Genomic DNA, 71921 nt, shown 5'->3' with positions numbered 1-71921 from the left:
GGAACCTCCCCACACTCACAATTCCGGAACACGGCTGACTGTGTGAGTGAGGTTTTGGGCCGCCCTCCACGCAGCTGAGTGGTGTCAAAGGTGTTCCCTGGCATGGGGAATACCGCTAAATACCTCCCAAGTCAAGGGGGAGGCACTAGATACTACCTGCATTTCCAGCCCAAACCCCGCCTTTCCCCGGCATCCCGCACATGCAGACACTCGGGGAAGACACGCGAAATGCTCCTAGGATATCCCGGGTGCTGCAGACAGAAGACGGAACCTCCCCACTCTCAGAATTCCGGAACACGGCTGACTGTGTGTGGGAGGTTCGGGGCAGCCCTCCACGCAGCTAAGTGGTGTCAATGGTGTTCCCTGGCACGGGGAAGTCCGCTAATTGCCTACCCTGTCCAGGGGGAGTCACTAGATGCTACCTGCATTTCCAGCCCAAACCCCGCCTTTCCCCGGAAGCCCGCACATGCAGACACTCGGGGAAGACACGCGAAGTGCTCCTAGGAGATCCCGGGTGCTGCAGACAGAAGACGGAACCTCCTCACTCTCAGAATTCCGGAATACGGCTGACTGTGTGTTGGAGGTTTGGGGCCGCCGTCCACGCAGCTGACTGGTGTCACAGCTGTTCCCTGGCACGGGAAATCCGCTAATGGCCTAACCTGTCCAGGGGGAGGCACTAGATGCTACTAGCATTTCCAGCCCAACCCCCGCTTTCCCCGGCAGCCCTCAATGGGAGACAACCGTGGAAGACACGCGAAGGGCTCCTAGGAGATCCCGGGTGCTGCAGACAGAAAACGGTACCTCCACACACTCACAATTCCGGAACACGGCTGACTGTGTGGGGGAGGTTTGGGGCCGCCCTCCACGCAGGTGAGTGGTGTCAAAGGTGTTCCCTGGCATGGGGAAGTCCGCTAATTACCTCCCAAGTCCAGGAGGAGGCATTAAATGTGACCTGCATTTCCAGCCCAACCCCCGCCTTTCCCCGGCAGCCCGCACATGCAGACACTCGGGGAAGACACGCGAAATGCTCCTAGGAGATCTCGGGTTCAGCAGACAGAAGACGGAACCTCCTCACTCTCAGAATTCCGGAACACGGCTGACTGTGTGGGGGAGGTTCGGGGCCGCCCTCCACGCAGCTAAGTGGTGTCAAAGGTTTTCCCTGGCATGGGGAAGTCCGCTAATTGCCTACCCTGTCCATGGGGAGGCACTAGATGCTACCTGCATTTCCAGCCCAACCCCGCCTTTCCCCGGCAGCTCGCACAAGCAGACACACGGGGAATACACGCGAAGGGCTCCTAGGAGATCCCGAGTGCTGCAGATAGAAGACGGAACCTCCCCACTCTCAGACTTCCGGAACACAGCTGACTGTGTGGGGGAGGTTTGGGGCCGCTGTCCACGCAGCTGACTGGTGTCTCAGGTGTTCCCTGGCAGGGGGAAGTCCGCTAATTACCTCCCAAGTCCAGGGGGAGGCACTAGATGCTACCTGCATTTCCAGCACAAACCCCGCCTTTCCCCGGTAGCCCGCACATGCATACACTCGGGGAAGACACGCGAAATGCTCCTAGGAGATCTCGGGTGCAGCAGACAGAAGACGGAACCTCCTCACTCTCAGAATTCCGGAACACGGCTGACTGTGTGTGGGAGGTTTGGGGCCGCCCTCCACGCAGGTGAGTGGTGTCAAATGTGTTCCCTGGCATGGGGAAGTCCGCTAATTACCTCCCAAGTCCAGGGGGAGGCACTAAATGTGACCTGCATTTCCAGCCCAACCCCCGCTTTTCCCCGGCAGCCCGCACATGCAGACACTCGGGGAAGACACGCGAAGGGCTCCTAGGAGATCCCGGGTGCTGCAGAGAGAAGACGGAACATCCCCACTCTCAGAATTCCGGAACACGGCTGACTGTATCGGAGAGGTTCGGGGCCGCCCTCCACGCTGTTAAGTGGTGTCAAAGGTGTTCCCTGGCACGGGGAAGTCCGCTAATTGCCTACCCTGTCCAGGGGAAGGCACTAGAAGCTACTTGCATTTCCAGCCCAACCCCCGCTTTCCCCGGCAGCCCGCAATGTGAGACACTCGGGGAAGACACGCGAAGGGCTCCTAGGAGATCCCGGGTGCTGCAGACTGTAGACGGAACCTCCCCACACTCACAATCCCGGAACACGGCTAACTGTGTGGGGGTGGTTTCGGGCCGCCCTCCACGCCGCTAAGTGTTGTCAAAGGTGTTCCCTGGCATGGGTAAATTCGCTAATTGCCTACCCTGTCCAGGGGGAGGCACTAGATGCTACCTGAATTTCCAGCCCAACCCCCGCCTTTACCCGGCAGCCCGCACAGGCAGACACTCGGGGAAGACACGCGAAGGGCTCGTAGGAGATTCCGGGTGCTGCAGACAGAAGACGGAACTTCCCCACAATCACAATACCGGAACACGGCTGACTGTGTGGGGGAGGTTCGGGGCCGCCCTCCACGCAGCTAAGTGATGTCAAAGGTATTCCCTGGCAGGGGGAAGTCCGCTAATTGCCTACAATGTCCAGGGGGAGGCACTACATGCTACCTGCATTTCCAGCCCGACGCCGCCTTTCCCCGTTAGCCCGCACATGCATACACTCGGGGAAGACACGCGAAATGCTCCTAGGAGATCTCGGGTGCTGCAGACAGAAGACGGAACCTCCTCACTCTCAGAATTCCGGAACACGGCTGACTGTGTGTGGGAGGTTAGGGGCCGCCGTCCACGCAGCTGACTGGTGTCACAGGTGTTCCCTGGCAGGGGTAATTCAGCTAATTACCTCCCAAGTCCAGGGGGAGGCACTAGATACTACCTGCATTTCCAGCCCAAACCCCGCCTTACCCCGGCAGCCCGCAATGTGAGACACTCGGGGAAGACACGCGAAGGGCTCCTAGGAGATCCCGGGTGCTGCAGACAGAAGACGGAACCTCCCCAATCTCAGAATTCCGGAACACGGCTGACTGTGTGGGGGAGGTTCGGGGCCGCCCTCCACGCAGCTAAGTGGTGTCAAAGGTTTTCCCTGGCATGGGGAATTCCGCTAATTGCCTACCCTGTCCATGGGGAGGCAATAGATGCTACCTGCATTTCCAGCCCAACCCCCGCCTTTCCCCGGCAGCTCGCACAAACAGACACACGGGGAATACACGCGAAGGGCTCCTAGGAGATCCCGGGTGCTGCAGACAGAAGACGGAACCTCCCCACTCTCAGACTTCCGGAACACGGCTGACTGTGTGGGGGAGGTTTGGGGCCGCTGTCCACGCAGCTGACTGGTGTCTCAGGTGTTCCCTGGCAGGGGGAAGTCCGCTAATTACCTCCCAAATCCAGGGGGAGGCACTAGATGCTAACTGCATTTCCAGCACAAACCCCGCCTTTCCCCGGTAGCACGCACATGCATACACTCGGGGAAGACACGCGAAATGCTCCTAGGAGATCTCGGGTGCAGCAGACAGAAGACGGAACCTCCTCACTCTCAGAATTCCGAAACACGGCTGACTGTGTGTGGGAGGTTTGGGGCCGCCCTCCACGCAGGTGAGTGGTGTCAAAGGTGTTCCCTGGCATGGGGAAGTCCGCTAATTACCTCCCAAGTCCAGGGGGAGGCACTAAATGTGACCTGCATTTCCAGCCCAACCCCCGCCTTTCCCGGCAGCCCGCACATGCAGACACTCGGGGAAGACACGCGAAGGGCTCCTAGGAGATCCCGGGTGCTGCAGAGAGAAGACGGAACATCCCCACTCTCAGATTTCCGGAACACGGCTGACTGTGTCGGAGAGGTTCGGGGCGGCCCTCCACGCAGCTAAGTGGTGTCAAAGGTGTTCCCTGGCACGGGGAAGTCCGCTAATTGCCTACCCTGTCCAGGGGAAAGCACTAGAAGCTACTTGCATTTCCAGCCCAACCCCCGCTTTCCCCGGCAGCCCGCAATGGGATACACTCTGGGAAGACACGCGAAGGGCTCCTAGGAGATCCCGGGTGCAGCAGACAGAAGACGGAACCTCCTCACTCTCAGAATTCCGGAACACGGCTGACTGTGTGTGGGAGGTTTGGGACCGCCCTCCACGCAGTTGAGTGGTGTCAAAGGTGTTCCCTGGCAGGGGGAAGTCCGCTAATTACCTCCCAAGTCCAGGGGGAGGCACTAGATGCTACCTGCATTTCCAGCCCAACCCCCGCCTTTCCCCGGCAGCCCGCAATGTGAGACACTCGGGGAAGACACGCGAAGGGCTCCTAGGAGATCCCGGGTGCTGCAGACTGTAGACGGAACCTCCCCACACTCACAATCCCGGAACACGGCTAACTGTGTGGGGGTGGTTTGGGGCCGCCCTCCACGCCGCTAAGTGTTGTCAAAGGTGTTCCCTGGCATGGGTAAATTCGCTAATTGCCTACCCTGTCCAGGGGGAGGCACTAGATGCTACCTGCATTTCCAGCCCAACCCCCGCATTTCCCCGGCAGCCCGCACAGGCAGACACTCGGGGAAGACACGCGAAGGGCTCGTAGGAGATTCCGCGTGCTGCAGACAGAAGACGGAACTTCCACACACTCACAATACCGGAACACGGCTGACTGTGTGGGGGAGGTTCGGGGCCGCCCTCCACGCAGCTAAGTGATGTCAAAGGTATTCCCTGGCAGGGGGAAGTCCGCTAATTGCCTACAATGTCCAGGGTGAGGCACTACATGCTACCTGCATTTCCAGCCCGACGCCGCCTTTCCCCGTTAGCACGCACATGCATACACTCGGGGAAGACATGCGAAATGCTCCTAGGAGATCTCGGGTGCTGCAGACAGAAGACGGAACCTCCTCACTCTCAGAATTCCGGAACACGGCTGACTGTGTTTTGGAGGTTTGGGGCCGCCGTCCACGCAGCTGACTGGTGTCACAGCTGTTCCCTGGCACGGGGAAGTCCGCTAATGGCCTACCCTGTCCAGGGGAAGGCACTAGATGCTACTTGCATTTCCAGCCCAACCCCCGCTTTCCCCGGCAGCCCTCAATGGGAGACAACCGTGGAAGACACGCGAAGTGCTCCTAGGAGATCCCCGGTGCTGCAGACAGAAAACGGAACCTCCCCACACTCACAATTTCGGAACACGGCTGACTGTGTGTGGGAGGTTTGGGGCCGCCCTCCACGCAGGTGAGAGGTGTCAAAGGTGTTCCCTGGCATGGGGAAGTCCGCTAATTACCTCCCAAGTCCAGGGGGAGGCACTAAATGCGACCTGCATTTCCAGCCCAACCCCCGCCTTTCCCCGGCAGCCCGCACAGGTAGACACTCGGGCAAGACACGCGAAGGGCTCCTAGGAGATCCCGGGTGTTGCAGACAGAAGACGGAACCTCCCCACTCTCAGAATTCCGGAACACGGCTGACTGTGTGGGGGAGGTTCGGGGCCGCCCTCCACGCAGCTAAGTGGTGTCAAAAGTGTTCCATGGCACGGGGATTCCGCTAATTGCCTACCATGTCCAGGGGTAGGCACTAGATGCGACCTGCATTTCCAGCCCAACCCCCGCCTTTCTCGGCAGCCCGCACATGCAGACACTCGTGGAAGACACGCGTAGGGCTCCTAGGAGATCCCGGGTGCGGCAGACAGATGACGGAACCTCCCCACACTCACAATTCCGGAACACGGCTGACTGTGTGAGTGAGGTTTTGGGCCGCCCTCCACGCAGCTGAGTGGTGTCAAAGGTGTTCCCTGGCATGGGGAATACCGCTAAATACCTCCCAAGTCAAGGGGGAGGCACTAGATACTACCTGCATTTCCAGCCCAAACCCCGCCTTTCCCCGGCATCCCGCAAATGCAGACACTCGGGGAAGACACGCGAAATGCTCCTAGGATATCCCGGGTGCTGCAGACAGAAGACGGAACCTCCCCACTCTCAGAATTCCGGAACACGGCTGACTGTGTGTGGGAGGTTCGGGGCAGCCCTCCACGCAGCTAAGTGGTGTCAATGGTGTTCCCTGGCACGGGGAAGTCCGCTAATTGCCTACCCTGTCCAGGGGGAGTCACTAGATGCTACCTGCATTTCCAGCCCAAACCCCGCCTTTCCCCGGAAGCCCGCACATGCAGACACTCGGGGAAGACACGCGAAGTGCTCCTAGGAGATCCCGGGTGCTGCAGACAGAAGACGGAACCTCCTCACTCTCAGAATTCCGGAACACGGCTGACTGTGTGTTGGAGGTTTGGGGCCACCGTCCACGCAGCTGACTGGTGTCACAGCTGTTCCCTGTCACGGGGAAGTCCGCTAATGGCCTAACCTGTCCAGGGGGAGGCACTAGATGCTACTTGCATTTCCAGGCCAACCCCCGCTTTCCCCGGCAGCCCTCAATGGGAGACAACCGTGGAAGACACGCGAAGGGCTCCTAGGAGATCCCGGGTGCTGCAGACAGAAAACGGTACCTCCCCACACTCACAATTCCGGAACACGGCTGACTGTGTTTGGGAGGTTTGGGGCCGCCCTCCACGCAGGTGAGTGGTGTCAAAGGTGTTCCCTGGCATGGGGAAGTCCGCTAATTACCTCCCAAGTCCAGGGGGAGGCACTAAATGTGACCTGCATTTCCAGCCCAACCCCCGCCTTTCCCCGGCAGCCCGCACATGCAGACACTCGGGGAAGACACGCGAAGGGCTCCTAGGAGATCCCGGGTGCTGCAGACAGAAGACGGAACATCCCCACTCTCAGAATTCCGGAACACGGCTGACTGTGTCGGGGAGGTTCGGGGCAGCCCTCCACGCAGCTACGTGGTGTCAAAGGTGTTCCCTGGCACGGGGAAGTCCGCTAAATGCCTACCCAGTCCAGGGGAATGCACTAGAAGCTACTTGCAATTCCAGCCCAACCCCCGCTTTCCCCGGCAGCCCGCAATGGGATACACTCGGGGAAGACACGCGAAGGTCTCCTAGGAGATCCCGGGTGCAGCAGACAGAAGACGGAAACTCCTCACTCTCAGAATTCCGGAACACGGCTGACTGTGTGTGGGAGGTTTGGGGCCGCCCTCCACGCAGTTGAGTGGTGTCAAAAGTGTTCCCTGGCAGGGGAAAGTCCGCTAATTACCTCCCAGGTCCAGGGGGAGGCACTAGATGCTACCTGCATTTCCAGCCCAACCCCCGCCTTTCCCCGGCAGCCCGCAATGTGAGACACTCGGGGAAGACACGCGAAGGGCTCCTAGGAGATCCCGGGTGCTGCAGACTGTAGACGGAACTTCCCCACACTCACAATCCCGGAACACGGCTGACTGTTTGGGGGTGGTTTGGGGCCGCCTCCACGCCGCTAAGTGTTGTCAAAGGTGTTCCCTGGCATGGGTAAATCCGCTAATTGCCTACCCTGTCCAGGGGGAGGCACTAGATGCTACCTGCATTTCCAGCCCAACCCCCGCCTTTCCCCGGCAGCCCGCACAGGCAGATACTCGGGGAAGACACGCGAAGGGCTCCTAGGAGATTCCGGGTGCTGCAGACAGAAGACGGAACTTCCCCACACTCACAATACCGGAACACGGCTGACTGTGTGGGGGAGGTTTGGGGCCGCCGTCCACGCAGCTGACTGGTGTCACAGGTGTTCCCTGGCAGGGGGAAGTCCGCTAATTACCTCCCAAGTCCAGGGGGAGGCACTAGATGCTACCTGCATTTCCAGCCCAACCCCCGCCTTTCCCCGGCAGCCCGCACAGGCAGACACTCGTGGAAGACACGCGAAGGACTCCTAGGTGATCCCGGGTGCTGCAGACAGAAGACGGAACCTCCCCACACTCACAATCCCGGAACATGTCTAACTGTGTGGGGGTGGTTTGGGGCCGTCCTCCACGCCGCTAAGTGTTGTCAAAGGTGTTCCCTTGCACGGGGAAGTCCGCTAATTGCCTACCCAGTCCAGGGGGAGGCACTAGATGCTACCTGCATTTCCAGCCCAACCCCCGACTTTCCCCGGCAGCACGCACAGCCAGACACTCGGGGAAGACACGCGAAGGGATCCTAGTAGATTCCGGGTGCTGCAGACAGAAGACGGAACTTCCCCACACTCACAATACCGGAACACGGCTGACTGTGTGGGGGATGTTCTGGGCCGCCCTCCACGCAGTTAAGTGGTGTCAATGGTGTTCCCTGGCATGGGGAAATCCGCTAATTGTCTACCCTTTCCAGGGGGAGGCACTACATGCTACCTGCATTTCCAGCCCAAACCCCGCCTTTCTACGGCAGCCCGCAATGTGAGACACTCGGGGAAGACACGCGAAGGGCTCCTAGGAGATCCCGGGTGCTGCAGACAGAAGACGGAACCTCCCCACACTCAGAAATCCGGAACACGGCTTACTGTGTGGGGGAGGTTCGGGGCCGCCTTCCACGCAGCTAAGTGGTGTCAAAGGTTTTCCCTGGCATGGGGAAGTCCGCTAATTGCCTACCCTGTCCATGGGGAGGCACTAGATGCTACCTGCATTTCCAGCCCAACCCCCGCCTTTCCCCGGCAGCTCGCACAAGCCGACACACGGGGAATACACGCGAAGCGCTCCTAGGAGATCCCGGGTGCTGCAGACAGAAGACGGAACCTCACCACTCTCAGACTTCCGGAACACGGCTGACTGTGTGGGGGAGGTTTGGGGCCGCTGTCCACGCAGCTGACTGGTGTCTCAGGTGTTCCCTGGCAGGGGGAAGTCCGCTAATTACCTCCCAAGTCCACGGGGAGGCACTAGATGCTACCTGCATTTCCAGCCCAACCCCCGACTTTCCCCGGCAGCCCGCACAGGGAGACACTCGGGGAAGACACGCGAAGGGCTCCTAGGAGATTCCGGGTGCTGCAGACAGAAGACGGAACTTCCCCACACTCACAATACCGGAACACGGCTGACAGTGTGGGGGAGGTTCTGGGCCGCGCTCCACGCAGTTAAGTGGTGTCAATGGTGTTCCTTGGCATGGGGAAATCCGCTAATTGCCTACCCTTTCCAGGGGGAGGCACTACATGCTACCTGCATTTCCAGCCCAAACCCCGCCTTTCCCCGGCAGCCCGCACATGCAGACACTCGGGGAAGACACGCGAAGGGCTCCTAGGAGATCCCGGGTGCTGCAGACAGAAGACGGAACATCCCCACTCTCAGAATTCCGGAACACGGCTGACTGTGTCGGGGAGGTTCGGGGCAGCCCTCCACGCAGCTAAGTGGTGTCAAAGGTGTTCCCTGGCACGGGGAAGTCCGCTAAACGCCTACCCTGTCCAGGGGAAGGCACTAGAAGCTACTTGCAATTCCAGCCCAACCCCCGATTTCCCCGGCAGCCCGCAATGTGATACACTCGGGGAAGACTCCTAGGAGAAGGAGCGAAGGGCTCCTAGGAGATCCCGGGTGCAGCAGACAGAAGACGGAACCTCTTCACTCTCAGAATTCCGGAACACGGCTGACTGTGTGTGGGAGGTTTGGGGCCGCCCTCCACGCAGTTGAGTGGTGTCAAAAGTGTTCCCTGGCAGGGGGAAGTCCGCTAATTACCTCCCAGGTCCAGGGGGAGGCACTAGATGCTACCTGCATTTCCAGCCCAACCCCCGACTTTCCCCGGCAGCCCGCAATGTGAGACACTCGGGGAAGACACGCGAAGGGCTCCTAGGAGATCCCGGGTGCTGCAGACAGAAGACGGAACCTCCCCACTCTCAGAATTCCGGAACACGGCTGACTGTGTGGGGGATGTTCGGGGCCGCCCTCCACGCAGCTAAGTGGTGTCAATGGTGTTCCCTGGCAAGGGGAAGTCCGCTAATTGCCTACCCTGTCCAGGGGGAGTCACTAGATGCTACCTGCATTTCCAGCCAAAACCCCCCCTTTTCCCGGAAGCCCGCACATGCAGACACTCGGGGAAGACACGTCAAGTGCTCCTAGGAGATCCCGGGTGCTGCAGACAGAAGACGGAACCTCCCCACACTCACAATTCCGGAACACGGCTGACTGTGTGGGGAAGGTTCGGGGCCGCACTCCACGCAGCTAAGTGGTGTCAAAGGTGTTCCCTGGCATGGGGAAATCCGCTAATTGCCTACCCTTTCCAGGGTGAGGCACTACATGCTACCTGCATTTCCAGCCCAAACCCCGCCTTTCCCCGGCAGCCCGAACATGCATACACTCGGGGAAGACACGCGAAATGCTCCTAGGAGATCTCGGCTGCTGCAGACAGAAGACGGAACCTCCCCACTCTCAGAATTCCGGAACACGGCTGACTTTGTGGGGGAGGTTTGGGGCCGCCGTCCACGCAGCTGACTGGTGTCACAGGTGTTCCCTGGCATGGGGAAGTCCGCTAATTGCCTACCCTGTCCAGGGGGAGGCACTAGATGCTACCTGCATTCCCAGCACAACACACGCCTTTCTCCGGAAGCCCGCACAGGTAGACACTCGGGGAAGACACGCGAAGGGCTCCTAGGAGATCCCGGGTGCTGCAGACAGAAGACGGAACCTCCCCACACTCACAATTCCGGAACATGGCTGACTGTGTGGGGGAGGTTAGGGGCCGCCATCCACGTAGCTGAGTGGTGTCAAAATTATTCCCTGGCAGGGGGAAGTCCGCTAATTACCTACCAAGTAAAGGGGGAGGCACTAGGTACTACCTGCATTTCCAGCCCAACCCCCGCATTTCCCCGGAAGCCCGCACATGCAGACACTCGGGGAAGACACGCGAAGGGCTCCTAGGAGATCCCGGGTTCTGCAGACAGAAGACGGAACCTCCCAACACTCACAATTCCGGAACACGGCTGACTGTGTGGGGGAGGTTCGGGGCCGCCCTTCACGCAGCTAAGTGTTGTCAAAGGTGTTCCCTGGCATGGGGAATTCCGCTAATTGCCTACCCTGTCCATGGGGAGGCACTAGATGCTACCTGCATTTCCAGCCCAAAGCCCGCCTTTCCCCGGGAGACCGCACATGCAGACACTCGGGGAAGACGCGCGAAGGGCTCCAAGTAGATCCCAGGTTATGCAGACAGAAGACGGAACCTCCCCACTCTCAGAATTCCGGAACACGGCTGACTTTGTGGGGGAGGTTTGGGGCCGCCGTCCACGCAGCTGACTGGTGTCACAGGTGTTTCCTGGCATGGGGAATTCCGCTAATTGCCTACACTGTCCAGGGGGAAGCACTAGATGCTACTTGCATTTCCAGCCCAACCCCCGCATTCCCCGGCAGCCCGCAATGGGAGACACTCGGGGAAGACACGCGAAGGGCTCCTAGGAGATCCCGGGTTCTGCAGACAGAAGACGGAACCTCCCAACACTCACAATTCCGGAACACGGCTGACTGTGTGGGGGAGGTTCGGGGCCGCCCTCCACGCAGCTAAGTGGTGTCAAAGGTGTTCCCTGGCACGGGGAAGTCCGCTAATTGCCTACCCTGTCCAGGGGGAGGCACTAGATGCTACTTGCATTTCCAGCCCAACCCCCGCTTTCCCCGGCAGCCCGCACATGCAGACACTCGGGGAAGACACGCGAAGTGCTCCTAGGAGATCCCGGGTGCTGCAGACAGAAGACGGAACCTCCCCACACTCACAATTCCGGAACACGTCTGACTGTGTGGGGGAAGAATGGGGCCGCCTTCCACGCAGCTGACTGGTGACACAGGTGTTCCCTGGCAGGCGGAATTCCGCTAATTACCTCCCCTCTTCAGGGGGAGGCACTAGATGCTACCTGCATTTACAGCCCAACCCCCGCCTTTCCCCGGCAGCCCGCACAAGCAGACACACGGGGAATAGACGCGAAGGGCTCCTAGGAGATCCCGGGTGCTGCAGACAGAAGACGGAACCTCCCCACTCTCAGAATTCCGGAACACGGCTGACTGTGTGGGGGAGGTTCGGGGCCGCCGTCAACGCAGCTGACTGGTGTCACAGGTTTTCCCTGGCAGGGGGAAGTCCGCTAATTACCTCCCAAGTCCAGGGGGAGGCACTAGATGCTACCTGCATTTCCAGCCCAACCCCTGCCTTTCCCCAGCAGTCCGCACAGGCAGACACTCGGGGAAGACACGCGAAGGGCTCCTAGGAGATCCCGGGTGCTGCAGACAGTAGACGGAACCTCCCCACACTCACAATCCCGGAACACGGCTAACTGTGTGGGGGTGGTTTGGGGCCGCCCTCCACGCCGCTAAGTGTTGTCAAAGGTGTTCCCTGGCATGGGTAAATCCGCTAATTGCCTATCCTGTCCAGGGGAAGGCACTAGATGCTACCTGCATTTCCAGCCCAACCGCCGCATTTACCCGTCAGCCCGCACAGGCAGACACTCGGTGATTACACGCGAAGGGCTCCTAGGAGATCCCGGGTGCTGCAGACATAAGACGGAACCTCCCCACTCTCAGAATTCCGGAACACGGCTGACTGTGTGTGGAAGTTTTGGGGCCGCCCTCCAATCAGCGAAATGGTGTCAAAGGTGTTCCCTGGCATGGGGAAATCCGCTAATTGCCTACCCTTTCCATTGTGAGGCACTATATGCTACCTGCATTTCCAGCTCAAACCCCGCCTTTCCCCGGCAGCCCGAACATGCATACACTCGGGGAAGACACGCGAAATGCTCCTAGGAGATCTCGGGTGCTGCAGACAAAAGACGGAACCTCCCCAATCTCAGAATTCCGGAACACGGCTGACTTTGTGGGGGAGGTTTTGGGCCGCCGTCCACGAAGCTGACTGGTGTCACAGGTGTTCCCTGGCATGGGGAAGTCCGCTAATTACCTACCAAGTCAAGGGGGAGGCACTTAATACTACCTGCATTTCCAGCCCAAACCCCGCCTTTTCCCGGCAGCCCGCACATGCAGACACTCGGGGAAGACACGCGAAGTGCTCCTAGGAGATCCCGGGTGCTGCAGACAGAAGACGGAACCTCCCCACACTCACAATTCCGGACAACGGCTGACTGTGTGGGGAAGGTTCGGGGCCGCCTCCACGCAGCTAAGTGGTGTCAAAGGTGTTCCCTGGCATGGGGAAATCCGCTAAATGCCTACCCTTTCCAGCGGGAGGCACTACATGCGACCTGCATTTCCAGCCCAAATCCCGCCTTTCCCCGGCAGCCCGCACATGCATACACTCGGGAAACACACGCGAAATGCTCCTAGGGGATCTCGGGTGCTGCAGACAGAAGACGGATCCTCCCCATACTCGCAATTCCGGAACACGGCTGACTGTGTGGGGGAGGTTAGGGGCCGCCCTTCACGCAGCTGAGTGGTGTCAAATGTATTCCCTGGTAGGGGGAATTCCGCTAATTTCGTCCCATGTCCAGGTGGAGGCACTAGATACTACCTGCATTTCCAGCCCAAACCCCGCCTTTCCCCGGCAGCCCGCACAGGTAGACACTCGGGCAAGACACGCGAAGGGCTCCTAGGGGATCCCGGGTGCTGCAGACAGAAGACGGAACTTTTCCAAACTCACAATACCGGAACACGGCTGACTGTGTGGGGTAGTTTCGGGGCCGCCCTCCACGCAGTTAAGTGGTGTCAAATGTGTTCCCTGGCATGGGGAAATCCGCTAATTGCCTACCCTTTCCAGGGGGAGGCACTACATGCTACCTGCATTTCCAGCCCAAACCCCGCCTTTCCCCGGTAGCCCGCAAATTCATACACACGAGGAAGACACGCGAAATGCTCCTAGGAGATCTCGGGTGCTGCAGACAGAAGACGGAACCTCCTCACTCTCAGAATTCCGGAACACGGCTGACTGTTTGTGGGAGGTTTGGGGACGCCGTCCACGCAGCTGTCTGGTGTCACAGGTGTTCCCTGGCAGGGGGAAGTCCGCTAATTACCTCCCAAGTCCAGGGGGAGGCACTAGATACTACCTGCATTTCCAGCCCAACCCCCGCCTTTCCCCGGCAGCCCGCACATGCATACACTCGGGGAAGACACTCGAAATGCTCCTTGGAGATTCCGTTTGCTGCAGACAGAAGACGGAACCTCCCCACACTCAGAATTCCGGAACACGGCTGACTGTGTGTGGGAGGTTTGGGGCCACCCTCCACGCAGGTGAGTGGTGTCAAAGGTGTTCCCTGGCATGGGGAAGTCCGCTAATTACCTCCCAAGTCCAGGGGGAGGCACTAAATGCGACCTGCATTTCCAGCCCAACCCCCGCCTTTCCCCGGTAGCCCGCAAATGCAGACACTCGGGGAAGACACGCGAAGGGCTCCTAGGAGTTCCCGGGGGCTGCAGAAAGAAGACGGAACCTCCCCACACTCACAATTCCGGAACACGGCTGACTGTGTGTGGGAGGTTTGGGGCCGCCGTCCACGCAGCTGACTGGTGTCACAGGTGTTCCCTGGCAGGGGGAATTCGGCAAATTACCTACCAAGTCAAGGGGGAGGCACTAGATACTACCTGCATTTCCAGCCCAACCCCCGCCTTTCCCCGTCAGCCCGCACAGGCAGACACTCGGGCAAGACACGCGAAGGGCTCCTAGGAGATTCCGGGTGCTGCAGAGAGAAGACGGAACTTCCCCACACTCACAATACCGGAACACGGCTGACTGTGTGGGGGAGGTTCGGGGCCGCCCTCCTCGCAGTTAAGTGGTGTCAAAGGTGTTCCCTGGCATGGGGAAATCCGCTAATTGCCTACCCTTTCCAGCGGGAGGCACTATATGCTACCTGCATTTCCAGCCCAAACCCCGCCTTTCCCCGGTAGCCCGCACATGCATACACTCTGGGAAGACACACGAAATGCTCCTAGGAGATCTCGGGTGCAGCAGACAGAAGACGGAACCTCCTCACTCTCAGAATTCCGGAACATGGCTGACTGTGTGTGGGAGGTTTGGGGCCGCCGTCCACGCAGCTGACTGGTGTCACAGGTGTTCCCTGGCTGAGGGAAGTCCGCTAATTACCTCCCAGGTCCAGGGGGAGGCACTAGATACTACCTGCATTTCCAGCCCAACCCCCGCCTTTCCCCGGCAGCCCGCAATGGGAGACACTCGGGGAAGACACGCGAAGGGCTCCTAGGAGATACCGGGTGCTGCAGACAGAAGACGGAACTTCCCCACACTCACAATACCGGAACACGTCTGACTGTGTGGGGGAGGTTCGGGGCCGCCCTCCACGCAGCTAAGTGGTGTCAAAGGTGTTCCCTGGCACGGGGAAGTCCGCTAATTGCCTACCCTGTCCAGGGGGAGGCACTAGATGCTACTTGCATTTCCAGCCCAACCCTCGCTTTCCCCGGCAGCCCGCAATTTGAGACACTCGTGGAAGACACGCGAAGGGCTCCTAGGAGATCCCGGGTGCTGCAGACAGAAAACGGAACCTCCCCACACTCACAATTTCGGAACACGGCTGACTGTGTGTTGGAGGTTTGGGGCCGACCTCCACGCAGGTGAGTGGTGTCAAAGGTGTTCCCTGGCATGGGGAAGTCCGCTAATTACCTCCCAAATCCAGGGGGAGGCACTAAATGCGACCTGCATTTCCCGCCCAACACCCGCCTTTCCCCGGCAGCCCGCACATGCAGACACTCGGGGAAGACACGCGAAGGGCTCCTAGGAGATCCCGGGTGCTGCAGACAGAAGACGGAACCTCCCCACACTCACAATTCCGGAACACGTCTGACTGTGTGGGGGAAGAATGGGGCCGCCTTCCACGCAGCTGACTGGTGACACAGGTGTTCCCTGGCAGGCGGAATTCCGCTAATTACCTCCCCTCTTCAGGGGGAGGCACTAGATGCTACCTGCATTTCCAGCCCAACCCCCGCCTTTCCCCGGCAGCCCGCAATGGGAGACACTCGGGGAAGACACGCGAAGGGCTCCTAGGAGATACCGGGTGCTGCAGACAGAAGACGGAACTTCCCCACACTCACAATACCGGAACACGTCTGACTGTGTGGGGGAGGTTCGGGGCCGCCCTCCACGCAGCTAAGTGGTGTCAAAGGTGTTCCCTGGCACGGGGAATTCCGCTAATTGCCTACCCTGTCCAGGGGGAGGCACTAGATGCTACTTGCATTTCCAGCCCAACCCCCGCTTTCCCCGGCAGCCCGCAATGGGAGACACTCGTGGAAGACACGCCAAGGGCTCCTAGGAGATCCCGGGTGCTGCAGACAGAAAACGGAACCTCCCCACACTCACAATTTCGGAACACGGCTGACTGTGTGTTGGAGGTTTGGGGCCGACCTCCACGCAGGTGAGTGGTGTCAAAGGTGTTCCCTGGCATGGGGAAGTCCGCTAATTACCTCCCAAATCCAGGGGGAGGCACTAAATGCGACCTGCATTTCCCGCCCAACACCCGCCTTTCCCCGGCAGCCCGCACATGCAGACACTCGGGGAAGACACGCGAAGGGCTCCTAGGAGATCCCGGGTGCTGCAGACAGAAGACGGAACCTCCCCACACTCACAATTCCGGAACACGTCTGACTGTGTGGGGGAAGAATGGGGCCGCCTTCCACGCAGCTGACTGGTGACACAGGTGTTCCCTGGCAGGCGGAATTCCGCTAATTACCTCCCCTCTTCAGGGGGAGGCACTAGATGCTACCTGCATTTCCAGCCCAACCCCCGCCTTTCCCCGGCAGCCCGCAATGGGAGACACTCGGGGAAGACACGCGAAGGGCTCCTAGGAGATACCGGGTGCTGCAGACAGAAGACGGAACTTCCCCACACTCACAATACCGGAACACGTCTGACTGTGTGGGGGAGGTTCGGGGCCGCCCTCCACGCAGCTAAGTGGTGTCAAAGGTGTTCCCTGGCACGGGGAATTCCGCTAATTGCCTACCCTGTCCAGGGGGAGGCACTAGATGCTACTTGCATTTCCAGCCCAACCCCCGCTTTCCCCGGCAGCCCGCAATGGGAGACACTCGTGGAAGACACGCCAAGGGCTCCTAGGAGATCCCGGGTGCTGCAGACAGAAAACGGAACCTCACCACACTCACAATTTCGGAACACGGCTGACTGTGTGTGGGAGGTTTGGGGCCGCCCTCCACGCAGGTGAGTGGTGTCAAAGGTGTTCCCTGGCATGGGGAAGTCCGCTAATTACCTCCCAAATCCAGGGGGAGGCACTAAATGCGACCTGCATTTCCAGCCCAACACCCGCCTTTCCCCGGCAGCCCGCACATGCAGACACTCGGGGAAGACACTCGAAGGGCTCCTAGGAGATCCCGGGTGCTGCAGACAGAAGACGGAACCTCCCCACACTCACAATTCCGGAACACGTCTGACTGTGTGGGGGAAGAATGGGGCCGCCTTCCACGCAGCTGACTGGTGACACAGGTGTTCCCTGGCAGGCGGAATTCCGCTAATTACCTCCCCTCTTCAGGGGGAGGCACTAGATGCTACCTGCATTTACAGCCCAACCCCCGCCTTTCCCCGGCAGCACGCACAAGCAGACACACGGGGAATACACGCGAAGGGCTCCTAGGAGATCCCGGGTGCTGCAGACATAAGACGGAACCTCCCCACTCTCAGAATTCCGGAACACGGCTGACTGTGTGTGGAAGTTTTGGGGCCGCCCTCCAATCAGCGAAATGGTGTAAAAGGTGTTCCCTGGCATGGGGAAATCCGCTAATTGCCTACCCTTTCCATTGTGAGGCACTACATGCTACCTGCATTTCCAGCTCAAACCCCGCCTTTCCCCGGCAGCCCGAACATGCATACACTCGGGGAAGACACGCGAAATGCTCCTAGGAGATCTCGGGTGCTGCAGACAAAAGACGGAACCTCCCCAATCTCAGAATTCCGGAACACGGCTGACTTTGTGGGGGAGGTTTTGGGCCGCCGTCCACGAAGCTGACTGGTGTCACAGGTGTTCCCTGGCATGGGGAAGTCCGCTAATTACCTACCAAGTCAAGGGGGAGGCACTTAATACTACCTGCATTTCCAGCCCAAACCCCGCCTTTTCCCGGCAGCCCGCACATGCAGACACTCGGGGAAGACACGCGAAGTGCTCCTAGGAGATCCCGGGTGCTGCAGACAGAAGACGGAACCTCCCCACACTCACAATTCCGGACAACGGCTGACTGTGTGGGGAAGGTTCGGGGCCGCCTCCACGCAGCTAAGTGGTGTCAAAGGTGTTCCCTGGCATGGGGAAATCCGCTAAATGCCTACCCTTTCCAGCGGGAGGCACTACATGCGACCTGCATTTCCAGCCCAAATCCCGCCTTTCCCCGGCAGCCCGCACATGCATACACTCGGGAAACACACGCGAAATGCTCCTAGGGGATCTCGGGTGCTGCAGACAGAAGACGGATTCTCCCCATACTCGCAATTCCGGAACACGGCTGACTGTGTGGGGGAGGTTAGGGGCCGCCCTTCACGCAGCTGAGTGGTGTCAAATGTATTCCCTGGTAGGGGGAATTCCGCTAATTTCGTCCCATGTCCAGGTGGAGGCACTAGATACTACCTGCATTTCCAGCCCAAACCCCGCCTTTCCCCGGCAGCCCGCACAGGTAGACACTCGGGCAAGACACGCGAAGGGCTCCTAGGGGATCCCGGGTGCTGCAGACAGAAGACGGAACTTTTCCAAACTCACAATACCGGAACACGGCTGACTGTGTGGGGTAGTTTCGGGGCCGCCCTCCACGCAGTTAAGTGGTGTCAAAGGTGTTCCCTGGCATGGGGAAATCCGCTAATTGCCTACCCTTTCCAGGGGGAGGCACTACATGCTACCTGCATTTCCAGCCCAAACCCCGCCTTTCCCCGGTAGCCCGCAAATTCATACACACGAGGAAGACACGCGAAATGCTCCTAGGAGATCTCGGGTGCTGCAGACAGAAGACGGAACCTCCTCACTCTCAGAATTCCGGAACACGGCTGACTGTTTGTGGGAGGTTTGGGGACGCCGTCCACGCAGCTGTCTGGTGTCACAGGTGTTCCCTGGCAGGGGGAAGTCCGCTAATTACCTCCCAAGTCCAGGGGGAGGCACTAGATACTACCTGCATTTCCAGCTCAACCCCCGCCTTTCCCCGGCAGCCCGCACATGCATACACTCGGGGAAGACACTCGAAATGCTCCTTGGAGATTCCGTTTGCTGCAGACAGAAGACGGAACCTCCCCACACTCAGAATTCCGGAACACGGCTGACTGTGTGTGGGAGGTTTGGGGCCACCCTCCACGCAGGTGAGTGGTGTCAAAGGTGTTCCCTGGCATGGGGAAGTCCGCTAATTACCTCCCAAGTCCAGGGGGAGGCACTAAATGCGACCTGCATTTCCAGCCCAACCCCCGCTTTTCCCCGGTAGCCCGCAAATGCAGACACTCGGGGAAGACACGCGAAGGGCTCCTAGGAGTTCCCGGGGGCTGCAGAAAGAAGACGGAACCTCCCCACACTCACAATTCCGGAACACGGCTGACTGTGTGTGGGAGGTTTGGGGCCGCCGTCCACGCAGCTGACTGGTGTCACAGGTGTTCCCTGGCAGGGGGAATTCGGCAAATTACCTACCAAGTCAAGGGGGAGGCACTAGATACTACCTGCATTTCCAGCCCAACCCCCGCCTTTCCCCGTCAGCCCGCACAGGCAGACACTCGGGCAAGACACGCGAAGGGCTCCTAGGAGATTCCGGGTGCTGCAGAGAGAAGACGGAACTTCCCCACACTCACAATACCGGAACACGGCTGACTGTGTGGGGGAGGTTCGGGGCCGCCCTCCTCGCAGTTAAGTGGTGTCAAAGGTGTTCCCTGGCATGGGGAAATCCGCTAATTGCCTACCCTTTCCAGCGGGAGGCACTATATGCTACCTGCATTTCCAGCCCAAACCCCGCCTTTCCCCGGTAGCCCGCACATGCATACACTCGGGGAAGACACACGAAATGCTCCTAGGAGATCTCGGGTGCAGCAGACAGAAGACGGAACCTCCTCACTCTCAGAATTCCGGAACATGGCTGACTGTGTGTGGGAGGTTTGGGGCCACCGTCCACGCAGCTGACTGGTGTCACAGGTGTTCCCTGGCTGAGGGAAGTCCGCTAATTACCTCCCAGGTCCAGGGGGAGGCACTAGATACTACCTGCATTTCCAGCCCAACCCCCGCCTTTCCCCGGCAGCCCGCAATGGGAGATACTCGGGGAAGACACGCGAAGGGCTCCTAGGAGATACCGGGTGCTGCAGACAGAAGACGGAACTTCCCCACACTCACAATACCGGAACACGTCTGACTGTGTGGGGGAGGTTCGGGGCCGCCCTCCACGCAGCTAAGTGGTGTCAAAGGTGTTCCCTGGCACGGGGAAGTCCGCTAATTGCCTACCCTGTCCAGGGGGAGGCACTAGATGCTACTTGCATTTCCAGCCCAACCCTCGCTTTCCCCGGCAGCCCGCAATTTGAGACACTCGTGGAAGACACGCGAAGGGCTCCTAGGAGATCCCGGGTGCTGCAGACAGAAAACGGAACCTCCCCACACTCACAATTTCGGAACACGGCTGACTGTGTGTGGGAGGTTTGGGGCCGACCTCCACGCAGGTGAGTGGTGTCAAAGGTGTTCCCTGGCATGGGGAAGTCCGCTAATTACCTCCCAAATCCAGGGGGAGGCACTAAATGCGACCTGCATTTCCCGCCCAACACCCGCCTTTCCCCGGCAGCCCGCACATGCAGACACTCGGGGAAGACACGCGAAGGGCTCCTAGGAGATCCCGGGTGCTGCAGACAGAAGACGGAACCTCCCCACACTCACAATTCCGAAACACGTCTGACTGTGTGGGGGAAGAATGGGGCCGCCTTCCACGCAGCTGACTGGTGACACAGGTGTTCCCTGGCAGGCGGAATTCCGCTAATTACCTCCCCTCTTCAGGGGGAGGCACTAGATGCTACCTGCATTTCCAGCCCAACCCCCGCCTTTCCCCGGCAGCCCGCAATGGGAGACACTCGGGGAAGACACGCGAAGGGCTCCTAGGAGATACCGGGTGCTGCAGACAGAAGACGGAACTTCCCCACACTCACAATACCGGAACACGTCTGACTGTGTGGGGGAGGTTCGGGGCCGCCCTCCACGCAGCTAAGTGGTGTCAAAGGTGTTCCCTGGCACGGGGAAGTCCGCTAATTGCCTACCCTGTCCAGGGGGAGGCACTAGATGCTACTTGCATTTCCAGCCCAACCCCCGCTTTAACCGGCAGCCCGCAATGGGAGACACTCGTGGAATACACGCGAAGGGCTCCTAGGAGATCCCGGGTGCTGCAGACAGAAGACGGAACCTCCCCACTCTCAGAATTCCGGAACACGGCTGACTGTGTGGGGGAGGTTCGGGGCCGCCGTCAACGCAGCTGACTGGTGTCACAGGTGTTCCCTGGCAGGGGGAAGTCCGCTAATTACCTCCCAAGTCCAGGGGGAGGCACTAGATGCTACCTGCATTTCCAGCCCTACCCCTGCCTTTCCCCAGCAGTCCGCACAGGCAGACACTCGGGGAAGACACGCGAAGGGCTCCTAGGAGATCCCGGGTGCTGCAGACAGTAGACGGAACCTCCCCACACTCACAATCCCGGAACACGGCTAACTGTGTGGGGGTGGTTTGGGGCCGCCCTCCACGCCGCTAAGTGTTGTCAAAGGTGTTCCCTGGCATGGGTAAATCCGCTAATTGCCTACCCTGTCCAGGGGGAGGCACTAGATGCTACCTGCATTTCCAGCCCAACCGCCGCATTTCCCCGTCAGCCCGCACAGGCAGACACTCGGTGATTACACGCGAAGGGCTCCTAGGAGATCCCGGGTGCTGCAGACATAAGACGGAACCTCCCCACTCTCAGAATTCCGGAACACGGCTGACTGTGTGTGGAAGTTTTGGGGCCGCCCTCCAATCAGCGAAATGGTGTCAAAGGTGTTCCCTGGCATGGGGAAATCCGCTAATTGCCTACCCTTTCCATTGTGAGGCACTACATGCTACCTGCATTTCCAGCTCAAACCCCGCCTTTCCCCGGCAGCCCGAACATGCATACACTCGGGGAAGACACGCGAAATGCTCCTAGGAGATCTCGGGTGCTGCAGACAAAAGACGGAACCTCCCCAATCTCAGAATTCCGGAACACGGCTGACTTTGTGGGGGAGGTTTTGGGCCGCCGTCCACGGAGCTGACTGGTGTCACAGGTGTTCCCTGGCATGGGGAAGTCCGCTAATTACCTACCAAGTCAAGGGGGAGGCACTTGATACTACCTGCATTTCCAGCCCAAACCCCGCCTTTTCCCGGCAGCCCGCACATGCAGACACTCGGGGAAGACACGCGAAGTGCTCCTAGGAGATCCCGGGTGCTGCAGACAGAAGACGGAACCTCCCCACACTCACAATTCCGGACAACGGCTGACTGTGTGGGGAAGGTTCGGGGCCGCCCTCCACGCAGCTAAGTGGTGTCAAAGGTGTTCCCTGGCATGGGGAAATCCGCTAAATGCCTACCCTTTCCAGCGGGAGGCACTACATGCTACCTGCATTTCCAGCCCAAATCCCGCCTTTCCCCGGCAGCCCGCACATGCATACACTCGGGAAAGACACGCGAAATGCTCCTAGGGGATCTCGGGTGCTGCAGACAGAAGACGGATCCTCCCCATACTCGCAATTCCGGAACACGGCTGACTGTGTGGGGGAGGTTAGGGGCCGCCCTTCACGCAGCTGAGTGGTGTCAAATGTATTCCCTGGTAGGGGGAATTCCGCTAATTTCGTCCCATGTCCAGGTGGAGGCACTAGATACTACCTGCATTTCCAGCCCAAACCCCGCCTTTCCCCGGCAGCCCGCACAGGTAGACACTCGGGCAAGACACGCGAAGGGCTCCTAGGAGATCCCGGGTGCTGCAGACAGAAGACGGAACTTTTCCAAACTCACAATACCGGAACACGGCTGACTGTGTGGGGTAGTTTCGGGGCCGCCCTCCACGCAGTTAAGTGGTGTCAAAGGTGTTCCCTGGCATGGGGAAATCCGCTAATTGCCTACCCTTTCCAGGGGGAGGCACTACATGCTACCTGCATTTCCAGCCCAAACCCCGCCTTTCCCCGGTAGCCCGCAAATTCATACACACGAGGAAGACACGCGAAATGCTCCTAGGAGATCTCGGGTGCTGCAGACAGAAGACGGAACCTCCTCACTCTCAGAATTCCGGAACACGGCTGACTGTTTGTGGGAGGTTTGGGGACGCCGTCCACGCAGCTGTCTGGTGTCACAGGTGTTCCCTGGCAGGGGGAAGTCCGCTAATTATCTCCCAAGTCCAGGGGGAGGCACTAGATACTACCTGCATTTCCAGCCCAACCCCCGCCTTTCCCCGGCAGCCCGCACATGCATACACTCGGGGAAGACACTCGAAAAGCTCCTTGGAGATTCCGTTTGCTGCAGACAGAAGACGGAACCTCCCCACTCTCAGAATTCCGGAACACGGCTGACTGTGTGTGGGAGGTTTGGGGCCACCCTCCACGCAGGTGAGTGGTGTCAAAGGTGTTCCCTGGCATGGGGAATTCCGCTAATTACCTCCCAAGTCCAGGGGGAGGCACTAAATGCGACCTGCATTTCCAGCCCAACCCCCGCCTTTCCCCGGTAGCCCGCAAATGCAGACACTCGGGGAAGACACGCGAAGGGCTCCTAGGAGTTCCCGGGTGCTGCAGAAAGAAGACGGAACCTCCCCACACTCACAATTCCGGAACACGGCTGACTGTGTGTGGGAGGTTTGGGGCCGCCGTCCACGCAGCTGACTGGTGTCACAGGTGTTCCCTGGCAGGGGGAATTCGGCAAATTACCTACCAAGTCAAGGGGGAGGCACTAGATACTACCTGCATTTCCAGCCCAACCCCCGCCTTTCCCCGTCAGCCCGCACAGGCAGACACTCGGGCAAGACACGCGAAGGGCTCCTAGGAGATTCCGGGTGCTGCAGAGAGAAGACGGAACTTCCCCACACTCACAATACCGGAACACGGCTGACTGTGTGGGGGAGGTTCGGGGCCGCCCTCCTCGCAGTTAAGTGGTGTCAAAGGTGTTCCCTGGCATGGGGAAATCCGCTAATTGCCTACCCTTTCCAGCGGGAGGCACTATATGCTACCTGCATTTCCAGCCCAAACACCGCCTTTCCCCGGTAGCCCGCACATGCATACACTCGGGGAAGACACACGAAATGCTCCTAGGAGATCTCGGGTGCAGCAGACAGAAGACGGAACCTCCTCACTCTCAGAATTCCGGAACATGGCTGACTGTGTGTGGAGGTTTGGGGCCGCCGTCCACGCAGCTGACTGGTGTCACAGGTGTTCCCTGGCAGAGGGAAGTCCGCTAATTACCTCCCAGGTCCAGGGGGAGGCACTAGATACTACCTGCATTTCCAGCCCAACCCCCGCCTTTCCCCGGCAGACCGCAATGGGAGACACTCGGGGAAGACACGCGAAGGGCTCCTAGGAGATACCGGGTGCTGCAGACAGAAGACGGAACTTCCCCACACTCACAATACCGGAACACGTCTGACTGTGTGGGGGAGGTTCGGGGCCGCCCTCCACGCAGCTAAGTGGTGTCAAAGGTGTTCCCTGGCACGGGGAAGTCCGCTAATTGCCTACCCTGTCCAGGGGGAGGCACTAGATGCTACTTGCATTTCCAGCTCAACCCTCGCTTTCCCCGGCAGCCCGCAATTTGAGACACTCGTGGAAGACACGCGAAGGGCTCCTAGGAGATCCCGGGTGCTGCAGACAGAAAACGGAACCTCCCCACACTCACAATTTCGGAACACGGCTGACTGTGTGTGGGAGGTTTGGGGCCGACCTCCACGCAGGTGAGTGGTGTCAAAGGTGTTCCCTGGCATGGGGAAGTCCGCTAATTACCTCCCAAATCCAGGGGGAGGCACTAAATGCGACCTGCATTTCCCGCCCAACACCCGCCTTTCCCCAGCAGCCCGCACATGCAGACACTCGGGGAAGACAAGCGAAGGGCTCCTAGGAGATCCCGGGTGCTGCAGACAGAAGACGGAACCTCCCCACACTCACAATTCCGGAACACGTCTGACTGTGTGGGGGAAGAATGGGGCCGCCTTCCACGCAGCTGACTGGTGACACAGGTGTTCCCTGGCAGGCGGAATGCCGCTAATTACCTCCCCTCTTCAGGGGGAGGCACTAGATGCTACCTGCATTTCCAGCCCAACCCCCGCCATTCCCCGGCAGCCCGCAATGGGAGACACTCGGGGAAGACACGCGAAGGGCTCCTAGGAGATACCGGGTGCTGCAGACAGAAGACGGAACTTCCCCACACTCACAATACCGGAACACGTCTGACTGTGTGGGGGAGGTTCGGGGCCGCCCTCCACGCAGCTAAGTGGTGTCAAAGGTGTTCCCTGGCACGGGGAAGTCCGCTAATTGCCTACCCTGTCCAGGGGGAGGCACTAGATGCTACTTGCATTTCCAGCCCAACCCCCGCTTTCCCCGGCAGCCCGCAATGGGAGACACTCGTGGAAGACACCGCAAGGGCTCCTAGGAGATCCCGGGTGCTGCAGACAGAAAACGGAACCTCCCCACACTCACAATTTCGGAACACGGCTGACTGTGTGTGGGAGGTTTGGGGCCGCCCTCCACGCAGGTGAGTGGTGTCAAAGGTGTTCCCTGGCATGGGGAAGTCCGCTAATTACCTCCCAAATCCAGGGGGAGGCACTAAATGCGACCTGCATTTCCAGCCCAACACCCGCCTTTCCCCGGCAGCCCGCACATGCAGACACTCGGGGAAGACACGCGAAGGGCTCCTAGGAGATCCCGGGTGCTGCAGACAGAAGACGGAACCTCCCCACACTCACAATTCCGGAACACGTCTGACTGTGTGGGGGAAGAATGGGGCCGCCTTCCACGCAGCTGACTGGTGACACAGGTGTTCCCTGGCAGGCGGAATTCCGCTAATTACCTCCCCTCTTCAGGGGGAGGCACTAGATTCTACCTGCATTTACAGCCCAACCCCCGCCTTTCCCCGGCAGCCCGCACAAGCAGACACACGGGGAATACACGCGAAGGGCTCCTAGGAGATCCCGGGTGCTGCAGACAGAAGACGGAACCTCCCCACTCTCAGAATTCCGGAACACGGCTGACTGTGTGGGGGAGGTTCGGGGCCGCCGTCAACGCAGCTGACTGGTGTCACAGGTGTTCCCTGGCAGGGGGAAGTCCGCTAATTACCTCCCAAGTCCAAGGGGAGGCACTAGATGCTACCTGCATTTCCAGCCCAACCCCTGCCTTTCCCCAGCAGTCCGCACAGGCAGACACTCGGGGAAGACACGCGAAGGGCTCCTAGGAGATCCCGGGTGCTGCAGACAGTAGACGGAACCTCCCCACACTCACAATCCCGGAACACGGCTAACTGTGTGGGGGTGGTTTTGGGCCGCCCTCCACGCCGCTAAGTGTTGTCAAAGGTGTTCCCTGGCATGGGTAAATCCGCTAATTGCCTACCCTGTCCAGGGGGAGGCACTAGATGCTACCTGCATTTCCAGCACAACCGCCGCATTTCCCCGTCAGCCCGCTCAGGCAGACACTCGGTGATTACACGCGAAGGGCTCCTAGGAGATCCCGGGTGCTGCAGACATAAGACGGAAACTCCCCACTCTCAGAATTCCGGAACACGGCTGACTGTGTGTGGAAGTTTTGGGGCCGACCTCCAATCAGCGAAATGGTGTCAAAGGTGTTCCCTGGCATGGGGAAATCCGCTAATTGCCTACCCTTTCCATTGTGAGGCACTACATGCTACCTGCATTTCCAGCTCAAACCCCGCCTTTCCCCGGCAGCCCGAACATGCATACACTCGGGGAAGACACGCGAAATGCTCCTAGGAGATCTCGGGTGCTGCAGACAAAAGACGGAACCTCCCCAATCTCAGAATTCCGGAACACGGCTGACTTTGTGGGGGAGGTTTTGGGCCGCCGTCCACGGAGCTGACTGGTGTCACAGGTGTTCCCTGGCATGGGGAAGTCCGCTAATTACCTACCAAGTCAAGGGGGAGGCACTTGATACTACCTGCATTTCCAGCCCAAACCCCGCCTTTTCCCGGCAGCCCGCACATGCAGACACTCGGGGAAGACACGCGAAGTGCTCCTAGGAGATCCCGGGTGCTGCAGACAGAAGACGGAACCTCCCCACACTCACAATTCCGGACAACGGCTGACTGTGTGGGGAAGGTTCGGGGCCGCCCTCCACGCAGCTAAGTGGTGTCAAAGGTGTTCCCTGGCATGGGGAAATCCGCTAAATGCCTACCCTTTCCAGCGGGAGGCACTACATGCTACCTGCATTTCCAGCTCAAATCCCGCCTTTCCCCGGCAGCCCGCACATGCATACACTCGGGAAAGACACGCGAAATGCTCCTAGGGGATCTCGGGTGCTGCAGACAGAAGACGGATCCTCCCCATACTCGCAATTCCGGAACACGGCTGACTGTGTGGGGGAGGTTAGGGGCCGCCCTTCACGCAGCTGAGTGGTGTCAAATGTATTCCCTGGTAGGGGGAATTCCGCTAATTTCGTCCCATGTCCAGGTGGAGGCACTAGATACTACCTGCATTTCCAGCCCAAACCCCGCCTTTCCCCGGCAGCCCGCACAGGTAGACACTCGGGCAAGACACGCGAAGGGCTCCTAGGAGATCCCGGGTGCTGCAGACAGAAGACGGAACTTTTCCAAACTCACAATACCGGAACACGGCTGACTGTGTGGGGTAGTTTCGGGGCCGCCCTCCACGCAGTTAAGTGGTGTCAAAGGTGTTCCCTGGCATGGGGAAATCCGCTAATTGCCTACCCTTTCCGGGGGGAGGCACTACATGCTACCTGCATTTCCAGCCCAAACCCCGCCTTTCCCCGGTAGCCCGCAAATTCATACACACGAGGAAGACACGCGAAATGCTCCTAGGAGATCTCGGGTGCTGCAGACAGAAGACGGAACCTCCTCATTCTCAGAATTCCGGAACACGGCTGACTGTTTGTGGGAGGTTTGGGGACGCCGTCCACGCAGCTGTCTGGTGTCACAGGTGTTCCCTGGCAGGGGGAAGTCCGCTAATTACCTCCCAAGTCCAGGGGGAGGCACTAGATACTACCTGCATTTCCAGCCCAACCCCCGCCTTTCCCCGGCAGCCCGCACATGCATACACTCGGGGAAGACACTCGAAATGCTCCTTGGAGATTCCGTTTGCTGCAGACAGAAGACGGAACCTCCCCACTCTCAGAATTCCGGAACACGGCTGACTGTGTGTGGGAGGTTTGGGGCCACCCTCCACGCAGGTGAGTGGTGTCAAAGGTGTTCCCTGGCATGGGGAAGTCCGCTAATTACCTCCCAAGTCCAGGGGGAGGCACTAAATGCGACCTGCATTTCCAGCCCAACCCCCGCCTTTCCCCGGTAGCCCGCAAATGCAGACACTCGGGGAAGACACGCGAAGGGCTCCTAGGAGTTCCCGGGTGCTGCAGAAAGAAGACGGAACCTCCCCACACTCACAATTCCGGAACACGGCTGACTGTGTGTGGGAGGTTTGGGGCCGCCGTCCACGCAGCTGACTGGTGTCACAGGTGTTCCCTGGCAGGGGGAATTCGGCAAATTACCTACCAAGTCAAGGGGGAGGCACTAGATACTACCTGCATTTCCAGCCCAACCCCCGCATTTCCCCGTCAGACCGCACAGGCAGACACTCGGGCAAGACACGCGAAGGGCTCCTAGGAGTTTCCGGGTGCTGCAGACAGAAGACGGAACTTCCCCACACTCACAATACCGGAACACGGCTGACTGTGTGGGGGAGGTTCGGGGCCGCCCTCCTCGCAGTTAAGTGGTGTCAAAGGTGTTCCCTGGCATGGGGAAATCCGCTAATTGCCTACCCTTTCCAGCGGGAGGCACTATATGCTACCTGCATTTCCAGACCAAACCCCGCCTTTCCCCGGTAGCCCGCACATGCATACACTCGGGGAAGACACAGGAAATGCTCCTAGGAGATCTCGGGTGCAGCAGACAGAAGACGGAACCTCCTCACTCTCAGAATTCCGGAACATGGCTGACTGTGTGTGGGAGGTTTGGGGCCGCCGTCCACGCAGCTGACTGGTGTCACAGGTGTTCCCTGGCAGAGGGAAGTCCGCTAATTACCTCCCAGGTCCAGGGGGAGGCACTAGATACTACCTGCATTTCCAGCCCAACCCCCGCCTTTCCCCGGCAGCCCGCAATGGGAGACACTCGGGGAAGACACGCGAAGGGCTCCTAGGAGATACCGGGTGCTGCAGACAGAAGACGGAACTTCCCCACACTCACAATACCGGAACACGTCTGACTGTGTGGGGGAGGTTCGGGGCCGCCCTCCACGCAGCTAAGTGGTGTCAAAGGTGTTCCCTGGCACGGGGAAGTCCGCTAATTGCCTACCCTGTCCAGGGGGAGGCACTAGATGCTACTTGCATTTCCAGCCCAACCCTCGCTTTCCCCGGCAGCCCGCAATTTGAGACACTCGTGGAAGACACGCGAAGGGCTCCTAGGAGATCCCGGGTGCTGCAGACAGAAAACGGAACCTCCCCACACTCACAATTTCGGAACACGGCTGACTGTGTGTGGGATTTTTGGGGCCGACCTCCACGCAGGTGAGTGGTGTCAAAGGTGTTCCCTGGCATGGGGAAGTCCGCTAATTACCTCCCAAATCCAGGGGGAGGCACTAAATGCGACCTGCATTTCCCGCCCAACACCCGCCTTTCCCCGGCAGCCCGCACATGCAGACACTCGGGGAAGACACGCGAAGGGCTCCTAGGAGATCCCGGGTGCTGCAGACAGAAGACGGAACCTCCCCACACTCACAATTCCGGAACACGTCTGACTGTGTGGGGGAAGAATGGGGCCGCCTTCCACGCAGCTGACTGGTGACACAGGTGTTCCCTGGCAGGCGGAATTCCGCTAATTACCTCCCCTCTTCAGGGGGAGGCACTACATGCTACCTGCATTTCCAGCCCAACCCCCGCCTTTCCCCAGCAGCCCGCAATGTGAGACACTCGGGGAAGACACGCGAAGGGCTCCTAGGAGATACCGGGTGCTGCAGACAGAAGACAGAACTTCCCCACACTCACAATACCGGAACACGTCTGACTGTGTGGGGGAGGTTCGGGGCCGCCCTCCACGCAGCTAAGTGGTGTCAAAGGTGTTCCCTGGCACGGGGAAGTCCGCTAATTGCCTACCCTGTCCAGGGGGAGGCACTAGATGCTACTTGCATTTCCAGCCCAACCCCCGCTTTCCCCGGCAGCCCGCAATGGGAGACACTCGTGGAAGACACGCGAAGGGCTCCTAGGAGATCCCGGGTGCTGCAGACAGAAAACGGAACCTCCCCACACTCACAATTTCGGAACACGGCTGACTGTGTGTGGGAGGTTTGGGGCCGCCCTCCACGCAGGTGAGTGGTGTCAAAGGTGTTCCCTGGCATGGGGAAGTCCGCTAATTACCTCCCAAATCCAGGGGGAGGCACTAAATGCGACCTGCATTTCCAGCCCAACACCCGCCTTTCCCCGGCAGCCCGCACATGCAGACACTCGGGGAAGACACGCGAAGGGCTCCTAGGAGATCCCGGGTGCTGCAGACAGAAGACGGAACCTCCCCACACTCACAATTCCGGAACACGTCTGACTGTGTGGGGGAAGAATGGGGCCGCCTTCCACGCAGCTGACTGGTGACACAGGTGTTCCCTGGCAGGCGGAATTCCGCTAATTACCTCCCCTCTTTAGAGGGAGGCACTAGATGCTACCTGCATTTCCAGCCCAACCCCTGCCTTTCCCCAGCAGTCCGCACAGGCAGACACTCGGGGAAGACACGCGAAGGGCTCCTAGGAGATCCCGGGTGCTGCAGACAGTAGACGGAACCTCCCCACACTCACAATCCCGGAACACGGCTAACTGTGTGGGGGTGGTTTGGGGCCGCCCTCCACGCCGCTAAGTGTTGTCAAAGGTGTTCCCTGGCATGGGTAAATCCGCTAATTGCCTACCCTGTCCAGGGGGAGGCACTAGATGCTACCTGCATTTCCAGCCCAACCGCCGCATTTCCCCGTCAGCCCGCACAGGCAGACACTCGGTGATTACACGCGAAGGGCTCCTAGGAGATCCCGGGTGCTGCAGACATAAGACGGAACCTCCCCACTCTCAGAATTCCGGAACACGGCTGACTGTGTGTGGAAGTTTTGGGGCCGCCCTCCAATCAGCGAAATGGTGTCAAAGGTGTTCCCTGGCATGGGGAAATCCGCTAATTGCCTACCCTTTCCATTGTGAGGCACTACATGCTACCTGAATTTCCAGCTCAAACCCCGCCTTTCCCCGGCAGCCCGAACATGCATACACTAGGGGAAGACACGCGAAATGCTCCTAGGAGATCTCGGGTGCTGCAGACAAAAGACGGAACTTCCCCAATCTCAGAATTCCGGAACACGGCTGACTTTGTGGGGGAGGTTTTGGGCCGCCGTCCACGCAGCTGACTGGTGTCACAGGTGTTCCCTGGCATGGGGAAGTCCGCTAATTACCTACCAAGTCAAGGGGGAGGCACTTGATACTACCTGCATTTCCAGCCCAAACGCCGCCTTTTCCCGGCAGCCCGCACATGCAGACACTCGGGGAAGACACGCGAAGTGCTCCTAGGAGATCCCGGGTGCTGCAGACAGAAGACGGAACCTCCCCACACTCACAATTCCGGACAACGGCTGACTGTGTGGGGAAGGTTCGGGGCCGCCCTCCACGCAGCTAAGTGGTGTCAAAGGTGTTCCCTGGCATGGGGAAATCCGCTAAATGCCTACCCTTTCCAGCGGGAGGCACTACATGCTACCTGCATTTCCAGCCCAAATCCCGCCTTTCCCCGGTAGCCCGCAAATTCATACACACGAGGAAGACACGCGAAATGCTCCTAGGAGATCTCGGGTGCTGCAGACAGAAGACGGAACCTCCTCACTCACAGAATTCCGGAACACGGCTGACTGTTTGTGGGAGGTTTGGGGACGCCGTCCACGCAGCTGTCTGGTGTCACAGGTGTTCCCTGGCAGGGGGAAGTCCGCTAATTACCTCCCAAGTCCAGGGGGAGGCACTAGATACTACCTGCATTTCCAGCCCAACCCCCGCCTTTCCCCGGCAGCCCGCACATGCATACACTCGGGGAAGACACTCGAAATGCTCCTTGGAGATTCCGTTTGCTGCAGACAGAAGACGGAACCTCCCCACTCTCAGAATTCCGGAACACGGCTGACTGTGTGTGGGAGGTTTGGGGCCACCCTCCACGAAGGTGAGTGGTGTCAAAGGTGTTCCCTGGCATGGGGAAGTCCGCTAATTACCTCCCAAGTCCAGGGGGAGGCACTAAATGCGACCTGCATTTCCAGCCCAACCCCCGCCTTTCCCCGGTAGCCCGCAAATGCAGACACTCGGGGAAGACACGCGAAGGGCTCCTAGGAGTTCCCGGGTGCTGCAGAAAGAAGACGGAACCTCCCCACACTCACAATTCCGGAACACGGCTGACTGTGTGTGGGAGGTTTGGGGCCGCCGTCCACGCAGCTGACTGGTGTCACAGGTGTTCCCTGGCAGGGGGAATTCGGCAAATTACCTACCAAGTCAAGGGGGAGGCACTAGATACTACCTGCATTTCCAGCCCAACCCCCGCATTTCCCCGTCAGCCCGCACAGGCAGACACTCGGGCAAGACACGCGAAGGGCTCCTAGGAGATTCCGGGTGCTGCAGACAGAAGACGGAACTTCCCCACACTCACAATACCGGAACACGGCTGACTGTGTGGGGGAGGTTCGGGGCCGCCCTCCTCGCAGTTAAGTGGTGTCAAAGGTGTTCCCTGGCATGGGGAAATCCGCTAATTGCCTACCCTTTCCAGCGGGAGGCACTATATGCTACCTGCATTTCCAGACCAAACCCCGCCTTTCCCCGGTAGCCCGCACATGCATACACTCGGGGAAGACACACGAAATGCTCCTAGGAGATCTCGGGTGCAGCAGACAGAAGACGGAACCTCCTCACTCTCAGAATTCCGGAACATGGCTGACTGTGTGTGGGAGGTTTGGGGCCGCAGTCCACGCAGCTGACTGGTGTCACAGGTGTTCCCTGGCAGAGGGAAGTCCGCTAATTACCTCCCAGGTCCAGGGGGAGGCACTAGATACTACCTGCATTTCCAGCCCAACCCCCGCCTTTCCCCGGCAGCCCGCAATGGGAGACACTCGGGGAAGACACGCGAAGGGCTCCTAGGAGATACCGGGTGCTGCAGACAGAAGACGGAACTTCCCCACACTCACAATACCGGAACACGTCTGACTGTGTGGGGGAGGTTCGGGGCCGCCCTCCACGCAGCTAAGTGGTGTCAAAGGTGTTCCCTGGCACGGGGAAGTCCGCTAATTGCCTACCCTGTCCAGGGGGAGGCACTAGATGCTACTTGCATTTCCAGCCCAACCCTCGCTTTCCCCGGCAGCCCGCAATTTGAGACACTCGTGGAAGACACGCGAAGGGCTCCTAGGAGATCCCGGGTGCTGCAGACAGAAAACGGAACCTCCCCACACTCACAATTTCGGAACACGGCTGACTGTGTGTGGGAGGTTTGGGGCCGACCTCCACGCAGGTGAGTGGTGTCAAAGGTGTTCCCTGGCATGGGGAAGTCCACTAATTACCTCCCAAATCCAGGGGGAGGCACTAAATGCGACCTGCATTTCCCGCCCAACACCCGCCTTTCCCCGGCAGCCCGCACATGCAGACACTCGGGGAAGACACGCGAAGGGCTCCTAGGAGATCCCGGGTGCTGCAGACAGAAGACGGAACCTCCCCACACTCACAATTCCGGAACACGTCTGACTGTGTGGGGGAAGAATGGGGCCGCCTTCCACGCAGCTGACTGGTGACACAGGTGTTCCCTGGCAGGCGGAATTCCGCTAATTACCTCCCCTCTTCAGGGTGAGGCACTAGATGCTACCTGCATTTCCAGCCCAACCCCCGCCTTTCCCCAGCAGCCCGCAATGTGAGACACTCGGGGAAGACACGCGAAGGGCTCCTAGGAGATACCGGGTGCTGCAGACAGAAGACAGAACTTCCCCACACTCACAATACCGGAACACGTCTGACTGTGTGGGGGAGGTTCGGGGCCGCCCTCCACGCAGCTAAGTGGTGTCAAAGGTGTTCCCTGGCACGGGGAAGTCCGCTAATTGCCTACCCTGTCCAGGGGGAGGCACTAGATGCTACTTGCATTTCCAGCCCAACCCCCGCTTTCCCCGGCAGCCCGCAATGGGAGACACTCGTGGAAGACACGCGAAGGGCTCCTAGGAGATCCCGGGTGCTGCAGACAGAAAACGGAACCTCCCCACACTCACAATTTCGGAACACGGCTGACTGTGTGTGGGAGGTTTGGGGCCGCCCTCCACGCAGGTGAGTGGTGTCAAAGGTGTTCCCTGGCATGGGGAAGTCCGCTAATTACCTCCCAAATCCAGGGGGAGGCACTAAATGCGACCTGCATTTCCAGCCCAACACCCGCCTTTCCCCGGCAGCCCGCACATGCAGACACTCGGGGAAGACACGCGAAGGGCTCCTAGGAGATCCCGGGTGCTGCAGACAGAAGACGGAACCTCCCCACACTCACAATTCCGGAACACGTCTGACTGTGTGGGGGAAGAATGGGGCCGCCTTCCACGCAGCTGATTGGTGACACAGGTGTTCCCTGGCAGGCGGAATTCCGCTAATTACCTCCCCTCTTTAGAGGGAGGCACTAGATGCTACCTGCATTTCCAGCCCAACCCCTGCCTTTCCCCAGCAGTCCGCACAGGCAGACACTCGGGGAAGACACGCGAAGGGCTCCTAGGAGATCCCGGGTGCTGCAGACAGTAGACGGAACCTCCCCACACTCACAATCCCGGAACACGGCTAACTGTGTGGGGGTGGTTTGGGGCCGCCCTCCACGCCGCTAAGTGTTGTCAAAGGTGTTCCCTGGCATGGGTAAATCCGCTAATTGCCTACCCTGTCCAGGGGGAGGCACTAGATGCTACCTGCATTTCCAGCCCAACCGCCGCATTTCCCCGTCAGCCCGCACAGGCAGACACTCGGTGATTACACGCGAAGGGCTCCTAGGAGATCCCGGGTGCTGCAGACATAAGACGGAACCTCCCCACTCTCAGAATTCCGGAACACGGCTGACTGTGTGTGGAAGTTTTGGGGCCGCCCTCCAATCAGCGAAATGGTGTCAAAGGTGTTCCCTGGCATGGGGAAATCCGCTAATTGCCTACCCTTTCCATTGTGAGGCACTACATGCTACCTGAATTTCCAGCTCAAACCCCGCCTTTCCCCGGCAGCCCGAACATGCATACACTAGGGGAAGACACGCGAAATGCTCCTAGGAGATCTCGGGTGTTGCAGACAAAAGACGGAACCTCCCCAATCTCAGAATTCCGGAACACGGCTGACTTTGTGGGGGAGGTTTTGGGCCGCCGTCCACGCAGCTGACTGGTGTCACAGGTGTTCCCTGGCATGGGGAAGTCCGCTAATTACCTACCAAGTCAAGGGGGAGGCACTTGATACTACCTGCATTTCCAGCCCAAACGCCACCTTTTCCCGGCAGCCCGCACATGCAGACACTCGGGGAAGACACGCGAAGTGCTCCTAGGAGATCCCGGGTGCTGCAGACAGAAGACGGAACCTCCCCACACTCACAATTCCGGACAACGGCTGACTGTGTGGGGAAGGTTCGGGGCCGCCCTCCACGCAGCTAAGTGGTGTCAAAGGTGTTCCCTGGCATGGGGAAATCCGCTAAATGCCTACCCTTTCCAGCGGGAGGCACTACATGCTACCTGCATTTCCAGCCCAAATCCCGCCTTTCCCCGGTAGCCCGCAAATTCATACACACGAGGAAGACACGCGAAATGCTCCTAGGAGATCTCGGGTGCTGCAGACAGAAGACGGAACCTCCTCACTCACAGAATTCCGGAACACGGCTGACTGTTTGTGGGAGGTTTGGGGACGCCGTCCACGCAGCTGTCTGGTGTCACAGGTGTTCCCTGGCAGGGGGAAGTCCGCTAATTACCTCCCAAGTCCAGGGGGAGGCACTAGATACTACCTGCATTTCCAGCCCAACCCCCGTCCTTTCCCCGGCAGCCCGCACATGCATACACTCGGGGAAGACACTCGAAATGCTCCTTGGAGATTCCGTTTGCTGCAGACAGAAGACGGAACCTCCCCACTCTCAGAATTCCGGAACACGGCTGACTGTGTGTGGGAGGTTTGGGGCCACCCTCCACGCAGGTGAGTGGTGTCAAAGGTGTTCCCTGGCATGGGGAAGTCCGCTAATTACCTCCCAAGTCCAGGGGGAGGCACTAAATGCGACCTGCATTTCCAGCCCAACCCCCGCCTTTCCCCGGTAGCCCGCAAATGCAGACACTCGGGGAAGACACGCGAAGGGCTCCTAGGAGTTCCCGGGTGCTGCAGAAAGAAGACGGAACCTCCCCACACTCACAATTCCGGAACACGGCTGACTGTGTGTGGGAGGTTTGGGGCCGCCGTCCACGCAGCTGACTGGTGTCACAGGTGTTCCCTGGCAGGGGGAATTCGGCAAATTACCTACCAAGTCAAGGGGGAGGCACTAGATACTACCTGCATTTCCAGCCCAACCCCCGCCTTTCCCCGTCAGCCCGCACAGGCAGACACTCGGGCAAGACACGCGAAGGGCTCCTAGGAGATTCCGGGTGCTGCAGACAGAAGACGGAACTTCCCCACACTCACAATACCGGAACACGGCTGACTGTGTGGGGGAGGTTCGGGGCCGCCCTCCTCGCAGTTAAGTGGTGTCAAAGGTGTTCCCTGGCATGGGGAAATCCGCTAATTGCCTACCCTTTCCAGCGGGAGGCACTATATGCTACCTGCATTTCCAGACCAAACCCCGCCTTTCCCCGGTAGCCCGCACATGCATACACTCGGGGAAGACACACGAAATGCTCCTAGGAGATCTCGGGTGCAGCAGACAGAAGACGGAACCTCCTCACTCTCAGAATTCCGGAACATGGCTGACTGTGTGTGGGAGGTTTGGGGCCGCCGTCCACGCAGCTGACTGGTGTCACAGGTGTTCCCTGGCAGAGGGAAGTCCGCTAATTACCTCCCAGGTCCAGGGGGAGGCACTAGATACTACCTGCATTTCCAGCCCAACCCCCGCCTTTCCCCGGCAGCCCGCAATGGGAGACACTCGGGGAAGACACGCGAAGGGCTCCTAGGAGATACCGGGTGCTGCAGACAGAAGACGGAACTTCCCCACACTCACAATACCGGAACACGTCTGACTGTGTGGGGGAGGTTCGGGGCCGCCCTCCACGCAGCTAAGTGGTGTCAAAGGTGTTCCCTGGCACGGGGAAGTCCGCTAATTGCCTACCCTGTCCAGGGGGAGGCACTAGATGCTACTTGAATTTCCAGCCCAACCCTCGCTTTCCCCGGCAGCCCGCAATTTGAGACACTCGTGGAAGACACGCGAAGGGCTCCTAGGAGATCCCGGGTGCTGCAGACAGAAAACGGAACCTCCCCACACTCACAATTTCGGAACACGGCTGACTGTGTGTGGGAGGTTTGGGGCCGACCTCCACGCAGGTGAGTGGTGTCAAAGGTGTTCCCTGGCATGGGAAAGTCCGCTAATTACCTCCCAAATCCAGGGGGAGGCACTAAATGCGACCTGCATTTCCCGCCCAACACCCGCCTTTCCCCAGCAGCCCGCACATGCAGACACTCGGGGAAGACACGCGAAGGGCTGCTAGGAGATCCCGGGTGCTGCAGACAGAAGACGGAACCTCCCCACACTCACAATTCCGGAACACGTCTGACTGTGTGGGGGAAGAATGGGGCCGCCTTCCACGCAGCTGACTGGTGACACAGGTGTTCCCTGGCAGGCGGAATTCCGCTAATTACCTCCCCTCTTCAGGGGGAGGCACTAGATGCTACCTGCATTTACAGCCCAACCCCCGCCTTTCCCCGGCAGCCCGCACAAGCAGACACACGGGGAATACACGCGAAGGGCTCCTAGGAGATCCCGGGTGCTGCAGACAGAAGACGGAACCTCCCCACTCTCAGAATTCCGGAACACGGCTGACTGTGTGGGGGAGGTTTGGGGCCGCCGTCCACGCAGCTGACTGGTGTCACAGGTGTTCCCTGTCAGGGGGAAGTCTGCTAATTACCTCCCAAGTCCAGGGGGAGGCACTAGATGCTACCTGCATTTCCAGCACAACCCCCGCCTTTCCCCAGCAGTCCGCACAGGCAGACACTCGGGGAAGACACGCGAATGGCTCCAAGGAGATCCCGGGTCCTGCAGACAGTAGACGGAACCTCCCCACACTCACAATCCCGGAACACCGCTAACTGTGTGGGGGTGGTTTGGGGCCGCCCTCCACGCTGCTAAGTGTTGTCAAAGGTGTTCCCTGGCATGGGTAAATCCGCGAATTGCCTACCCTGTCCAGGGGGAGGCACTAGATGCTACCTGCATTTCCAGCCCAACCGCCGCCTTTCCCCGTCAGCCCGCACAGGCAGACACTCGGTGATTACACGCGAAGGGCTCCTAGGAGATCCCGGGTGCTGCAGACATAAGACGGAACCTCCCCACTCTCAGAATTCCGGAACACGGCTGACTGTGTGTGGAAGGTTTGGGGCCGCCTCCAATCAGCTAAATGGTGTCAAAGGTGTTCCCTGGCATGGGGATATCCGCTAATTGCCTACCCTTTCCATTGTGAGGCACTACATGCTACCTGCATTTCCAGCTCAAACCCCGCCTTTCCCCGGCAGCCCGAACATGCATACAATCGGGGAAGACACGCGAAATGCTCCTAGGAGATCTCGGGTGCTGCAGACAAAAGACGGAACCTCCCCAATCTCAGAATTCCGGAACACGGCTGACTTTGTGGGGGAGGTTTTGGGCCGCCGTCCACGCAGCTGACTGGTGTCACAGGTGTTCCCTGGCACGGGGAAGTCCGCTAATTACCTACACTGTCCAGGGGGAGGCACTAGATGCTACTTGCATTTCCAGGCCAACCCCCGCTTTCTCCGGCAGCCCGCAATTGGAGACACTCGGGGAAGACACGGGAAGAGCTCCTAGGAGATCCCGGGTGCTGCAGACAGAAGACAGAACCTCCCCACTCTCAGAATTCCGGAACACGGCTGACTGTGTGGGGGAGGTTCGGGGCCGCACTCCACGCAGTTGAGTGGTGTCAAAGGTGTTCCCTGGCATGGGGAAGTCCGCTAATTACCTCCCAAGTTCAGGGGGAGGCACTAAATGCGACCTGCATTTCCAGCCCAACCCCCGCCTTTCCCCGGCAGCCCGCACATGCAGAAACTCGGGGAAGACACACGAAGTGCTCCTAGGAGATCCCGGGTGCTGCAGACAGAAGACGGAACCTCCCCACACTCACAATTCAGGAACACGGCTGACTGTGTGGGGAAGGTTCGGGGCCGCCCTCCACGCAACTAAATGGTGTCAAAGGTGTTCCCTGGCATGGGGAAATCCGCTAATTGCCTACCATTTCCAGGGGGAGGCACTACATGCTACCTGCATTTCCAGCCCAAATCCCGCCTTTCCCCGGCAGCCCGCACATGCATACAATCGGGAAAGACACGCGAAATGCTCCTAGGAGATCTCGGGTGCTGCAGAGAGAAGACGGAACCTCCTCACTCTCAGAATTCCGGAACACGGCTGACTGTGTGGGGGAGGTTCGTGGCCGCCCTCCACGCAGTTAAGTGGTATCAAAGGTGTTCCCTGGCATGGGTAAATCCGCTAATTGCTTACCCTGTCCAGGGGGAGGCACTAGATGCTACTTGCATTTCCAGCCCAACCCCCGCTTTCCCCGGCAGCCCGCAATGGGAGATAATCGATGAAGACACGCGAAGGGCTCCTAGGAGATCCCGGGTGTTGCAGACAGAAGACGGAACCTCCCCACTCTCAGAATTCTGGAACAAGGCTGACTGTGTGGGGGAGTTTCTGGGCCGCCCTCCACGCAGGTAAGTGGTGTCAAAGGTGTTCCCTGGCACGGGGAAGTCCGCTAATTACATCCCAAGTCCAGGGGGAGGCACTAAATGCGACCTGCATTTCCAGACCAACCCCCGCCTTTCCCCGGCAGCCGGCACATGCAGACACTCGGGGAAGACACGTGAAGGGATCCTAGGAGATCCCGGGTGCTGCAGACTGAAGACGGAACCTCCCCACACTCACAATTCCGGAACACGTGTGACTGTGTGGGGTTAGAATGGGGCCGCCTTCCACGCAGTTGACTGGTGTCACAGGTGTTCCCTGGCAGGCGGAATTCCCCTAATTACCTCCCCTGTTCAGGGGGAGGCACTAGATGCTACCTGCATTTCCAGCACAACCCACGCCTTTCCCTGGCAGCCCGCACAAGCAGACACACGGGGAATACACGCGAAGGGCTCCTAAGAGATCCCGGGTGCTGCAGACAGAAGACGGAACCTCCCCACTCTCAGAATTCCGGAACACGGCTGACTGTGTGGGGGAGGTTTGGGGCCGCCGTCCACGCAGCTGACTGGTGTCACAGGTTTTCCCTGGCAGGGGGAAGTCCGCTAATTACCTCCCAAGTCCAGGGAGAGGCCCTAGATGCTACCTGCATTTCCAGCCCTACCCCCGCTTTTCCCCGGCAGCCCGCACAGGCAGACACTCGGGGAAGACACGCGATGGCTCCTAGGAGATCCCGGGTGCTGCAGACATTAGACGAAACCTCCCCACACTCACAATCCCGGAACACGGCTAACTGTGTGGGGGTGGTTTGCGGCCGCCCTCCACGCCTCAAAGTGTTGTCAAAGTTGTTCCCTGGCATGGGTAAATCCTCTAATTGCCTACCCTGTCCAGGGGGAGGCACTAGAAGCTACCTGTATTTCCAGCCCAAACCCCGCCTTTCCCCGGCATCCCGCACATGCAGACACTCGGGGAAGACACGCTAAGGGCTCCTAGGAGATCCCGGGTGCTGCAGACAGAAGACGGATCCTCCCCATACTCGCAATTCCGGAACACGGCTGACTGTGTGGGGGAAGTTAGGGGCCGCCCTCCACGCAGTTGAGTGGTGTCAAATGTATTCCCTGGCAGGGGGAAGTCCGCTAATTTCGTCCCATGTCCAGGTGGAGGCACTAGATACTACCTGCATTTCCAGCCCAAACCCCGCCTTTCCCCGGCAGCCCGCACATGCAGACACTCGGGGAAGACACGCGAAGTGCTCCTAGGAGATCCCGGGTGCTGCAGACAGAAGACGGAACCTCTCCACACTCACAATTCCGGACAACGGCTGACTGTGTGGGGAAGGTTCGGGGCCGCCATCCACGCAGCTAAGTGGTGTCAAAGGTGTTCCCTGGCATGGGGAAATCCGCTAAATGCCTACCCTTTCCAGCGGGAGGCACTACATGCTACCTGCATTTCCAGCCCAAACCCCGCCATTCCCCGGAAGCCCGCACATGCATACACTCGGGGAAGACACGCGAAATGCTCCTAGGAGATCTCGGGTGCTGCAGACAGAAGACGGAACCTCCTCACTCTCAGAATTCCGGAAAACGGCTGACTGTGTGTGGGAGGTTTGGGGACGCCGTCCACGCAGCTGATTGGTGTCACAGGTGTTCCCTGGCAGGGGGAAGTCCGCTAATTACCTCCCAAGTCCAGGGGGAGGCACTAGATACTACCTGCATTTCCAGCCCAACCCCCGCATTTCCCCGGCAGCCCGCACATGCATACACTCGGGGAAGACAGTCGAAATGCTCCTTGGAGATCCCGTTTGCTGCAGACAGAAGACGGAACCTCCCCACTCTCAGAATTCCGGAACACGCCTGACTGTGTGGGGGAGGTTCGGGGCCGCCCTCCACGCAGCTAAGTGGTGTCAAAGGTGTTCCCTGGCACGGGGAAGTCCGCTAATTACCTACACTGTCCAGGGGGAGGCACTAGATGCTACTTGCATTTCCAGCCCAACCCCCGCTTTCTCCGGCAGCCCGCAATGGGAGACACTCGGGGAAGACACGGGAAGGGCTCCTAGGAGATCCCGGGTGCTGCAGACAGAAGACGGAACCTCCCCACTCTCAGAATTCCGGAACACGGCTGACTGTGTGGGGGAGGTTCGGGGCCGCACTCCACGCAGTTGAGTGGTGTCAAAGGTGTTCCCTGGCATGGGGAAGTCCGCTAATTACCTCCCAAGTTCAGGGGGAGGCACTAAATGCGACCTGCATTTCCAGCCCAACCCCCGCCTTTCCCCGGCAGCCCGCACATGCAGAAACTCGGGGAAGACACGCGAAGTGCTCCTAGGAGATCCCGGGTGCTGCAGACCGAAGACGGAACCTCCCCACACTCACAATTCAGGAACACGGCTGACTGTGTGGGGAAGGTTCGGGGCCGCCCTCCACGCAACTAAGTGGTGTCAAAGGTGTTCCCTGGCATGGGGAAATCCGCTAATTGCCTACCATTTCCAGGGGGAGGCACTACATGCTACCTGCATTTCCAGCCCAAATCCCGCCTTTCCCCGGCAGCCCGCACATGCATACAATCGGGAAAGACACGCGAAATGCTCCTAGGAGATCTCGGGTGCTGCAGAGAGAAGACGGAACCTCCTCACTCTCAGAATTCCGGAACACGGCTGACTGTGTGTGGGAGGTTTGCGGCCGCCGTCCACGCAGCTGACTGGTGTCACAGGTGTTCCCTGGCATGGGTAAAGCCGCTAATTGCTTACCCTGTCCAGGGGGAGGCACTAGATGCTACTTGCATTTCCAGCCCAACCCCCGCTTTCCCCGGCAGCCCGCAATGGGAGACACTCGATGAAGACACGCGAAGGGCTCCTAGGAGATCCCGGGTGTTGCAGACAGAAGACGGAACCTCCCCACTCTCAGAATTCTGGAACAAGGCTGACTGTGTGGGGGAGTTTCGGGGCCGCCCTCCACGCAGGTAAGTGGTGTCAAAGGTGTTCCCTGCCACGGGGAAGTCCGCTAATTACATCCCAAGTCCAGGGGGAGGCACTAAATGCGACCTGCAATTCCAGCCCAACCCCCGCCTTTCCCCGGCAGCCGGCACATGCAGACACTCGGGGAAGACACGTGAAGGGATCCTAGGAGATCCCGGGTGCTGCAGACTGAAGACGGAACCTCCCCACACTCACAATTCCGGAACACGTCTGACTGTGTGGGGTTAGAATGGGGCCGCCTTCCACGCAGTTGACTGGTGTCACAGGTGTTCCCTGGCTGGCGGAATTCCCCTAATTACCTCCCCTGTTCAGGGGGAGGCACTAGATGCTACCTGCATTTCCAGCACAACCCACGCCTTTCCCTGGCAGCCCGCACAGGCAGACACACGGGGAATACACGCGAAGGGCTCCTAGGAGATCCCGGGTGCTGCAGACAGAAGACGGAACCTCCCCACTCTCAGAATTCCGGAACACGGCTGACTGTGTGGGGGAGGTTTGGGGCCGCCGTCCACGCAGCTGACTGGTGTCACAGGTGTTCCCTGGCAGGGGGAAGTCCGCTAATTACCTCCCAAGTCCAGGGGGAGGCCCTAGATGCTACCTGCATTTCCAGCCCTACCCCCGCCTTTCCCCGGCAGCCCGCACAGGCAGACACTCGGGGAAGACACGCGATGGATCCTAGGAGATCCCGGGTGCTGCAGACATTAGACGAAACCTCCCCACACTCACAATCCCGGAACACGGCTAACTGTGTGGGGGTGGTTTGCGGCCGCCCTCCACGCCTCAAAGTGTTGTCAAAGTTGTTCCCTGGCATGGGTAAATCCTCTAATTGCCTACCCTGTCCAGGGGGAGGCACTAGAAGCTACCTGTATTTCCAGCCCAAACCCCGCCTTTCCCCGGCATCCCGCACATGCAGACACTCGGGGAAGACACGCTAAGGGCTCCTAGGAGATCCCGGGTGCTGCAGACAGAAGACGGATCCTCCCCATACTCGCAATTCCGGAACACGGCTGACTGTGTGGGGGAAGTTAGGGGCCGCCCTCCACGCAGCTGAGTGGTGTCAAATGTATTCCCTGGCAGGGGGAAGTCCGCTAATTTCGTCCCATGTCCAGGTGGAGGCACTAGATACTACCTGCATTTCCAGCCCAAACCCCGCCTTTCCCCGGCAGCCCGCACAGGTAGACACTCGGGCAAGACACGCGAAGGGCTCCTAGGAGATCCCGGGTGCTGCAGACAGAAGACGGAACTGTTCCAAACTCACAATACCGGAACACGGCTGACTGTGTGGGGGAGTTTCTGGGCCGCCCTCCACGCAGTTAAGTGGTGTCAATGGTGTTCCCTGGCATGGGGAAATCCGCTAATTGCCTACCCTTTCCAGGGGGAGTCACGACATGCTACCTGCATTTCCAGCCCAAACCCCGCCTTTCCCCGGTACCCGCAAATTCATACACACGAGGAAGACACGCGAAATGCTCCTAGGAGATCTCGGGTGCTGCAGACAGAAGACGGAACCTCCTCACTCTCAGAATTACGGAACACGGCTGACTGTGTGTGGGAGTTTTGGTGCCGCCGTCCACGCAGCTGACTGGTGTCACAGGTGTTCCCTGGCAGGGGGAAGTCCGCTAATTACCTCCCAAGTCCAGGGGGAGGCACTAGATACTACCTGCATTTCCAGCCCAACCCCCGCCTTTCCCCGGCAGCCTGCAATGGTAGACACTCGGGGAAGTCACGCGAAGGGCTCCTAGGAGATCCCGGGTGCTGCAGACAGAAGACGGAATGTCCCCACTCTCAGAATTCCGGAACACAGGTGACTGTGTGGGGGAGGTTCGGGGCCGCCCTCCACGCAGCTAAGTGGTGTCAAAGGTGTTCCCTGGCACGGGGAAGTCCTCTAATTGCCTACCCTGTCCAGGGGGAGGCACTAGATGCTACTTGCATTTCCAGCCCAACCCCCGCTTTCCCAGGCCGCCCGCAATGGGAGACACTCGGGGAAGACACGCGAAGGGCTCCTAGGAGATCCCGGGTGCTGCAGACAGAAAACGGAACCTCCCCACACTCACAATTTCGGAACACGGCTGACTGTGTGTGGGAGGTTTGGGGCCGCCGTCCACGCAGCTGACTGGTGTCACAGGTGTTCCCTGGCAGGGGGAATTCCGCTAATTACCTCCCAAGTCCAGGCGGAGGCACTAAATGCGACCTGAATTTCCAGCCCAACCCCCGCCTTTCCCCGGCAGCCCGCACATGCAGACACTCGGGGAAGACACGCGAAGGGCTCCTAGGAGTTCCCGGGTGCTGCAGACAGAAGACGGAACATCCCCACTCTCAGAATTCCGGAACACGGCTGACTGTGTGGGGGAGGTTTGGGGCCGCCGTCCACGCAGCTGACTGGTGTCACAGGTGTTCCCTGGCAGGGGGAAGTCGGCAAATTACCTCCCAAGTCCAGGGGGAGGCACTAGATACTACCTGCATTTCCAGCCCAACCCCCGCCTTTCCCCATCAGCCCGCACAGGCAGACACTCGGGGAAGACACGCGAAGGGCTCCTAGGAGATCCCGGGTGCTGCAGACAGAAGACGGAACCTCCCCACACTCACAATTCCGGAACACGTCTGACTGTGTGGGGGAAGAATGGGGCCGCCTTCCACGCAGCTGACTGGTGACACAGGTGTTCCCTGGCAGGCGGAATTCCGCTAATTACCTCCCCTCTTCAGGGGGAGGCACTAGATGCTACCTGCATTTCCAGCCCAAACCCCGCCTTTCCCCGGCAGCCCGCACAAGCAGACACACGGGGAATACACGCGAAGGGCTCCTAGGAGATCCCGGGTGCTGCAGACAGAAGACGGAACCTCCCCACTCTCAGAATTCCGGAACACGGCTGACTGTGTGGGGGAGGTTTGGGCCGCCTTCCACGCAGCTGACTGGTGTCACAGGTGTTCCCTGGCAGGGGGAAGTCCGCTAAATACCTCCCAAGTCCAGGGGGAGGCACTAGATGCTACCTGCATTTCCAGCCCATCCCCCGCCTTTCCCCAGGAGTCCGCACAGGCAGACACTCGGGGAAGACACGCGAAGTTCTCCAAGGAGATCCCGGGTGCTGCAGACAGTAGACAGAACCTCCCCACACTCACAATCCCGGAACACGACTAACTGTGTGGGGGTGGTTTGGGGCCGCCCTCCACGCCGCTAAGTGTTGTCAAAGGTGTTCCCTGGCATGGGTAAATCCGCTAAATGCCTACCCTGTCCAGGGGGAGGCACTAGATGCTACCTGCATTTCCAGCGCAACCGCCGCCTTTCCCCGACAGCCCGCACAGGCAGACACTCGGTGATTACACGCAAAGGGCTCCTAGGAGATCCCGGTTGCTGCAGACATAAGACGGAACCTCCCCACACTCAGAATTCCGGAACAAGGCTGACTGTGTGTGGAAGGTTTTGGGCCGCCCTCCAATCAGCTAAATGGTGTCAAAGGTGTTCCCTGGCATGGGGAAATCCGCTAATTGCCTACCCTTTCCATTGTGAGGCACTACATGCTACCTGCATTTCCAGCTCAAACCCCGCCTTTCCCCGGTAGCCCGCAAATTCATACACACGAGGAAGACACGCGAAATGCTCCTAGGATATCTCGGGTGCTGCAGACAGAAGACGTAACCTCCTCACTCTCAGAATTCCGGAACACGGCTGACTGTGTGTGGGAGGTTTGGGGACGCCGTCCACGCAGCTGACTGGTGTCACAGGTGTTCCCTGGCAGGGGGAAGTCCGCTAATTACCTCCCAAGTCCAGGGGGAGGCACTAGATACTACCTGCATTTCCAGCCCAACCCCCGCCTTTCCCCGGTAGCCTGCAATGGTAGACACTCGGGGAAGTCACGCGAAGGGCTCCTAGGAGATCCCGGGTGCTGCAGACAGAAGACGGAATCTCCCCACTTTCAGAATTCCGGAACACAGCTGACTGTGTGGGGGAGGTTCGGGGCCGCCCTCCACGCAGCTAAGTGGTGTCAAAGGTGTTCCCTGGCACGGGGAAGTCCGCTAATTGCCTACCCTGTCCAGGGGGAGGCACTAGATTCTACTTGCATTTCCAGTCCAACCCCTGCTTTCCCCGGCCGCCCGCAATGGGAGACACTCGGGGAAGACACTCGAAGTGCTCCTAGGGAATCCCGGGTGCTGCAGACAGAAAACGGAACCTCCCCACACTCACAATTTCGGAACACGGCTGACTGTGTGTGGGAGGTTTGGGGCCGCCCTCCACGCAGGTGTGTGGTGTCAAAGGTGTTCCCTGGCATGGGGAAGTCCGCTAATTACCTCCCAAGTCCAGGCGGAGGCACTAATTGCGACCTGTATTTCCAGCCCAACCCCCGCATTTCCCCATCATCCCTCACAGTCAGACACTCGGGGAAGATACGCGAAGGGCTCCTAGGAGTTCCCGGGTGCTGCAGAAAGAAGACGGAACCTCCCCACACTCACAATTCCGGAACACGGCTGACTGTGTGGGGGAGGTTTGGGGCCGCCCTCCACGCAGCTAAGTGGTGTCAAAGGTGTTCCCTGGCACGGGGAAGTCCGCTAATTGCCTACCCTGTCCAGGGGGAGGCACTAGATGCTACCTGCAATTCCAGCCCAACCCCCGCCTTTCCCCGGCAGCCCGCACAAACAGACACACGGGGAATACACGCGAAGTGCTCCTAGGAGATCCCGGGTGCTGCAGACAGAAGACGGAACCTCCCCACTCTCAGAATTCCGGAACATGGCTGAATGTGTGGGGGAGGTTTGGGTCGCCGTCCACGCAGCTGACTGGTGTCACAGGTGTTCCCTGGCAGGGGGAAGTCCGCTAATTACCTCCCAAGTCCATGGGGATTCACTAGATGCTACCTGCATTTCCAGCCCAACCCCCGCCTTTCCCCAGCAGTCCGCACAGGCAGACACTCGGGGAAGACACGCGAAGGGCTCCTAGGAGGTCCCGGGTGCTGCAGACAGTACACAGAACCTCCCCACACTCACAATCCCGGAACACGGCTAACTGTGTGGGGGTGGTTTGGGGCCGCCCTCCACGCCGCTAAGTGTTGTCAAAGGTGTTCCCTGGCACGGGGAAGTCCGCTAATTGCCTACCCTGTCCAGGGGGAGGCACTAGATGCTACCTGCATTTCCAGCCAAAACCCCGCCTTTCCCCGGCAGCCCGCACATGCAGACACTCGGGGAAGACACCCGAAGTGCTCCTAGGAGATCCCGGGTGCTGCAGACAGAAGACGGAACCTCCCCACTCTCAGAATTCCGGAACACGGCTGACTGTGTGGGGGAGGTTTGGGGCCGCCGTCCACGCAGCTGACTGTTGTCACAGGTGTTTTCTGGCAGGGGGAAGTCCGCTAATTTCTTCCCATGTCCAGGGTGAGGCACTAGATACTACCTGCATTTCCAGCCCAAACCCCGCCTTTCCCCGGCAGCCCGCACAGGCAGACACTCGGGCAAGACACGCGAAGTGTTCCTAGGAGATCCCGGGTGCGGCAGACAGAAGACGGAACCTCCCCACACTCACAATTCCGGAACACGGCTGACTGTGTGGGTGAGGTTCGGGGCCGCCCTCCACGCAGCTGAGTGGTGTCAAAGGTGTTCCTTGGCGTGGGGAAAACCGCTAAATACATCCCAAGTCAAGGGGGAGGCACTAGATACTACCTGCATTTCCAGCCCAAACCCCGCCTATCCCCGGCAGCCCGCACACGCAGACACTCGGGGAAGACACGCGAAGTGCTCCTAGGAGATCCCGGGTGCTGCAGACAGAAGACGGAACCTCCCCACTCTCAGAATTCCGGAACAAGGCTGACTGTGTCGGGGAGGTTCGGGTCCGCCCTCCACGCAGCTAAGTGGTGTCAAAGGTTTTCCCTGGCATTGGGAAGTCCGCTAATTGCCTAACCTGTCCAGGGGGAGGCACTAGATGCTACTTGCATTTCCAGCCCAACCCCCGCTTTCCCCGGCAGCCCGCAATGGGAGACACTCGTGGAAGACACGCGAAGGGCTCCTAGGAGATCCCGGGTGCTGCAGACAGAAGACGGAACCTCCCCACACTCACAATTCCGGAACACTTCTGACTGTGTGGGGGAAGACTGGGGCCGCCTTCCACGCAGCTGACTGGTGTCACAGGTGTTCCCTGGCAGGCGGAATTCCGCTAATTACCTCCCCTGTTCAGGGGGAGGCACTAGATGCTACCTGCATTTCCAGCCCAACCCCCGACTTTCCCCGGCAGCCCGCAAAGGCAGACACTCGGGGAAGACACGCGAAGGGCTCCTAGGAGATCCCGGGTGCTGCAGACAGAAGACGGAACTTCCCCACACTCACAATACCGGAACACGGCTGACAGTGTGGGGGAGGTTCTGGGCCGCCCTCCACGCAGTTAAGTGGTGTCAATGGTGTTCCTTGGCATGGGGAAATCCGCTAATTGCCTACCCTTTCCAGGGGGAGGCACTACATGCTACCTGCATTTCCAGCCCAAACCCCGCCTTTCCCCGGTAGCCCGCACATACATACACTCGATGAAGACACGCGAAATGCTCCTAGCAGATCTCGGGTGCAGCAGACAGAAGACGGAACCTCCTCACTCTCAGAATTTCGGAACACGGCTGACAGTGTGTGGGAGGTTTGGGGCCGCCCTCCACGCAGGTGAGTGGTGTCAAAGGTGTTCCCTGGCATGGGGAAGTCCGCTAATTACCTCCCAAGTCCAGGGGGAGGCACTAAATGCGACCTGCATTTCCAGCCCAACCCCCGCCTTTCCCCGGCAGCCCGCACATGCAGACACTCGGGGAAGACACGCGAAGGGCTCCTAGGAGATCCCGGGTGCTGCAGACAGAAAACGGAATCTCCCCACACTCACAATTTCGGAACACGGCTGACTGTGTGTGGGAGGTTTGGGGCCACCCTCCACGCAGGTGAGTTGTGTCAAAGGTGTTCCCTGGCACGGGGAAGTCCGCTAATTGCCTACCCTGTCCAGGGGAAGGCACTAGAAGCTACTTGCATTTTCAGCCGAACCCCCGCTTTCCCCGGCAGCCCGCAGTGGGATACATTCGGGGAAGACACGCGAAGGGCTCCTAGGAGATCCCGGGTACAGCAGACAGAAGACGGAACCTTCTCACTCTCAGAATTCCGGAACACGGCTGACTGTGTGTGGGAGGTTTGGGGCCGCCCTACACGCTGTTGAGTGGTGTCAAAGGTGTTCCCTGGCAGGGGGAAGTCCGCTAATTACCTCCCAAGTCCAGGGGGAGGCACTTGATGCTACCTGCATTTCCAGCCCAACCCCCGCCTTTCCCCGGCAGCCCGCAATGTGAGACACTCGGGGAAGACACGCGAAGGGCTCATAGGAGATCCCGGGTGCTGCAGACTGTAGACGGAACCTCCCCACACTCACAATCCCGGAACACGGCTAACTGTGTGGGGGTGGTTTGGGGCCGCCCTCCACGCCGCTAAGTGTTGTCAAAGGTGTTCCCTGGCATGGGTAAATTCGCTAATTGCCTACCCTGTCCAGGGGGAGGCACTAGATGCTACCTGCATTTTAAGCCCAACCCCCGACTTTCCCCGGCAGCACGCACAGGCAGACAATCGGGGAAGACACGCGAAGGGCTCCTAGGAGATTCCGGGTGCTGCAGACAGAAGACGGAACTTCCCCACACTCACAATTCCGGAACACGGCTGACTGTGTGGGGGAGGTTCTGGGCCGCCCTCCACGCAGTTAAGTGGTGTCAATGGTGTTCCCTGGCATGGGGAAATCCGCTAATTGCCTACAATGTCCAGGGGGAGGCACTACATGCTACCTGCATTTCCAGCCCAAACCCCGCCTTTCCCCGGTAGCCCGCACATGCATACCCTCGGGGAAGACACGCGAAATGCTCCTAGGAGATCTCGGGTGCAGCAGACAGAAGACGGAACCTCCTCACTCTCAGAATTCCAGAACACGGCTGACTGTGTGTGGGAGGTTTGGGGCCGCCCTCCACGCAGGTGAGTGGTGTCAAAGGTGTTCCCTGGCATGGGGAAGTCCGCTAATTACCTCCCAAGTCCAGGGGGAGGCACTAAATGCGACCTGCATTTCCAGCCCAACCCCCGCCTTTCCCCGGCAGCCCGCACATGCAGACACTCGGGGAAGTCACGCGAAGGGCTCCTAGGAGATCCCGGGTGCTGCAGACAGAAGACGGAACATCTCCACTCTCAGAATTCCGGAACACGGCTGACTGTGTCGGGGAGGTTCGGGGCCGCCCTCCACGCAGCTAAGTGGTGTCAAAGGTGTTCCCTGGCACGGGGAAGTCCGCTAATTGCCTACCCTGTCCAGGGGAAGGCACTTGAAGCTACTTGCATTTCCAGCCCAACCCCCGATTTCCCCGGCAACCCGCAATGGGATACACTCTGGGAAGACACGCGAAGGGTTCCTAGGAAATCCCGGGTGCAGCAGACAGAAGACGGAACCTCCTCACTCTCAGAATTCCGGAACAAGGCTGACTGTGTGTGGGAGGTTTGGGGCCGCCCTCCACGCAGTTGAGTGTTGTCAAAGGTGTTCCCTGGCAGGGGGAAGTCCGCTAATTACCTCCCAAGTCCAGGGGGAGGCACTAGATGCTACCTGCATTTCCAGCCCAACCCCCGCCTTTCCCCGGCAGCCCGCAATGTGAGACACTCGGGGAAGACACGCGAAGGGCTCCTAGGAGATCCCGGGTGCTGCAGACTGTAGACGGAACCTCCCCACACTGACAATCCCGGAACACGGCTAACTGTGTGGGGGTGGTTTGGGGCCGCCCCCCACGCCGCTAAGTGTTGTCAAAGGTGTTCCCTGGCATGGGTAAATTCGCTAATTGCCTACCCTGTCCAGGGGGAGGCACTAGATGCTACCTGCATTTCCAGCACAACCCCCGCCATTTCCCGGTAGCACGCACATGAATACACTCGGGGAAGACACGCGAAATGCTCCTAGGAGATCTCGGGTGCTGCAGACAGAAGACGGAACCTCCTCACTTTCAGAAATCCGGAACACGGCTGACTGTGTGTTGGAGGTTTGGGGCTGCCGTCCACGCAGCTGACTGGTGTCACAGGTGTTCCCTGGCAAGGGGAAGTCCGCTAATGGCCTAACCTGTCCAGGGGGAGGCACTAGATGCTACTTGCATTTCCAGCCCAACCCCCGCTTTCCCCGGCAGCGCGCAACGGGAGACAAACGTGGAAGACACGCGAAGGGCTCCTAGGAGATCCCGGGTGCTGCAGACAGAAAACGGAACCTCCCCACACTCACAATTTCGGAACACGGCTGACTGTGTGTGGGAGGTTTGGGGCCGCCCTCCACGCAGGTGAGTGTTGTCAAAGGTGTTCCCTGGCAGGGGGAAGTCGGCAAATTACCTCCGAAGTCTAGGGGGAGGCAGTAGATACTACCTGCATTTCCAGCACAACCCCCGCCTTTCCCCGGCAGCCCGCACAGGTAGACACTCGGGCAAGAAACGCGAAGGGCTCCTAGTAGATCCCGGGTGCTGCAGACATAAGACGGAACTTCCCCACAGTCACAATACCGGAACACGGCTGACTGTGTGGGGGAGGTTCGGGGCCGCCCTCCACGCAGCTAAGTGGTGTCAAAGGTGTTCCCTGGCACGGGGAAGGCCGCTAATTGCCCACCCTGTCCAGGGGAAGGCACTAGAAGCTACTGGCATTTCCAGCCCAACCCCCGCTTTCCCCGGCAGCCCGCAATGGGATACACTCGGGGAAGACACGCGAAGGGCTCCTAGGAGATCCCGGGTGCAGCAGACAGAAGACGGAACCTCCTCACTCTCAGAATTCCGGAACACGGCTGATTGTGTGTGGGAGGTTTGGGGCCGCCCTCCACGCAGTTGAGTGGTGTCAAAGGTGTTCCCTGGCAGGGGGAAGTCCGCTAATTACCTCCCAAGTCCAGGGGGAGGCACTAGATGCTACCTGCATTTCCAGCCCAACCCCCGCCTTTCCCCGGCAGCCCGCAATGGGAGACACTCGGGGAAGACACGCGAAGGGCTCCTAGGAGATCCCGGGCGCTGCAGACTGTAGACGGAACCTCCCCACACTCACAATCTCGGAACACGGCTAACTGTGTCGGGGTGGTTTGGGGCCGCCCTCCACGCCGCTAAGTGTTGTCAAAGGTGTTCCCTGGCATGGGTAAATTCGCTAATTGCCTACCCTGTCCAGGGGGAGTCACTAGATGCTACCTGCATTTCCAGCCCAACCCCCGCCTTTCCCCGGCAGCCCGCACATGCAGACACTCGGGGAATACACGCGAAGGGGTCCTAGGAGATCCCGGGTGCTGCAGACAGAATACGGAACCTCCCCACACTCACAATTCCGGAACACTTCTGACTGTGTGGGGGAAGACTGGGGCCGTCTTCCACGCAGCTGACTGGTGTCACAGGTGTTCCCTGGCAGGCGGAATTCCGCTAATTACCTCCCAAATCCAGGGGGAGGCACTAGATGCTACCTGCATTTCCAGCCCAACCCCCGACTTTCCCCGGCAGCCCGCACAGGCAGACACTCGGGGAAGACACGAGAAGGGCTCCTAGGAGGTACCGGGTGCTGCAGACAGAAGACGGAACTTCCCCACACTCACAATACCGGAACACGGCTGACTGTGTGTTGGAGGTTTGGGGCTGCCGTCCACGCAGCTGACTGGTGTCACAGGTGTTCCCTGGCAAGGGGAAGTCCGCTAATGGCCTAACCTGTCCAGGGGGAGGCACTAGATGCTACTTGCATTTCCAGCCCAACCCCCGCTTTCCCCGGCAGCGCGCAACGGGAGACAAACGTGGAAGACACGCGAAGGGCTCCTAGGAGATCCCGGGTGCTGCAGACAGAAAACGGAACCTCCCCACACTCACAATTTCGGAACACGGCTGACTGTGTGTGGGAGGTTTGGGGCCGCCCTCCACGCAGGTGAGTGTTGTCAAAGGTGTTCCCTGGCAGGGGGAAGTCGGCAAATTACCTCCGAAGTCTAGGGGGAGGCAGTAGATACTACCTGCATTTCCAGCACAACCCCCGCCTTTCCCCGGCAGCCCGCACAGGTAGACACTCGGGCAAGAAACGCGAAGGGCTCCTAGTAGATCCCGGGTGCTGCAGACATAAGACGGAACTTCCCCACAGTCACAATACCGGAACACGGCTGACTGTGTGGGGGAGGTTCGGGGCCGCCCTCCACGCAGCTAAGTGGTGTCAAAGGTGTTCCCTGGCACGGGGAAGGCCGCTAATTGCCCACCCTGTCCAGGGGAAGGCACTAGAAGCTACTTGCATTTCCAGCCCAACCCCCGCTTTCCCCGGCAGCCCGCAATGGGATACAATCGGGGAAGACACGCGAAGGGCTCCTAGGAGATCCCGGGTGCAGCAGACAGAAGACGGAACCTCCTCACTCTCAGAATTCCGGAACACGGCTGATTGTGTGTGGGAGGTTTGGGGCCGCCCTCCACGCAGTTGAGTGGTGTCAAAGGTGTTCCCTGGCAGGGGGAAGTCCGCTAATTACCTCCCAAGTCCAGGGGGAGGCACTAGATGCTACCTGCATTTCCAGCCCAACCCCCGCCTTTCCCCGGCAGCCCGCAATGGGAGACACTCGGGGAAGACACGCGAAGGGCTCCTAGGAGATCCCGGGCGCTGCAGACTGTAGACGGAACCTCCCCACACTCACAATCTCGGAACACGGCTAACTGTGTCGGGGTGGTTTGGGGCCGCCCTCCACGCCGCTAAGTGTTGTCAAAGGTGTTCCCTGGCATGGGTAAATTCGCTAATTGCCTACCCTGTCCAGGGGGAGTCACTAGATGCTACCTGCATTTCCAGCCCAACCCCCGCCTTTCCCCGGCAGCCCGCACATGCAGACACTCGGGGAATACACGCGAAGGGCTCCTAGGAGATCCCGGGTGCTGCAGACAGAATACGGAACCTCCCCACACTCACAATTCCGGAACACTTCTGACTGTGTGGGGGAAGACTGGGGCCGTCTTCCACGCAGCTGACTGGTGTCACAGGTGTTCCCTGGCAGGCGGAATTCCGCTAATTACCTCCCAAATCCAGGGGGAGGCACTAGATGCTACCTGCATTTCCAGCCCAACCCCCGACTTTCCCCGGCAGCCCGCACAGGCAGACACTCGGGGAAGACACGAGAAGGGCTCCTAGGAGGTACCGGGTGCTGCAGACAGAAGACGGAACTTCCCCACACTCACAATACCGGAACACGGCTGACTGTGTGGGGGAGGTTCTGGGCCGCCTTCCACGCAGTTAAGTGGTGTCAATGGTGTTCCCTTCAATGGGGAAATCCGCTAATTGCCTAACCTTTCCAGGGGGAGGCACTACATGCTACCTGCATTTCCAGCACAACCCCCGCCTTTCCCCGGCAGCCCGCAATGGGAGACACTCGGGGAAGACACGCGAAGGGCTCCTAGGAGATCCCGGGCGCTGCAGACTGTAGACGGAACCTCCCCACACTCACAATCCCGGAACACGGCTAACTGTGTCGGGGTGGTTTGGGGCCGCCCTCCACGCAGCTAAGTGATGTCAAAGGTATTCCCTGGCAGGGGGAAGTCCGCTAATTGCCTACCATGTCCAGGGGGAGGCACTACATGCTACCTGCATTTCCAGCCAAACGCCGCCTTTCCCCGGTAGCCCGCACATGCATACACTCGGGGAATACACGCGAAATGCTCCTAGGAGATCTCGGGTGCTGCAGACAGAAGACGGAACCTCCTCACTCTCAGAATTCCGGAACACGTCTGACTGTGTGTTGGAGGTTTGGGGCCGCCGTCCACGCAGCTGACTGGTGTCACAGGTGTTCCCTGGCACGGGGAAGTCCGCTAATTGCCTACCCTGTCCAGGGGGAGGCACTAGATGCTACTTGCATTTCCAGCCCAACCCCCGCTTTCCCCGGCAGCCCGCAATGGGAGACACTCGTGGAAGACACGCGAAGGGCTCCTAGGAGATCCCGGGTGCTGCAGACAGAAGACGGAACTTCCCCACACTCACATTACCGGAACACGGCTGACTGTGTGGGGGAGGTTCGTGGCCGCCCTCCACGCAGCTAAGTGATGTCAAAGGAAATCCCTGGCAGGGCGAAGTCCGCTAATTGCCTACCATGTCCAGGGGGAGGCACTACATGCTACCTGCATTTCCAGCCAAACGCCGCCTTTCCCCGGTAGCCCGCACATGCATACACTCGGGGAAGACACGCGAAATGCTCCTAGGAGATCTCGGGTGCTGCAGACAGAAGACGGAACCTCCTCACTCTCAGAATTCCGGAACACGGCTGACTGTGTGTTGGAGGTTTGGAGCCGCCGTCCACGCAGCTGACTGGTGTCACAGGTGTTCCTTGGCACGGGGAAGTCCGCTAATGGTCTACCCTCTCCAGGGGGAGGCAGTAGATGCTACTTGCATTTCCAGCCCAACCCCCGCTTTCCCCGGCAGCCCGCAATGGGAGACAACCGTGGAAGACACGCGAAGGGCTCCTAGGAGATCCCGGGTTCTGCAGACAGAAAACGGAACCTCCCCACACTCACAATTTCGGAACACGGCTGACTGTGTGTGGGAGGTTTGGGGCCGCCCTCCACGCAGTTGAGTGGTGTCAAAGGTGTTCCCTGGCATGGGGAAGTCCGCTAATTACCTCCCAAGTCCAGGGGGAGGCACTAAATACGACCTGCATTTGCAGCCCAACCCCCGCCTTTCCCCGGCAACCCGCACATGCAGACAATCGGGGAAGACACGCGAAGGGCTCCTAGGTGATCCCGGGTGCTGCAGACAGAATACGGAACCTCCCCACACTCACAATTCCGGAACACTTCTGACTGTGTGGGGGAAGACTGGGGCCGAATTCCACGCAGCTGACTGGTGTCACAGGTGTTCCCAGGCAGGCGGAATTCCGCTAATTACCTCCCAAGTCCAGGGGGAGGCACTAGATGCTACCTGCATTTCCAGCCCAACCCCCGACTTTCCCCGGCAGCCCGCACAGGCAGACACTCGGGGAAGTCACGCGAAGGGCTCCTAGGTGATTCCGGGTGCTGCAGACAGAAGACGGAACTTCCCCACACTCACAATACCGGAACACGGCTGACTGTGTGGGGGAATTTCTGGGCCGCCCTCCACGCAGCTAAGTGGTGTCAAAGGTTTTCCCTGGCACGGGGAAGTCCGCTAATTGCCTACCCTGTCCAGGGGGAGGCACTAGATGCTACTTGCATTTCCAGCCCAACCCCCGCTTTCCCCGGCAGCCCGCAATGGGAGACACTCGTGGAAGACACGCGAAGGGCTCCTAGGAGATCCCGGGTGCTGCAGACAGAAGACAGAACCTCCCCACACTCACAATTTCGGAACACGGCTGACTGTGTGTGGGAGGTTTGGGGCCGCCCTTCACGCAGTTGAGTGGTGTCAAAGGTGTTCCCTGGCAGGGGGAAGTCCGCTAATTACCTCCCAAGTCCAGGGGGAGGCACTAGATGCTACCTGCATTTCCAGCCCAACCCCCGCCTTTCCCCGGCAGCCCGCAAAGGCAGACACTAGGGGAAGACACGCGAAGGGCTCCTAGGAGATCCCGGGTGCTGCAGACTGTAGACGGAACCTCCCCACACTCACAATCCCGGAACACGTCTAACTTGTGGGGGTGGATTGGGGCCGCACTCCACGCCGCTAAGAGTTGTCAAAGGTGTTCCCTTGCATGGGTAAATTCGCTAATTGCCTACCCTGTCCAGGGGGAGGCACTAGATGCTACCTGCATTTCCAGCCCTACCCCCGCCTTTCCCCGTCAGCCCGCACAAGCAGACACACGGGGAATACACGCGAAGGGCTCCTAGGAGATCCCGGGTGCTGCAGACAGAAGACGGATCATCCCCACTCTAAGAATTCCGGAACACGGCTGACTGTGTCAGGGAGGTTCGGGGCCGCCCTCCACGCAGTTAAGTGGTGTCAAAGGTGTTCCCTGGCATGGGGAAATCCGCTAATTGCCTACCCTTTCCAGGGGGAGGAACTACATGTTAACTGCATTTCCAGCCCAACCCCGCCTTTCCCCGGTAGCCTGCACATGTATACACTCGGGGAAGACACGCGAAATGCTCCTAGGAGATCTCGGGTGCTGCAGACAGAAGACGGATCATCCCCACTCTAAGAATTCCGGAACACGGCTGACTGTGTCAGGGAGGTTCGGGGCCGCCCTCCACGCAGCTAAGTGGTGTCAAAAGTGTTCCCTGGCACGGGGAAGTCCGCTAATTGCCTACCCTGTCCAGTGGACGGCACAAGAAGCTACTTGCATTTCCAGCCCAACCACCGCTTTCCCCGGCAGCCCGCAATGGGATACACTAGGGGAAGACACGCGAAGGGCTCCTAGAAGATCCCGGGTGCTGCAGACAGAAGACGGAACCTCCCCACACTCACAATTCCGGAACACGGCTGACTGTGTGGGGAAGGTTCGGGGCCGACCTCCACGCAGCTAAGTGGTGTCAAAGGTGTTCCCTGGCACGGGGAATTCCGCTAATTGCCTACCCTGTCCAGGGGGAGGCACTACATGCTACTTGCATTTCCAGCCCAACCCCCGCTTTCCCCGGCAGCCCGCAATGGGAGACACTCGGGGAAGACACGAGAAGGGCTCCTAGGAGATCCCGGGTGCTGCAGACAGAAAACGGAACCTCCCCACACTCACAATTTCGGAACACGGCTGACTGTGTGTGGGAGGTTTGGGGCCGCCCTCCACGCAGGTGAGTGTTGTCAAAGGTGTTCCCTGGCATGGGGAAGTCCGCTAATTACCTCCCAAGTCCAGGTTGAGGCACTAAATGCGACCTTCATTTCCAGCAAAACCCCCGCCTTTCCCCGGCAGCCCGCACATGCAGACACTCGGGGAAGACACGCGAAGTGCTCCTAGGAGATCCCGGGTGCTGCAGACAGAAGACGGAACCTCCCCACTCTCAGAATTCCGGAACACGGCTGAATGTGTGGGGGAGGTTTGGGGCCGCCGTCCACGCAGCTGACTATTGTCACAGGTGTTCCCTGGCAGGGGGAAGTCCGCTAATTTCTTCCCATGTCCAGGGGGAGGCACTAGATTCTACCTGCATTTCCAGCCCAAACCCCGCCTTTCCCCGGCAGCCCGCACAGGTAGACACTCGGGCAAGACACGCGAAGGGTTCCTAGGAGATCCCGGGTGCGGCAGACAGAAGACGGAACCTCCCCACACTCACAATACCGGAACACGGCTGACTGTGTGGGTGAGGTACGGGGCCGCCCTCCACGCAGCTGAGTGGTGTCAAAGGTGTTCCCTGGCGTGGGGAATACCGCTAAATACCTCCCAAGTAAAGGGGGAGGCACAAGATACTACCTGCATTTCCAGCCCAAACCTCGCCTATACCCGGCAGCCCGCACACGCAGACACTCGGGGAAGACACGCGAAGTGCTCTTAGGAGATCGCGGGTGCTGCAGACAGAAGACGGAATCTCCCCACTCTCAGAATTCCGGAACACGGCTGACTTTGTGGGGGAGGTTTGGGGCCGCCGTCCACGCAGCTGACTGGTGTCACAGGTGTTCACTGGCATGGGGACGTCCGCTAATTGCCTACCCTGTCCAGCGGGAGGCACTAGATGCTACCTGCATTCCCAGCACAACCCCCGCATTTCCCCTGCAGCCCGCAATGGGAGACAATCGGGGAAGACACGCGAAGGGCTCCTAGGAGATCCCGGGTGCTGCAGACAGAAGACGGAACCTCCCCACTCTCAGAATTCCGGAACACGGCTGACTGTGTGGGGGAGGTTCGGGGCCGCCCTCCACGCAGCTAAGTGGTGTCAATGGTGTTCCCTGGCACGGGGAAGTCCGCTAATTGCCTACCCTGTCCAGGAGGAGTCACTAGATGCTACCTGCATTTCCAGCCCAAACCCCGCATTTCCCCGGAAGCCCGCAGATGCAGACACTCGGGGAAGACACGCGAAGTGCTCCTAGGAGATCCCGGGTGCTGCAGACAGAAGACGGAACCTCCCCACACTCACAATTCCGGAACACGGCTGACTGTGTGGGGAAGGTTCCGGGCCGCCCTCCACGCAGCTAAGTGGTGTCAAAGGTGTTCCCTGGCATGGGGAAATCCGCTAATTGCCTACACTTTCCATGGTGAGGCACTACATGCTACCTGCATTTCCAGCCCAAACCCCGCCTTTCCCCGGCAGCCCGAACATGCATACACTCGGGGAAGACACGTGAAATGCTCCTAGGAGATCTCGGGTGCTGCAGACAGAAGACGGAACCTCCCCACTCTCAGAATTCCGGAACACGGCTGACTGTGTGGGGGAGGTTCGGGGCCGCCCTCCACGCAGCTAAGTGGTGTCAAAGGTTTTCCCTGGCACGGGGAAGTCCGCTAATTGCCTATCCTGTCCAGGGGGAGGCACTAGATGCTACCTGCATTTCCAGCCCAAACCCCGCCTTTCCCCGGCAGCCCGCACATGCAGACACTCGGGGAAGACACGCGAAGTGCTCCTAGGAGATCCCGGGTGCTGCAGACAGAAGACGGAACCTCCCCACTCTCAGAATTCCGGAACACGGCTGACTGTGTGGGGGAGGTTTGGGGCCGCCGTCCACGCAGCTGACTGTTGTCACATGTGTTCCCTGGCAGGGGGAAGTCCGCTAATTTCTTCCCATGTCCAGGGGGAGGCACTAGATACTACCTGCATTTCCAGCCCAAACCCCGCGTTTCCACGGCAGCCCGCACAGGTAGACACTCGGGCAAGACACGCGAAGGGTTCCTAGGAGATCCCGGGTGCGGCAGACAGAAGACGGAACCTCCCCACACTCACAATTCTGGAACACGGCTAACTGTGTGGGTGAGGTTCGGGGCCGCCCTCCACGCAGCTGAGTGGTGTCAAAGGTGTTCCCTGGCGTGGGGAATACCGCTAAATACCTCCCAAGTCAAGGGGGAGGCACTAGATACTACCTGCATTTCCAGCCAAAACCCCGCCTATCCCCGGCAGCCCGCACACGCAGACACTCGGGGAAGACATGGGAATTGCTCCTAGGAGATCGCGGGTGCTGCAGACAGAAGACGGAACCTCCCCACTCTCAGAATTCCGGAACACGGCTGACTTTGTGGGGGAGGTTTGGGGCCGCCGTCCACGCAGCTGCCTGGTGTCACAGGTGTTCCCTGGCATGGGGAAGTCCGCTAATTGCCTACCCTGTCCAGCGGGAGGCACTAGATGCTACCTGCATTCCCAGCACAACCTCCGCCTTTCCCCGGCAGCCCGCAAACTGAGACAATCGGGGAAGACACGCGAAGGGCTCCTAGGAGATCCCGGGTGCTGCAGACAGAAGACGGAACCTCCCCACTCTCAGAATTCCGGAACACGGCTGACTGTGTGGGGGAGGTTCTGGGCCGCCCTCCACGCAGCTAAGTGGTGTCAATGGTGTTCCCTGGCACGGGGAAGTCCGCTAATTGCCTACCCTGTCCAGGGGGAGGCACTAGATGCTACCTGCATTTCCAGCCCAAACCCCGCCTTTCCCCGGAAGCCCGCACATGCAGACACTCGGGGAAGACACGCGAAGTGCTCCTAGGAGATCCCGGGTGCTGCAGACAGAAGACGGAACCTCCCCACACTCACAATTCCGGAACACGGCTGACTGTGTGGGGAAGGTTCGGGGCCGCCCTCCACGCAGCTAAGTGTTGTCAAAGGTGTTCCCTGGCATGGGGAAATCCGCTAATTGCCTACCCTTTCCATGGTGAGGCACTACATGCTACCTGCATTTCCAGCCCAAACCCCGCCTTTCCCCGGCAGCCCGAACATGCATACACTCGGGGAAGACACGCGAAATGCTCCTAGGAGATCTCGGGTGCTGCAGACAGAAGACGGAACCTCCCCACTCTCAGAATTCCGGAACACGGCTGACTTTGTGGGGGAGGTTTGGGGCCGACGTCCACGCAGCTGACTGGTGTCACAGGTGTTCCCTGGCATGGGGAAGTCCGCTAATTTCCTACCATGTCCAGGGGGAGGCACTAGATGCTACCTGCATTCCCAGCACAACCCCCGCCTTTCTCCGGAAACCCGCACAGGTAGACACTCGGGGAAGACACGCGAAGGGCTCCTAGGAGATCTCGGGTGCTGCAGACAGAAGACGGAACCTCCTCACTCTCAGAATTCTGGAACACGGCTGACTGTGTGTGGGAGGTTTTGGGCCGCCTTCCAAGCAGCTGACTGGTGTCACAGGTGTTCTCTGGCAGGGGGATGTCCGCTAATTACCTACCAAGTCCAGGGGGAGGCACTAGATTCTACCTGCATTTCCAGCCCAACCCCCGCATTTCCCCGGAAGGCCGCACATGCAGACACTCGGGGAAGACACGCGAAGGGCTCCTAGGAGATCCCGGGTGCTGCAGACAGAAGATGGAACTTCCCCACACTCACAAAATCGGAACACGGCTGACTGTGTGGGGGAGGTTCGGGGCCGCCCTCCACGCAGTTAAGTGGTGTCAAAGGTGTTCCCTGGCATGGGTAAATCCGCTAATTGCCTACCCTGTCCAGGGGGAGGCACTAGATGCTACCTGCATTTCCAGCCCAAACCCCGCCTTTCCCCGGCAGCCCGCACAAGCAGACACACGGGGAATACACGCGAAGGGCTCCTAGGAGATCCCGGGTGCTGCAGACAGAAGACGGAACCTCCCCACTCTCACAATTCCGGAACACTTCTGACTGTGTGGGGGAAGAATGGGGCCGCCTTCCACGCAGCTGACTGGTGACACAGGTGTTCCCTGGCAGGCGGAATTCCCCTAATTACCTCCCCTCTTCAGGGGGAGGCACTAGATGCTACCTGCATTTCCAGCCCAACCCCCGCTTTTCCCCGGCAGCCCGCACAAGCAGACACACGGGGAATACACGCGAAGGGCTCCTAGGAGATCCCGGGTGCTGCAGACAGAAGACGGAACCTCCCCACTCTCAGAATTCTGGAACACGGCTTACTGTGTGGGGGAGGTTTGGGCCGCCGTCCACGCAGCTGACTGGTGTCACAGTGTTCCCTGGCAGGGGGAAGTCCGCTAATTACCTCCCAAATCCAGGGGGAGTCACTAGATGCTACCTGCATTTCCAGCCCAAACCCCGCCTTTCCCCGGAAGCCCGCACATGCAGACACTCGGTGAAGACACGCGAAGTGCTCCTAGGAGATCCCGGGTGCTGCAGACAGAAGACGGAACCTCCCCACACTCACAATTCCGGAACACGGCTGACTGTGTGGGGAAGGTTCGGGGCCGCCCTCCACGCAGCTAAGTGGTGTCAAAGGTGTTCCCTGGCATGGGGAAATCCGCTAAATTCCTACCCTTCCCAGCGGGAGGCACTACATGCTACCTGCATTTCCAGCCCAAACCCCGCCTTTCCCCGGCAGCCCGCACATGCATACACTCGGGGAAGACACGCGAAATGCTCCTAGGAGATCTCGGGTGCTGCAGACAGAAGACGGAACCTCCCCACTCTCAGAATTCCGGAACACGGCTGACTGTGTGTGGGAGGTTTTGGGCCGCCGTCCAAGCAGCTGACTGGTGTCACAGGTGTTCTCTGGCAGGGGGAAGTCCGCTAATTACCTACCAAGTCCAGGGGGAGGCACTAGATTCTACCTTCATTTCCAGCCCAACCCCAGCATTTCCCCGGAAAGCCGCACATGCAGACACTCGGGGAAGACACGCGAAGGGCTCCTAGGAGATCCCGGGTGCTGCAGACAGAAGATGGAACTTCCCCACACTCACAAAATCGGAACACGGCTGACTGTGTGGGGGAGGTTCGGGGCCGCCCTCCACGCAGTTAAGTGGTGTCAAAGGTGTTCCCTGGCATGGGTAAATCCGCTAATTGCCTACCCTGTCCAGGGGGAGGCACTAGATGCTACCTGCATTTCCAGCCCAAACCCCGCCTTTCCCCGGCAGCCCGCACATGCAGACACTCGGGGAAGACACGCGAAATGCTCCTAGGAGATCCCGGGTGCTGCAGACATAAGACGGAACCTCCCCACTCTCAGAATTCCGGAACACGGCTGACTGTGTGGGGGAGGTTTGGGGCCGCCGTCCAAGCAGCTGACTGTTGTCACATGTGTTCCCTGGCAGGGGGAACTCCGCTAATTGCCTACCCTGTCCAGCGGGAGGCACTAGATGCTACCTGCATTCCCAGCACAACCCCCGCCTTTCCCCGGCAGCCCGCAAAGGGAGACAATCGGGGAAGACACGCGAAGGGCTCTTAGGAGATCCCGGGTGCTGCAGACAGAAAACGGAACCTCCCCACACTCACAATTTCGGAACACGGCTGACTGTGTGTGGGAGGTTTGGGGCCGCACTCCACGCAGGTGTGTGGTGTCAAAGGTGTTCCCTGGCAGGGGGAAGTCCGGTAATTACCTCCCAAATCCAGGGGGAGGCACTAAATGCGACCTGCATTTCCAGCACAACACCCGCCTTTCCCCGGCAGCCCGCACATGCAGACACTCGGGGAAGACACGCGAAGGGCTCCTAGGAGATCCCGGGTGCTGCAGACAGAAGACGGAACCTCCCCACTCTCACAATTCCGGAACACTTCTGACTGTGTGGGGGAAGAATGGGGCCGCTTTCCACGCAGCTGACTGGTGACACAGGTGTTCCCTGGCAGGCGGAATTCCCCTAATTACCTCCCCTCTTCAGGGGGAGGCACTAGATGCTACCTGCATTTCCAGCCCAACCCCCGCTTTTCCCCGGCAGCCCGCACAAGCAGACACACGGGGAATACACGCGAAGGGCTCCTAGGAGATCCCGGGTGCTGCAGACAGAAGACGGAACCTCCCCACTCTCAGAATTCTGGAACACGGCTTACTGTGTGGGGGAGGTTTGGGCCGCCGTCCACGCAGCTGACTGGTGTCACAGTGTTCCCTGGCAGGGGGAAGTCCGCTAATTACCTCCCAAATCCAGGGGGAGTCACTAGATGCTACCTGCATTTCCAGCCCAAACCCCGCCTTTCCCCGGAAGCCCGCACATGCAGACACTCGGGGAAGACACGCGAAGTGCTCCTAGGAGATCCCGGGTGCTGCAGACAGAAGACGGAACCTCCCCACACTCACAATTCCGGAACACGGCTGACTGTGTGGGGAAGGTTCGGGGCCGCCCTCCACGCAGCTAAGTGGTGTCAAAGGTGTTCCCTGGCATGGGGAAATCCGCTAAATTCCTACCCTTCCCAGCGGGAGGCACTACATGCTACCTGCATTTCCAGCCCAAACCCCGCCTTTCCCCGGCAGCCCGCACATGCATACACTCGGGGAAGACACGCGAAATGCTCCTAGGAGATCTCGGGTGCTGCAGACAGAAGACGGAACCTCCCCACTCTCAGAATTCCGGAACACGGCTGACTGTGTGTGGGAGGTTTTGGGCCGCCGTCCAAGCAGCTGACTGGTGTCACAGGTGTTCTCTGGCAGGGGGAAGTCCGCTAATTACCTACCAAGTCCAGGGGGAGGCACTAGATTCTACCTGCATTTCCAGCCCAACCCCCGCATTTCCCCGGAAGGCCGCACATGCAGACACTCGGGGAAGACACGCGAAGGGCTCCTAGGAGATCCCGGGTGCTGCAGACAGTAGATGGAACTTCCCCACACTCACAAAATCGGAACACGGCTGACTGTGTGGGGGAGGTTCGGGGCCGCCCTCCACGCAGTTAAGTGGTGTCAAAGGTGTTCCCTGGCATGGGTAAATCCGCTAATTGCCTACCCTGTCCAGGGGGAGGTACTAGATGCTACCTGCATTTCCAGCCCAAACCCCGCCTTTCCCCGGCAGCCCGCACATGCAGACACTCGGGGAAGACACGCGAAGTGCTCCTAGGAGATCCCGGGTGCTGCAGACATAAGACGGAACCTCCCCACTCTCAGAATTCCGGAACACGGCTGACTGTGTGGGGGAGGTTTGGGGCCGCCGTCCAAGCAGCTGACTGTTGTCACATGTGTTCCCTGGCAGGGGGAAGTCCGCTAATTTCTTCCCATGTCCAGGGGGAGGCACTAGATACTACCTGCATTTCCAGCCCAAACCCCGCCTTTCCCCGGCAGCCCGCACAGGTAGACACTCGGTCAAGACACGCGAAGTGTTCCTAGGAGATCCCGGGTGCGGCAGACAGAAGACGGAACCTCCCCACACTCACAATTCCGGAACACGGCTAACTGTGTGGGTGAGGTTCGGGGCCGCCCTCCACGCAGCTGAGTGGTGTCAAAGGTGTTCCCTGGCGTGGGGAATACCGCTAAATACCTCCCAAGTCAAGGGTGAGGCACTAGATACTACCTGCATTTCCAGCCAAAACCCCGCCTATCCCCGGCAGCTCGCACACGCAGACACTCGGGGAAGACACGCGAATTGCTCCTAGGAGATCGCGGGTGCTACAGACAGAAGACGGAACCTCCCCACTCTCAGAATTCCGGAACACGGCTGACTTTGTGGGGGAGGTTTGGGGCCGCCGTCCACGCAGCTGACTGGTGTCACAGGTGTTCCCTGGCATGGGGACGTCCGCTAATTGCCTACCCTGTCCAGCGGGAGGCACTAGATGCTACCTGCATTCCCAGCACAACCCCCGCCTTTCCCCGGCAGCCCGCAAAGGGAGACAATCGGGGAAGACACGCGAAGGGCTCCTAGGAGATCCCGGGTGCTGCAGACAGAAAACGGAACCTCCCCACACTCACAATTTCGGAACACGGCTGACTGTGTGTGGGAGGTTTGGGGCCGCCCTCCACGCAGGTGAGTGGTGTCAAAGGTGTTCCCTGGCAGGGGGAAGTCCGGTAATTACCTCCCAAATCCAGGGGGAGGCACTAAATGCGACCTGCATTTCCAGCACAACACCCGCCTTTCCCCGGCAGCCCGCACATGCAGACACTCGGGGAAGACACGCGAAGGGCTCCTAGGAGATCCCGGGTGCTGCAGACAGAAGACGGAACCTCCCCACTCTCACAATTCCGGAACACTTCTGACTGTGTGGGGGAAGAATGGGGCCGCCTTCCACGCAGCTGACTGGTGACACAGGTGTTCCCTGGCAGGCGGAATTCCGCTAATTACCTCCCCTCTTCAGGGGGAGGCACTAGATGCTACCTGCATTTCCAGCCCAACCCCCGCTTTTCCCCGGCAGCCCGCACAAGCAGACACACGGGGAATACACGCGAAGGGCTCCTAGGAGATCCCGGGTGCTGCAGACAGAAGACGGAACCTCCCCACTCTCAGAATTCTGGAACACGGCTGACTGTGTGGGGGAGGTTTGGGCCGCCGTCCACGCAGCTGACTGGTGTCACAGTGTTCCCTGGCAGGGGGAAGTCCGCTAATTACCTCCCAAATCCAGGGGGAGTCACTAGATGCTACCTGCATTTCCAGCCCAAACCCCGCCTTTCCCCGGAAGCCCGCACATGCAGACACTCGGGGAAGACACGCGAAGTGCTCCTAGGAGATCCCGGGTGCTGCAGACAGAAGACGGAACCTCCCCACACTCACAATTCCGGAACACGGCTGACTGTGTGGGGAAGGTTCGGGGCCGCCTTCCACGCAGCTAAGTGGTGTCAAAGGTGTTCCCTGGCATGGGGAAATCCGCTAAATTCCTACCCTTCCCAGCGGGAGGCACTACATGCTACCTGCATTTCCAGCCCAAACCCCGCCTTTCCCCGGCAGCCCGCACATGCATACACTCGGGGAAGACACGCGAAATGCTCCTAGGAGATCTCGGGTGCTGCAGACCGAAGACGGAACCTCCCCACTCTCAGAATTCCGGAACACGGCTGACTGTGTGGGGGAGGTTCGGGGCCGCCCTCCACGCAACTAAGTGGTGTCAAAGGTGTTCCCTGGCATGGGGAAATCCGCTAATTGCCTACCCTTTCCAGGGTGAGGCACTACATGCTACCTGCATTTCCAGCCCAAACCCCGCCTTTCCCCGGCAGCACGAACATGCATACACTCGGGGAAGACACGCGAAATGCTCCTAGGAGATCTCGGGTGCTGCAGACAGAAGACGGAACCTCCCCACACTCACAATTCCGGAACACGGCTGACTGTGTGTGGGAGGTTTGGGCCCGCCGTCCACGCAGCTGACTGGTGTCACAGGTGTTCCCTGGCAGGGGGAAGTCCGCTAATTACCTCCCAAGTCCAGGGGGAGGCACTAGATACTACCTGCATTTCCAGCCCAACCCCCGCATTTCCCCGGAAGGCCGCACATGCAGAAACTCGGGGAAGACACGCGAAGTGCTCCTAGGAGATCCCGGGTGCTGCAGACAGAAGACGGAACATCCCCACACTCACAATCCCGGAACACGGCTGACTGTGTGGGGGAGGTTCGGGGCCGCCCTCCACGCAGCTAAGTGGTGTCAAAGGTGTTCCCTGGCACGTGGAAGTCCGCTAAATGCCTACACTGTCCAGGGGGAGGCACTAGATGCTACCTGCATTTCCAGCCCAAACCCAGCCTTTCCCCGGGAGCCCGCACATGCAGACACTCGGGGAAGACACGCGAAGTGCTCCTAGGAGATCCCGGGTGCTGCAGACAGAAGACGGAACCTCCCCACACTCACAATTCCGGAACACGGCTGACTGTGTGGGGAAGGTTCGGGGCCGCCCTCCACGCAGCTAAGTGGTGTCAAAGGTGTTCCTTGGCATGGGGAAATCCGCTAATTGCCTACCCTTTCCATGGTGAGGCACTACATGCTACCTGCATTTCCAGCCCAAACCCCGCCTTTCCCCGGCAGCCCGAACATGCATACACTCGGGGAAGACACGCGAAGTGCTCCTAGGAGATCCCGGGTGCTGCAGACAGAAGACGGAACCTCCCCACTCTCAGAATTCCGGAACACGGCTGACTTTGTGGAGGAGGTTTGGGGCCGACGTCCACGCAGCTGACTGGTGTCACAGGTGTTCCCTGGCATGGGGAAGTCCGCTAATTGCCTACCATGTCCAGGGGGAGGCACTAGATGCTACCTGCATTCCCAGCAGAACCCCCGCCTTTCTCCGGAAACCCGCACAGGTAGACACTCGGGGAAGACACGCGAAGGGCTCCTAGGAGATCTCGGGTGCTGCAGACAGAAGACGGAACCTCCTCACTCTCAGAATTCTGGAACACGGCTGACTGTGTGTGGGAGGTTTTGGGCCGCCGTCCAAGCAGCTGACTGGTGTCACAGGTGTTCTCTGGCAGGGGGAAGTCCGCTAATTACCTACCAAGTCCAGGGGGAGGCACTAGATACTACCTGCATTTCCAGCCCAACCCCCGCATTTCCCCGGAAGGCCGCACATGCAGACACTCGGGGAAGACACGCGAAGGGCTCCTAGGAGATCCCGGGTGCTGCAGACAGAAGATGGAACTTCCCCACACTCACAATATCGGAACACGGCTGACTGTGTGGGGGAGGTTCGGGGCCGCCCTCCACGCAGTTAAGTGGTGTCAAAGGTGTTCCCTGGCATGGGTAAATCCGCTAATTGCCTACCCTGTCCAGGGGGAGGCACTAGATGCTACCTGCATTTCCAGCCCAAACCCCGCCTTTCCCCGGCAGCCCGCACATGCAGACACTCGGGGAAGACACGCGAAGTGCTCCTAGGAGATCCCGGGTGCTGCAGACAGAAGACGGAACCTCCCCACTCTCAGAATTCCGGAACACGGCTGACTGTGTGGGGGAGGTTTGGGGCCGCCGTCCACGCAGCTGACTGTTGTCACATGTGTTCCCTGGCAGGGGGAAGTCCGCTAATTTCTTCCCATGTCCAGGGGGAGGCACTAGATACTACCTGCATTTCCAGCCCAAACCCCGCCTTTCCCCGGCAGCCCGCACAGGTAGACACTCGGGCAAGACACGCGAAGGGTTCCTAGGAGATCCCGGGTGCGGCAGACAGAAGACGGAACCTCCCCACACTCACAATTCCGGAACATGGCTAACTGTGTGGGTGAGGTTCGGGGCCGCCCTCCACGCAGCTGAGTGGTGTCAAAGGTGTTCCCTGGCGTGGGGAATACCGCTAAATACCTCCCAAGTCAAGGGGGAGGCACTAGATACTACCTGCATTTCCAGCCAAAACCCCGCCTATCCCCGGCAGCCCGCAAACGCAGACACTCGGGGAAGACACGCGAATTGCTCCTAGGAGATCGCGGGTCCTGCAGACAGAAGACGGAACCTCCCCGCTCTCAGAATTCCGGAACACGGCTGACTTTGTGGGGGAGGTTTGGGGCCGCCGTCCACGCAGCTGACTGGTGTCACAGGTGTTCCCTGGCATGGGGACGTCCGCTAATTGCCTACCCTGTCCAGCGGGAGGCACTAGATGCTACCTGCATTCCCAGCACAACCCCCGCCTTTCCCCGGCAGCCCGCAAAGGGAGACAATCGGGGAAGACTCGCGAAGGGCTCCTAGGATATCCCGGGTGCTGCAGACAGAAGACGGAACCTCCCCACTCTCAGAATTCCGGAACACGGCTGACTGTGTGGGGGAGGTTCGGGGCCGCCCTCCACGCAGCTAAGTGGTGTCAATGGTGTTCCCTGGCACGGGGAAGTCCGCTAATTTCTTCCATGTCCAGGGGGAGGCACTAGATTCTACCTGCATTTCCAGCCCAAACCCCGCCTTTCCCCGGCAGCCCGAACAGGTAGACACTCGGGCAAGACACGCGAAGGGTTCCTAGGAGATCCCGGGTGCGGCAGACAGAAGACGGAACCTCCCCACACTCACAATTCCGGAACACGGCTGACTGTGTGGGTGAGGTTCGCGGCCGCCCTCCACGCAGCTGAGTGGTGTCAAAGGTGTTCCCTGGCGTGGGGAATACCGCTAAATACCTCCCAAGTCAAGGGGGAGGCACAAGATACTACCTGCATTTCCAGCCCAAACCTCGCCTATCCCCGGCAGCCCGCACACGCAGACACTCGGGGAAGACACGCGAAGTGCTCCTAGGAGATCGCGGGTGCTGCAGACAGAAGATGGAATCTCCCCACTCTCAGAATTCCGGAACACGGCTGACTTTGTGGGGGAGGTTCGGGGCCGCCCTCCACGCAGCTAAGTGGTGTCAAAGGTGTTCCCTGTCACGGGGAAGTCCGCTAATTGCCTACACTGTCCAGGGGGAGGCACTAGATGCTACTTGCATTTCCAGCCCAACCCCCGCTTTCTCCGGCAGCCCGCAATGGGAGACACTCGGGGAAGACACGCGAAGAGCTCCTAGGAGATCCCGGGTGCTGCCGACAGAAGACGGAACATCCCCACTCTCAGAATTCCGGAACACGGCTGACTGTGTGGGGTAGGTTTGGGGCCGCCGTCCACGCAGATGACTGGTGTCAAAATTATTCCCTGGCTTGGGGAAGTCCGCTAATTACCTACCAAGTCAAGGGGGAGGCACTAGATACTACCTGCATTTCCAGACCAAACCCCGCCTTTCCCCGGCAGCCCGCACATGCAGAAACTCGGGGAAGACACGCGAAGTGCTCCTAGGAGATCCCGGGTGCTGCAGACAGAAGACGGAACCTCCCCACACTCACAATTCCGGAACACGGCTGACTGTGTGGGGGAGGTTCGGGGCCGCCCTCCACGCAGCTAAGTGGTGTCAAAGGTGTTCCCTGGCATGGGGAAATCCGCTAATTGCCTACCCTTTCCAGCGGGAGGCATAAATGCTACCTGCATTTCCAGCCCAAACCCAGCCTTTCCCCGGCAGCCCGCACATGCATACACTCGGGGAAGACACGCGAAATGCTCCTAGGAGATCTCGGGTGCTGCAGACAGAAGACGGAACCTCCCCACTCTCAGAATTCCGGAACACGGCTGACTGTGTGGGGGAGGTTCGGGGCCGCCCTCCACGCAGGTGAGTGGTGTCAAAGGTGTTCCCTGGCATGGGGAAGTCCGCTAATTAGCTCCCAAGTTCAGGGGGAGGCACTAAATGCGACCTGCATTTCCAGCCCAACCCCCGCCTTTCCCCGGCAGCCCGCACATGCAGACACTCGGGGAAGACACGCGAAAGGCTCCTAGGAGATCCCGGGTGCTGCAGAGAGAAGACGGAACCTCCTCACTCTCAGAATTCCGGAACACGGCTGACTGTGTGTGGGAGGTTTGGGGCCGCCGTCCACGCAGCTGACTGGTGTCACAGGTGTTCCCTGGCATGGGGAAGTCCGCTAATTACCTCCCAAGTCCAGGGGGAGGCACAAGATACTACCTGCATTTCCAGCCCAACCCCCGCCTTTCACGTCAGCCCGCACAGGCAGACACTCGGGGAAGATACGCGAAGGGCTCCTAGGAGATCCCGTTTGCTGCAGACACAAGACGGAACTTCCCCACACTCACAATACCGGAACACGTCTGACTGTGTGTGGGAGGTTCGGGGCCGCCCTCCACGCGGTTAAGTGGTGTCAAAGGTGTTCCCTGGCATGGGGAAATCCGCTAATTGCCTACCCTTTCCAGGGGGAGGCAGTACATGCTACCT

The sequence above is a fragment of the Camelus bactrianus genome, chromosome 15, assembly GCF_048773025.1.
Source record: "Camelus bactrianus isolate YW-2024 breed Bactrian camel chromosome 15, ASM4877302v1, whole genome shotgun sequence".
In the NCBI taxonomy this organism is placed as follows: domain Eukaryota; kingdom Metazoa; phylum Chordata; class Mammalia; order Artiodactyla; family Camelidae; genus Camelus; species Camelus bactrianus.
Note: the sequence above shows the minus strand (reverse complement) of the source record.